Source organism: Callospermophilus lateralis, chromosome 17 (genome assembly GCF_048772815.1).
Source record: "Callospermophilus lateralis isolate mCalLat2 chromosome 17, mCalLat2.hap1, whole genome shotgun sequence".
NCBI lineage: Eukaryota > Metazoa > Chordata > Mammalia > Rodentia > Sciuridae > Callospermophilus > Callospermophilus lateralis.
Genome location: NC_135321.1, coordinates 39,667,749 through 39,739,837, shown reverse-complemented (window position 1 = coordinate 39,739,837; position 72,089 = coordinate 39,667,749).

Here is a 72,089-nt window from a genome sequence, read left to right as displayed (position 1 = left end):
CTTTCCAAAGAACCAAATGGAAACATAATTATGATTTGTTTTATGGTTACTCTCTTAAAATAAATCTTTTGTGCATTTTAAAAGAAAAATCTTTCGTTTCTTTTAAGATGGGGAACACTGAGGTTCTCTCCCCATATGACATGAGTACTCAGAAGTCCATATCTCCCAAATCGCTTTTAGTGTTTCTAAATAAAAAATTTCTCCCTCCTACATGATTGGTTGGGTATCTCCAGTTTGGAAGGTTACTTTAGTTCTGGAAATTCTAACAGGTCAGAAATGTTTGCCAATCTATAATTTACTATGCATTATGTGTTTTTATAGTTTGCTTTTTTGGTGTGAATACTACAGTCTGATCTTGTCTTCTGGTTCAAGTCTATTGAACCTGCTTCTGTATAAGCCAGTGCCCCTGTGATTTGAGGTGTCTAGAAGATTGATACGAAAGAGGCTGTTCATGAGAACTTCTTTTGGGCCATGTGGTTCTGTGGTAACGAGTCTCCTCTGTGTATTTTACCTGCAAAAATGTAGCACTGAACTATTCTTAGTCAAGAAGTACATTAAATAGACATATATATATATATATATTGGGAATGTTTCTTTCCATGGTCATCTCTGTCAGGTGGAATTAGAACACAGTGAATATATATATATATATATAGCTAATGTAAATAAATTAATAAATAGATCATTTTTGAAATCCAGGAGAGTTCTTCATTTTCTCTTAGCTATTCTTTCTCCATTAAACAAAGCCTTTCCAAGGATCTAATATGGAAAGCCATCCAACTAAAGACTTCATCATCAACACCTTAAGGTGATTTCCTGCAACTTACCTTTAGTTTGTACACCACTGGGTCAGAGATTTTTATGAAGAGGATATTAAATTCACATAGAACTTTCATATGTACCATTAAAAATCAAACACTTTCGAAGCTGGAAGAACAAAGCTGATTAAAGGATTAAGATTAAGTTGCTCTCTTAATATGTGCAAATCATCAGTAGAGAGCTGTTGGTGTGCTTAGGAGGTCATAACCAGGGTTGAAAAGCAGGAAGAGAGTCATGTAATAAGACTACAGATGAAAGATGGCCACCATTAGGAAGAAAAACACTGAGCCACAACATTAAAAAGGACTGTGTTGCAAATAAGCTGTGGCAAACTGATTCTCCATAATACAGCACAAGAGGAAATTTACTTAAATGGAAGAACAACAACAACTTGCCATGTGGGTATGTGGCATGGGACTTTCAAAACCTGGAGTCTGAGTATGTTTTATAGATTGCCTGGTGCATCTGTTCAACATTCTAATGAGTAAGCAGAAACTACCCTTGCATTACAGATGGGGAAACCAAAGCACACGGAATTGTTTTGACTTCCCAGGTATCATAAAGGCTTTTACAGAATCACAGAACTAGAACCCAAGTATCTAGGATTTTAGTTTAACAATCTCAGGCATAAGATAACAATGTTTCCTGACCTCAGGCCTTATGTAATATCTGCATAAATTATTAAAGTGTTCTGTAAAATCTTCTCTGAGGATTCTCAAGAACAACCCACACTGTTGTTTTGCTTTTGATACAATCCTACTTAGAAGGTGGAAAAGCAGTCTTTTTTTGTTAAAAGCTGAATTTTGCTATCTCAAAGTAGGTCAAAAAGGAGTATGGAAAGCATTTCAAATCACCCACAATGGACTTGAACTTTGAATTCTGGAATAACAATTTTATATTGGCCTAGTTCAATTTTATTTTCTCAAATGGCTACAAGACCCATTGTGTAAAATTGAATTTATATGTTGCCTGGATAAAAGGTTCTGTAGCAAACAATGCAAATTCTTTTAATCCAATTGTTCAGGCACCATATAAATCTTAGAGCTGTGGTTATTTTGTGTGTATTGCATCTTATAGGGAATGAAACACAGGCAGGTCGTATTAATTAAAATAAGAAATTCACTGAGTCTCAGGAGTGAAAAAGAAGTTAAAGGTCAACTGTATCAATGTTATCCCCAATTCTGGCCCTGTAATATAAGAACCCAGGGAGTTTTTAAAAACTATAAATTCAAGGTTTCATTCATTGTATGCAAACTGAATTTGGTTTAAGTTAGAAGTGTCACATAGGTACCTTTTTATTTAAGCCCCCCAGTTGATTTAATATGCAGACATATTTGAAAGCCACACATCTAGAAGGACTCTGCAGAGATAAGAGGAAAAAAAAGCACAATTTAATATCTAAAAATATCACTACTGTATGGGCTGAAAAAAATATAAACTGACTTTTCAATAACCTGCCACTCCTAGAGGGAGAGACTAGAGAGATCTCAGATGATCAGAGTTTGGAGATTATTTTCTCAATTCCTGATCCTAGAGTATGAAAATAGAACAGTTTGATTAAAATTAAAGTATCTCCTGTTCCAGTAGAAAAAAAAATGTTGTTTTTAACCATTTATGAACCAATGAGACATTATTTAAAATAGTTTTATCAAAGTGTCAAAATGGGCCTCTAGAATACACAATTTTGGACATAATTATACTGACCTAGAATTTGAAAAAGAAGTTCTTACATAAGTGAAAACTGATGTTTAACTTAGAACAATACATGTAGAAATATTTATAGGCAAGCACATGTGTGTATGCACACACACACACACACACACACACACACACCCCTTCCTCTTTGTCAGCTGAAGACTTGGAAGCAATGACACCCCAGCTGGGGTAAGCATAACTACCACCAAATTCTTGGTTTATAATACCATTCTCCAATAAAAGAAACCATCATTCCTTAAAGAAATAGCTAATTCTAAGACTAAAGTTGTAGATATACAACATGACCTTGGGTTATCTTGCAGCGCCAGAAAGTAAGTGTTAAAAACAAAGATCAAAATAATATAATGATGGAGCATGTCAAAGGCAACAGATAATGCTATCCATGATCAAATTATGACAATAAAGTAAGTAAAAGAGTGTTAAATTCTAACCCCAAATACAAAGCATATCCATGAACGCATCCATTATAAAGAAGTGATTGAATGAATGGATGAATGAATAAACAAACAAACAAACAAACAAACAAACAAATAAATAAATAATAAATGAAGGAAAAGAGGCAAATCACCAGTGCAGAATTTCAAATTAATTGGTGTGGATGCATCCCCTAAGGAGGCAAATCATAAACCCACTCTGTATGGGTAGGCTACACATAGTGACACTGTGTCAAAGAGTATAGTATAGAAAAAGAGAGGGAAACAGTAACTTAATAATGAAGAAAATGGACAAACACTACCTCAATTCAGGTGACAAAGGCTAATATCAGCAATGAAAGTTATATTGACAAGGTGCCCCTTAGTATAATGTGAGGACAATGACATTTTATCTTTTTGGTCTTCCCCCTCAAAATGTATCACCTTGGTCTACTGAATGGATTGCATCATCTAAATCTCAACTGAAGGGGATTCAACACAACACCTGACCAGTATTCAGAAACTGTTATAATCAAGAAAAGACTGAGGGATGTGATAAATAAGCAAACTGTATCCTGGATGAGATCTGGGGACAGAAAAAAGGACATCAGGTAGTAAATAAACAAAAATGAAGAAAGTACAAATATTATCCCAAATAAATATCAACTAGCTGCTCATAAATGGTGAAAACCATACCATACTAAGTAAGATCTTCATAGTAATAAACACTGAGTGTGGGGTAAATGTGAACCCTCTCTACTGTTTTCATAATAATCCTGTAGATCTAAAACTGTCCTAAATTGTTACATTTATTGAAAAAAAACAGTTCTTCCCCTCTTAGGAAAAGACAGAATAATAGTCAACCCGACCTTTGTACTCACACACAGTCATATCTGATCCTGATCAAATAGAAAAACCAAAGGTCATCATGGTCTCTATCCTGAATTGCCTAGGTATTTTCAGTAATTTCAAAACCCAATCAGGGAGAGATTTTTCTATAATCAGCCATTACAAATAGTGTCCATTCCATAATAGGAACTAGTTCCATATTCTACAAAGAATAATTTAGGTTTTCGAGATAGAAGCTTCCATGTGTAAATTTCCTAGCGTTTTTCTCCCACTAGTAATGAAGCCTATATTTTGTCACGGTCACTAGCCCTGCCAAGCTCTCTTTCTCTTGGATATTCTCATACGATTTTTTCCCCTAGCAGTGGCTGCTGTTCAAACTTACATAATAGAATTGTCACACTTTATAAACTGTGTTGAATATTCTGATCCCTTTCATTTGAAGAGGTCCTCTATTTCATGCCCAACTAGCTTTGAGGTCCTTCCGAGATAATCAAGTAGTCATTGGCACCTTGCATGTAATAGCCACTGCCGCGTGAAGAGTCCATAAATTCAATTCTCTGTGCAAAAGCCATGGAAAACAGAACCTTCCAGCTTAAATCACTGGCAAGCTACTCCATTAGATTTCTGAGGCTGACCCTGATAAACAAAACTTTTGGAGGAAATTTTCTATTATGGATTGCACAATATCAGGTGGTTTAGATGTAAATTTCAGCAACTCCTTTCTCCACAGAGTAATATTATACTCGGGCTTCTGAGGCTACTTTGTATTGTATTAATGCTATTTTAGTGGCTCTGTCCCTTAGTGATTTGTGATCCCAATTCCTGCAGCCTCAGATAGACCATTGTCCTGATTCAGTGTGATAATATGATCTATCCTGAGAATTCTGTCCACACTATTATTCTTGCTACACATCAGATGGTGAGTTGCTGTTGCACATCCTAAACTAGTTACAAATTAGAACTCCATCTAACTAGTATGGATTGCCATTTATTTATGGCTGACCTGATGCTGTTTCAGACACAGGTGACTGTCTTTAACTTGATCTAATTGAACTCTTTCCATGTTCTTTTGAAGAGCACTATTGCAGACTCTAGTTCTCCATTACCATGACCATTAGCTATAAATCTCACCCTAAAGCCTGTGGTGTTCCTCCAAAATGCTTCAGTTAGGTATATCTTTTAAATATATATTTCTACTTTATCAGAGCCATATATCTTCCCTTATCAGTACTGAAACATAGCAAGAGAAAAAAAGATGTCCTCAGTCTCATGTTTTTGTTTCAACAAGAAAGATATCACTTCATAACAATAGCCTAAGTAAATAATAAACAGAAAAAACATAAACCTCAAAATGTCCAAGGAGTAATGAAAACAAATATAGATAATGCACATACATGTACATTCATAGCAAATACGGACACAAATATATGTAAAAATGAAGCATCAAAAAACTCACATAAAATAAACATTTAATTTTCACTTTTTATTTTCAACAAATCCAATCATAAAAAATTTACATTCTAGCTCAAGGGTGGAGTGGAAATTCTAAATTGAAAAATAAAGGATATATATATAATATATATATTATTATTCTCCTTTTTAAAACAATTATTGATTTTACTCTGATTGCAGCAGAATTTCTAACCAACATTTTTCAATAATGTTATATTACTATGCCATCCTCAGAATCAGTTCTATTCCTTGCCACTGGCAAAAAAAGGAATAGAGTAAATAAAAAGCTACTCTCCTTTATACTTGAGACTCCATTTTTATGGGTCATAACTATTTGCTTAAATAAATAACAGTAAATGTATTTTTATAAACCTCAACAACTCATCTCAAGTCTCTAAATTTTCAATAAATTCCAATGATGTTTTTCTAACTGTGAATAACCTAACACCCATAATAGCCATACCACCCAGATTTGTCAATGACCTAATTCAAAATTCACCTAAATAAATACCAAATATCTTTGTATCTTTTAACATCTATCTGGAATTAAGTAAAAATGCCCAATTATTACTTGGAAATATTCCCCAAGCACATTTAGTATCTGTTTTATATATTATATATATATTATATAAAACTGACACTATAGATAGAAAACATATATATGCTTATAGACATGTAACATAGATACTATAGATATAAAAATATATACATATATATTATGATAGAGTAAACAGTTGTACAGGTTTTAATAGAAGAAAGCATAGTGTAAATATCAGGCCTTGCCCATACTGGATGTGGAGCAAAATAATTTATTAATCTTGCTTAACTCAATTTTTAATTTGCAATACAAAAGAACAATAGTATTCCTTTAAGGAAAAAGTTTACTTAAAAGGATCAAATCAAAAAATAGATACAAAACACAAGCAGGGTGCCTTAACTCAAGGAAAAATAAGTATACTATGCATTAAATTTTCCTTTTCTCATCAGTTTGTAAACTTCTATCCCTTCCTTGCTACAGATGGATCACCTCACCCATGCCAGGTACTACAATAGTGGTAGACAAGAGGAGACACAATTGTATTTCACTCAAACTTGCATTGGAATGAAGAACTTTCTTTTATCTGTGAGATTTTAAGCAAGTGTTTCCTTCCCTGATGCTCTTTTATTTCTATTTCTTCATCTGCTAAATAAGAATAATGACTTAAATATCACAAGGTTAAAATTAGATGAGATACCAAATGTACAAGTAATTTGTAAACTGCTAAATGCTTCTATTTACTATGTATAATTAATATCATATATATTATGCATTTTAAAAGAATAATATTTATAGGCACTATGATATTGAAGTGATAGGAAGAGAAGAAACTTGATTTTGTTTTACAAAATCACTAAGGCGGATAATAAATAATTAATGAAAAGTATAAAATAAAAATACTTTTCATCTACTTAGATTTATGTGATAGAATATTCTTTCAAGACAGAACACACAGAGCTATAAACATCATAAATATTGGAATTGGGTCTGTTCTGCCCTCCTTGAAAGCCTTAGCTTCTCCATGCTGGGCATAAGGTAATCACTCTGGAAATCTTTCCTGAGTGCAGGAAAATTCATTTATTTAAGGTCAACATACACACACACACACACACACACACACACACACACAATCATTTTTTAAGAAAAAGTTAAAAACTCATAAATGACAAATTTTACAAAACATTTCATGCCCTCTCTTTAAAGTTTAATAAGTGAGGAATAGAGATGTCCAGCTGTTTTGCTTTGATTTACCACTACCAAGTTGCCTTGGTTCTTTATCTACGCAGCATAAATCCCAGAAATGATTCCTTAGCACGAGAACCCTCAGACTGATCTAAGATTGTGAAAAGGTAATATACTTCTCAAGAGCATTTTCATCTCTCATAGGCTCATAAACATAGAGCAGTATGGGTTTAGGAAATGGTCATTACTGTAATCCAATACAAAAAGGTACAAAGATATCATAGAGAAAATGTAGAATTAGGGAGAACATAAATATGCACTCATTTTAATACAATTAAGTTAACATTTGAAAAAGTACTATTCAAAAGCAATTCTGTAACTGTGTCAGGATGAAATGTATTTGCTATATTCTCTACAGCATTTTTGTTAGTTTCTTGTATTAATTCTTTACAATGCATTATTTTTGATCTTTTTAAGTAGGACACAAAATGAAAGAATATTTTCTCTGTTAGTGAGTAGCAGAGATATTTATCATGTTCCATGAAGCCCATGTAATTTACATTTTACAAGTTGAACATTTTTAATATTTTGTAACCTAAATGAACACAACTATTTTCCAGAACTGATATAAATTACAGTATTTTCTCTTTAATCATAATTACTAGAAATAAATAACTATGGAAACAATTGCATCTCCATGAATATTTATAAAATAAATTATTTTTTCATATCCAAAATTATCCTATGCAGTTGAAGAACTTTTGCTTTCCAAATTAAAACTGTTGAACTAATGTGTTCTCTTTTATCATTATTTTAAATATTACTATTGATTTTTAAAGAGAACACCAGTCAGTTGATAGCCTCTCTGTAATCTCTTCTTACTGAAATATAAATATTTCAACCTGATTAAATGTCTTTAACACTGATAAAAATAATAATATTAGTAGTGGTATGAGCAAATAACATATATATATGTATATATGTATATATATACATATATAGATTTTATTATATATCAGTCAAGTTCAAATTTTGAATAATTTATTCTATTCTATTTTATTTATTTATGTATTTTTTATGCTGGGAATTGAACCCTGGGGTACTTTACCACTGTGCTCCACTCCCAGCCATTTTTATTTTTATTTTGAGACAGGGCCTCCTGTTGCTTAGGGCCTCATTAAATTTCTGAGCCTGGCCTGGAACTTGTAAACTTCCCACCTCAGAAGCTCCAGTCTGTGGGATTACAGAAATGTGCCACCATGACCAGCCTTCCTAATAGTTCTTTAAATAGGTATTCTGATCTTGATTTCACAGACAAAACTGTTGAACTAAGAACATACTCACAATAAAAGAGTTAGCAATGGATGAATCAGCATTCAGATAGAATGACAACAGATTGAGGATTTTGTTTGCTTCTCTATTTCTATATTGAGGAGTGAACCCTGGGCCTTATGCATGCCAAGAAAATGCCAAGTATTTGCAGTAAGGAGCAGGAGAGGATCTGTCCACAATGTGAAGAACCAGTTGACTGACCCTGATTTCATTGATACTGCCGAGAGTGCTTAGTGTGTACCTTCAGTTGGAAAAAATAATGCTATCATTGGCCACTCTATTGCAATAATATTAGTTAGATCTGTTGGTTTTTCATAGTATTCTATTAGATAGGTTTTAAATAAAAATCATTAGACATTATGATCCTTTTGCACGGGGTCAAAAACATCAACTATCCTATGCAGTTGAAGGACTTTTGTTTTCCAAATTAAAGCCAATACAACTTTTTATCAAGGACATACTTCCTCAATTAAGCTATTACTATACTTTTAAAATAAGTTACATTTATCTTCACTCATTTACTAGTAAGATAAGAGGATGAGAGTATTCCTTCTTAATACAATTTGCACCTTAATGAGTGTTGTCCACCCAAGTAATATATCTTAAGTCAAGAACTTGAGAGACTTCTACAATGTTTGGAATTAATTTAGGAATTAGTAAACCATAGGAACACTAGGTTTACATGATATCTAATATTCTGTTAATGGAAAATTTTATGCTTTTTCCATGTTTCTAGAAAACTCTTGACATCATCAAGACAGTTTTAAAAAATAGAAACAATTTAAACAGACACAGATTAATTGACAAGAAAGATGAAGAGTCAATTCAACTATATAAAATAATTTTGGTCAATACTCAACTGCTTGTGTGAAGACCTGAGGCTTTTTTTTTTTTTTTTTTGATTACAATGGACCACATCAGGGTATAATAAAAACCTTTGCCACAGTAACAATGAATGACTTATTTAAATTGAAATTCTTGGGCTAAAGATAGGCATGCACTTTAAATTTTGGCATATTTTCTGAAACTTCTCTACAGAAGTGTTATGGCAACTTTGCATTTCAGTTCTCAGAAATTGACAATCCATTTTCCAACACTGTTGAGATTCGATTTTCTCCCTCTTTATTCTTTGCATTTGACAGGCAAAAACACACATGTACTTTGTGTTTCCATTGGATTACTAAATTGTGACGTGGAAAGACCTCTGGATCTTTGGTATGTTATCTTAAAAATAGTCAATATTGGGTTTTTCCATTTTTCTCAGTTATTTGTTTCTCCTCATTGACTTGTATGAGGTAGGTATGTGATGAAGCTCTGGTGAGCTGTGCAGACACCCAAAGGAACATCACCAAAATACTGTTTTCTAGCAACTGACAACAGTTTTGCCACTTGCATGGAGCCCTTTGGCAGAGTGAGAATTCTGGTTCTTCTTATCCATTTGCAATGGAAGCCACGAGTTTTCCAAGGCTCCAGCGGGTGTCTGCCTGTGGGCAGAAGTGGTCCTGGGTAGAGCATGGACTCAGTGAAGTTGAGGTTTAGTTGACAGAAAAAGAAGATACAGATTGTTACCAAATTTGTATGGTTTATTCCTACTCAGTGCCATTCACATATAGTCAAATAGTTCAGGTGATAGGCAAGAAATTTTATTCAAAATAATGAATGGAGAAGGGGAGTTCATACTCTAAGGATACCTTCTTTCTGAGTAGATTTTTACTGGGGCTGGATGATGATGCAGTGTGGTATGCATGCTGCCATCAGAGATATTCATGGAGAGGGTCAGAGATTTTCAGGGATTAGTGTACCCCAATTCATTTCATCCCTAATTTGGGCAAGATCAGATCTGTCTTCATCCTGAAGGTTGTATTTTTATCATTAAAACAATTTTATAATGAGCTCAAATTCTCTGTAATATTAACATGTTTTCCAGACCAGATTGGGGTAATCTATATCCTTCCTCTACCCTCCTTCCCCACACATACACACTTGGCATTTGGGAACATGTGATAACTTGTCTGTCTGCAACTGGGAGAACGTGGTTATCAGCATCATGGCTTTTAACTTTTACAAGCAAGTAGCATAGCTGGCAGGGGAAGGAAGTATCTGTAATTTGGGGGTTCAGATAAATGACAAAATCACCTACCAAGAGACTATAATCATATTAACATCAGAATTCTCAACCACAATACTGGCTTTACGGATACAGTAGAGTAATAATATGTTCAAAACAATAAAAAGAACCATTATACTAAAAGTTTACATTTGTGTAAAATAGTATTTAAATTTGAAGGAGAATTAAAGAATTCTCAGGCCATGCCAAATCTCCTTAAATAACTATTAGAAAATGTAGCCATGGAAGAAGGAAAGGAAATACAGAAGGAAACAATGAGCTATGGCCAATAATTGTTTAATGAGAAAATAAAATTATATTATGAGCCTAGTATAATAGCGCACACCTATAATCCCATTGGCATGGGAGGCTGAGACAGGAGGATCACGAGTTCAAAGCCAGCCTCAGCAAAAGCAAGGTGTTAAGCAACTCAGTGAGACCCTGTCTCTAAATAAATTACCGAACAGGGCTGGGGATGTGGCTCAGTGGTCAAGTGCCCCTGAGTTCAATCAGCAGTACCCTTCCTCCCAAAAGAAGTATATTATGAGAAGCAGTAATTAGTAGTCCATAATATACCAACATGGCAGTAGAGTCGGGAACAATAAGATATTGATGTTTCTTGTGTTTGAGGAATAAGAGGCAATAACGTGGAAAAGCTATATGTTTCACTTATGCTTAGTGTGGAATAGGTTGTATTAAATTTTTTTTCCTGCTTATTATAAATACTAACTATAACTGACTATAAAAAGCAACGTTCTGAAGGCACTAGAGAATGACCCAAGCAGTCAGAAACGGAGAGGATATGACTTTTGAGAAAAGTGAAGGCCATTTGGTAAGACAAGTTCTTCACCTGAGAGACCTTTCAAGGTGCTTATGCCTTGAAAGCAGATCTCAAGCAGAAAGCAACAGTTTCACGGGGTTGAAGAGGCTGAGATTGAGTGAAGGGATGCAAGACTTCGTGGAAAATAACAAGGACAATCCTGAAAAGAACGGAGACCAACAGCCTGCACCAAATCACCCAGTACTTGATTGACTCCTAAATTACACAGGCCAGGGAGAGTCTCCAAATTCTAAATGGAAAGTAAAAGCCAAAAGGCTGAAAGAGTTGCTCAACTGGATCTGGGAAATAAAGATTGTAATTTAAGACTTGAGAAGTTAGAGAAGTCCCAAAAGCATCATACCTTATCAGAAAGACAATACCCCAGGAAAAGCAGTCATGCCCCAACATAAAGGGCAGAACTAAAATAAATCTGCCGTGAAAAGCCTTAAACAAGTTTCTAAGGGGACAAGCAAGTCTGAAGAAATTTAATACCTGAGCCTCAGAGGAAGAAAACAGAATTTAGAGTATCTAATACATCTTCTGCAAGAGCTAGTGTATAAGGTTTTTTTTTTTTTTGAGTTGTTGGTCTGAACTTTATTTATTCATGATTATTATTATTAATGATCATGTGTGTTTTTTATGTCCAGTATATTTGATTTTCACATCAGAAAAACTACAGCTTATTTACTTGAAATAATCACGCTACCATAAAATCAAGTGTTCCCATGTGTTTATTTCTTTTAATGTAAATTCTAAAACATTTATTCTAATTTAGTTAGCTGATTATCTGCATGGAAGTCTTTCTATCTGGTTCTTGAAGTGTAAGTGAATAGATATACCTCTAACAATACAACAGTACACACACACACACACACACACACACACATATACACACACATTGTTCACTGTTGTGCTATTTGTAATTGCAGTATGCTGGAGTTGATGATTTAGCTATAACAAGATAGTCATTACTATTTTACTCCTCATTCTTTATTTTGGCTTATATTTTTCAAAATCTCTTTAGCAATGAATATAATTCATTTATTTTGGTTATTTTACTTTTACTGCTAGGTGTTGGAGGTTATGAAGTTTTTCCTTATTATACTTTAAATGTATTCCATGGTTTCTTTTTTCCACATATTTTTTTCTTGGTCCATTATACTCGTACCTATTGATAAGATCTGCTGTTAAATATTTGCACATGTACACAATGTAATAATATTATTGGGGTCAATATCATACCCCAGAACTTCCTCCCTCCCTCCCTGTCTCCCACCCTTTGGTCCCTTTCCTCTACTGATTTCCCTTTAATTTTTTAGAAAATCCACATCCACCTTTGTTTTCCTTTTTCCTCTCTAGCTTCTGCCTGACGGTACAATCGTTAGCTTTCTGAGTTTGACTAATTTTGCTTAAAGTGATGGTCTCTAGATCCATTCATTTTCCTGCAAATACCATAATTTCATTTTTCTTTGGGGCTAAATAAAACTTCACTGTGTATATACACCACATTTTCTTTATGCATTAATTCTTTGAAGGATACCTAGACTGATTCCACAGTGTGGCTCCTGTCAATTGTACTGAGACAAACAGGGGTATGCATGTATTACTGAGTAAGATGACTTTTGTTTTTCAGGATAAATACCTACAAATGGTAAAGCCAGGTCATATGGTGGCTCCATGCCAAGTATTTTAAGGAGCCTCTATACTGATTTACATAATGGTTGTACTAATTTACAGTCCCAAAATTGTTTCTTTTTCTCTACATCCTCTTCAGAATATATTATTATTTGAATTTTTGATGACTACCATTCTGACTGTGTGGCATGAAATTTTAGTGAAGCTTTGATTTGCATTTCCCTAATTGCTAATGATGTATTTGTTGGCCATTTGTATTTCTTCTTTTGAGAAGCGTCTGTTTAATTTATTTTCCCATTTATTGATTGGGTTATTTGATTTTGTGATATAAAGTGTTTGAGCTCTTTATATATTCTAGATATTAATATTTTTGCAAATAGCAAAGATTTTCACCCATTCTGTGGATTCTCTCTTCATATTCATAATTGTTTGCTTTGCTGTGCAGAATCTTTTTAATTTGATGCTGTCCCATTTATTAACCCTTGGCATGATTTCCTGAGCTTTATGGGTTTTATTAAGAAAATCTTTGCCTATGCTTAAAAGCTGGAGTGTTGACCCTACATTTTCTTCTCACAGTGGCATATTTTCTGGTCTTATCCATTTTGAATTGACTGTTGTACAGGATGAAAGAATAGCATTCAATTTTTTTCTTCTACATATGAATAACCAGTTTTTCCACCATCTTTTGTTAAAAAGGCTATCTTTTCTCCAAAATAAGTTTTTGACACCTTTTTCAAGTATCAAATGACTGTATCTGTGTGGGTTTTTCTCTGTGTCTTCTATTCTGTAACATTGGCCTAGGGGTCTATTTTTATGCCAGTATTATGCAGTCTTTGTACAGCTCTGTAATATAATTTTAAGTCAAGGATTGTGATCCTTCTGGCATTACCCTTTTGGCTTAAAATTGTTTTGGCTATTCTTGGTCTTTAATTCTCCCAAGTGAATTTTAAGGATGTTTGTGTTCTAGTTTTATAAAGAATGTCATTGGTATTTTGATGGGGATTGTATTGAATCAGTATATTGCTTTTGGTAGTATGCCATTTTACTGTATATCTATAGAAGGTTTTTCCATTATCTAAAGTCTTCTTCAATTTCCTTTTTCAATGTTCTCCAGTTTTCAATGTAGAGGTCTTTCTCCTCTTTGGTTAGATTTTATTCCTCTGTGTGGTTTTGATTTTTGTTTGTTTGTTTTTTGTTTTTGTTGTTTTTTTTTTTTTTGAGTGTGAATGGAATTGGTTTTCTGATTTCTTTCTCAGCAGATTCATTATTGCATTATTGGTATATACAAAAACTATAGATTTTTGTATGTTGATTTTCCAACCTTCTACTTTGCCAAATTTGTTTATTAGCTCTAGTAGTCATTTGGTGGAGTTCTTAGGGTCTTCTAGGTACAGGTTCATATCATCTGCAAACAGTGATAATTTGACTTCTGCCTTTCCTATTTTTATCCCTTTTATTTTCTTCTCTTGCCTAATTGCTCTAGCTAGAATTTCTAGCACTATGTTAAATAAGAGTGGTGAGAATGGACATCCTTGTCTTAACCCAGTTTTTAAAGGAAATTCTCTTAGTTTTTCCCTTACTATAAGGTTGACTTTGGGTTTTTCATTTGTAGCCCTTATGATATTGAGATAGGTTCCTTCTGTACTTAGCTTCTTCAGTATTTTAATCATGATGGACACTGAATTTTGGTGAAGGTCTTCTCTGCATCTATTGAGATTACTAAGAGATTTTTGTCATTAATTATGTTAACATGATAAATTATATATATATTGATTTGGGTATATTAAACCAAATTGCATCTCTAGAATGAAACCAACTTGGTTGTGATGTACGATCTTCTTAATACATTGTTGAATGGAATTTGCTAATATTTTATTTAGTATTTTTGCATCTAAGTTCATTGGGGATATTTATCTGTAGTTTTCTTTTCTTGATATTGATATTTTCTTATCTGGTTTTAGTACAAGAGTGATACTGTTTTCAGAGTATGAATTCAGAAGTGTTCCATCCCTTTCAATTTCATGGAATAATTGGGGGAATATTGCCATTAGTTCATCTTTAAAGGTTTAGTAGGATTCAGCTGAGAATCCATCTGGTCCTGGGCTTTTCTGTATTGGAAGGCTTTTTATTACTGCTTGTATCTCATTACAAGTTTTTTGTCTGTTTAGGTTTTCTATGTCCTCTTGATTCAGTTGTGAAAGATTGTATTTGTCTAAAAATTTATCCTTTTCTTCCAAAACCTCTAGGTTTGCCAATTTATTGGAGTATAAATTTCAAAATAGTCCCTAATGATCTCTTGGATTTCTGAGATGTCTGTGGTGATTTCTCAGTTTTTCTCCTTTTTCCTTTCTGTTAATTTGGCTTAGGGCTTATTGATCTTATTTATCTTTTCAAAGAAACAACTCTTTGTTTCATTGATTCTTTGCATTCTTTTTTATTATTATTATTATTCTAAAGTTCATTGATTTGGGCTCTAATCTTAAATATTTCCTCCCTTCTACTGATTTTGGAATTGTTTTTTCTCTTTTTCAAGGGCCTTAAAATGCATCATTAGGTTATTTATTTGGGATCTTTCTGATTTTCTTATGCAAGCACTCATAGCTATAAACTTTCTTCAAGAACTGCCTTCATAGTGTTCCAGAGGTTCATTCAACTTATTATTAACTTATTATTAACTTCTGTAAGGTATGGTCATGTTGATTTCTAATTTCATTCCATTATGATCTGATAAGATGCAAGGAATTCTATCACTTTTTTTTTTTTGGTATTTGTTAAGTGTTGCTTTTCGACCTAAAATGTAGTCTATTTTGAAGAAGTTTCCATGATTCACTGAGAAAAAAGTGTATTCAGCTCTTATTGGATGAAATATTTGAAGGATGTCTGTTTGGACCTTTGAATTTATAATATTTTTCAGGTCTAATGATTCTCTACTGAGTTTATGTCTGGATGACCTGTTTAATGGTGAAAGAAGTGTGTTGAAATCACCTAATATCATTGTACTTGGGTCTATCTGAGAGTTCAATTAGAGTAGTGTCTCTTTTATGTAATTTGTTACACCCATATTTGGGACATAAATATTTATTAGACCACATCTTAGAGCTCTCATCAGTTCCAAGAATTCTTTAATTAATCTCATATCCCAGAGCTCACAATTTAAAAAAGTAAATAGAATGCAGAAGAGATGTAGCATGTGATGGTTATAATGAAGGAGGAGAAAACAAATGAAGTAACAAAGTAGATGCAGAGTGAAATAGAGAGCAATAGAATTTGGATTTATTAGAAGAAAAGAGAGAAAGAGATAATATAAAACTAAGCCAAAATATATTAATCAAAATTCCCAACCTCAACAGGTTACAAAGAAATACATTTAAAAATTCCAAAAATGAGAAAAAAGAAACAAATGATGTGTGTGTGTGTGTGTGTGTGTGTGTGTGTTTCCTTTACCAATATGAAGTGACCTTCCTTGACTTCTGATTAATTTGGGGGTAAAATCTGCTTTGTCATCTATGAGAGTAACTGCTCCTGCTTATTTTCAGGATTCATTCACATGGTATATTAATTTTCATCATTTCACTTTCAGTCTGTGGCTATCTTTACCTATAAGGTGAATCACTTGAAAACAACATATAGTCAGGTCTTGTTTTTTTAAACTATTCTGCCAGCCTATGTCAAAGTCCACTCTCTTTGGAAAAGTCTGTCTCTATCACTTTCTTAAATAAAACTTGATCTCTGCACTTGCCTGGGCATCCCTTGGGTCTTTAATCTTCAAGATGGGGGAACAAGAACCTGTTCCTGATCTCCAAGGGACCAGTATCATTATTCTGAAACTATAAAGTTAATATCTGAAAATTTTTACTTCTCAGCATTAAGAGTAATTGGTATCAGGTTATATTTCTGCCAATACACAGGTACAAAATGAACTTTCTTCAGGTTTTACAGAAATGTGCACCAGAAAACAAACAATGGAAAGAAATGTGAGCACTAAATCTTTCCATTTTTCTATCTAGAGATCATTTCTAGATCACGTGGCGTGCCTAGTATTCTAACAGCACAGGAGTCCCTCTCTGAGTTGAGGAAAAAAAGAACTGACTTCAAAGAGACTAAGTGAACATTATCAATAATATAAAATAAAAAAATAAGATTTTATTGTTGTTTCAAGGCAGATTTTTTTAATTTAAATATTCATTTTATTGGCCAATGGTAACAACAAAAAATAAATAAATAAATGAAAGATACAGTACTGACAGTTCATTAATGGAGGTAAAGGGAACATTAATAAATACACAATTTAATCAAGTTATATCAATAATTATTTTAATCATTGGTGGCTTAAACATGTCCACTAAAAGACAAAGATGAAGTAGATCATTAAAGAAGTAGATCACTAAATTAGAGTTGTCTGTAAGAAACTCACTTTAAAGATAAAGACATATAAATACAAAATAAGCAAATGAAAAAAGATATACTGTGCTAATACTAATGAAATTAAAGCAGGAAAGCTATATGCATTTCAGACAGAGATTTCAGACCCAGGAAAGTTATCCAGAGTAAAGTAGTGCATTGCATAATCATAAAGGGATAATAATCCCAGAAGGCAGAAAAATTCCTTGGTATGTATATACATAATAAGAAATTATCAGAAAAAGTAATAGAATAATATGGAAAATGCATGAATCCATTATTATAATTGAAGAATTTAGCACTCTATCAAACTTGGAAAGATCCAGCAGGCAAAAATTAGTATAAAAATAATTTAATTCAACAACACCATCAATCAAATGAATATAATGAATATATATATAGACTACTTTATTCAACAGCAACAGAAAACATTGTTCTCAAGCTTACATGGAACATTCACCAAGATAGATAATGTTCTGGACCATATAGACACATTCACAAGTTTGAAAGATGAGAAATTATATAATGACCCTGCTCACTTTGCAATGGATTAAACTAGAAATGAATAGCAGATGTCTAGAAAAACCCCAGATACTTAGAGTTTAAGCATTTGAGTTCTAAATAGCACATGAGTCAAAGATAAAATCTAAGAGAAGTTTATAAATATTTTAACTAAATAAAAGTGGAACAACAATTTATCAAAATTTGTGGAATGCAATAAAAGCAATGCTTTTCAGAAAAATTATTATAGTCAATGTATATATTAAAGATGAAGTACCACTGGGCACAGTGGCTCATACCTGTAATCGCAGCAACTAGGGAGGATGAAGGAGGAGTATCACAAATTTGAGGTCAACTTTGGCAATTTAATGAGGTTCTGTCTCAAAAATAAAAATAAAAATATCTGAGTGTATAACTCAGTGATGGAGTATCCCTGGGTACAGTCCCAATTACAACCAAAAAAAAAAAAAAAAACAGAGATGAAGTAGTACCTAAAATCAAGAATGTAAGATTCCATCTTAACAGAGTAGCAAAAGAAAAGCAAATTAAATCTAAAGAATGTAGAAGAAAATTTTTTAAATAAAATAAAAATTAGAGCAGAATTTCCTGAAAACAGGAAATCTATCAAACCGAAACCAAAAGATATGTCTTTGAAAAGGTCAATAGAATCCATAAACCTATAGCCAGGATACTTGAGAAACTACAGCAAAGACACAGCTTATTAATATCAGAAATGAGAGAGAAGACATCAATACAGATCTCACGGAAATTAAAAGGGTAATAAAGAAACATTGTGAACAACTCTTTGCCTACAAATCTGAAAACTATTATGGTTTGTATCTGGAATCTCCCCCAAAGGTTCATGTGCTTAACATTTGGTCCCCATCTTGTAGAATTATTGGGAGGTGGTAGGACCTAGCTGGTTAAATTAGGTCACTGGGGGTGTGCCTTTGGAGGATATATTAGAACCCTGGCCCCTTCCTCCTTCTTTAACTCTGCTTCTCTGCTACAACAAAGTGAGCATTTCTGCTCCACCACATGCTACCAGTCATGATGTTCTGCTTCACCAGAGGCTGAAAGTGAGAAGGCCAAGAGACCATGAACTCAAACCTTTAAAACTATGAGCCACAGTAAATCTTTCTTCATTTACATTGACTTTCTCAGCAGCAAAAAGCTACTAATACAATAACTTAGAAACTATGGACAAATTTCTTGAAAAACATGATTTGTCAAATCTTACCTAAGAAAAAATAGATGATCTGAACAGACATATCTATCAAATTAAAATGGGATCAGTAATTACTAAAATTCTAAAGCAGAAAGCAACAGGTCTAGACAACTTTCTTGGTAAATTTTACCAAATGGTTAATGAAAAAAATATGCCAATCCTCTATAATTTCTTCCAGAAGATGGATGCTGCAACCCGTGCAACGTTTAATCAGTTTCCTGAACAGGGCACTGAGAGGATTGGAAATAAGACAAAACAAACACAAATATAGAGCAAGCGGGACTCAGTGAACCAACCAAACTCCTGGTGAGAGAGACTGGCCCATGAGCAGGCTCCGTACGTTTATTACCCAGGTTTAAACGTCAAAAGGCTTTATTGTGAGAAAGCTTCTTCAAGATAAAATTAAAGTTTGTGAATGAAACAGCCTAATTGGGGCTTATCAGCTTGTGCCTCTATCTCTTCAGGCAGCTGGTGTTGGAACTCAAGGCTTAATTATTAAACATACAATTCCATGACAGGCACAGAATTTTTCCACTTAGGACAGATGCTACCTCAAATGGGCAGTTTTCTCAGCACCTTTGTACCAGAAATTCCCAAGGTAGGTGTCACTGCTGTCCAGGACAGTTCAAAGCAATGATTCATTTACCACTTCTGATGGATAGAAGCAGGAGGAATACTTCCTAACTCATTTATAAAGCCAGCATTACCTTAATAACAAAATCAGAAAAAGATATTATAAGAAAACTCTAGATTAATATTTCTAATGAACATAGATGCAAATATTCTCCAAAAAAAAAGAAAGAAAGAAAGAAAGAAATCAAATAAATTCTGTGTAAACAGACATAACCTAATAAGATTTATTCCCAGGTATACAAAGCTAAATATTGAAAGTGAACTAATGAAATTCATTATAAAAATGACCTAAAGGATAAATGTCACATGATTGTAGAAATCGATACAAAGCACTTCACTAAATCCAACTAAATACATGAGAAAAAAATATTCTCAGAAAACTAAGAAGACAAAGAATAATAAAGACCAACTCCAAAAAAATCTACAGCCAACATTGTACTTAATGATGAGAAAATTGAAGCTTTCTGAATATGATGAAGAATAAAGCAAGAAGTCCTTTCTTACCACTTTTTTCCAACATTGTACTGAAAATCATAACCAATCAAATAAGATAATAAAAAAATAAAAGATAGGAAGATTTGGAATGAAAAAGTACAACTCTCTTTGCAGATGAAATGGTAATTTTTGTAGAAAAATCTGAAAATGTAAACAACAAAAGCAACAAAATTCCTGTAACTAATAAGTGATTATATAGCAAGGTTTCAGGAAATAAGAATAATGTGTAAAAGTTAATCAATTTCTTATACAGTGTCAATGAACAAATGGAATTTGATAGAAAATCACTTTTCATTTATATTTGCACCTCCAAAAACAAAATACTTTGGCATAAATCTAACAAATTATATGCAAGATCAATATGTAGAAAATTATAAAGCTCTAATGAAAAAAAGAAAAATAAATAAATGGAAAGACATCATATGTTCATAATTAAAAAGATAGTGTTGTTAAAATATCAGTTCTTCCCAACTTGGTTTATGAAGACAATACAAAACCAATAAAAAATACAAAGTTTATATGGAGAGGGAAAAGACCCAAAAGATTCCACTAAGTTCTAAGGATGCATTATCTGAGTTTAAGAATTACTGTAAATTTATAATAATCATAACATTGTGCTACTGGGTAAAGACGAGATGAATATATCAGTGGAATGATTTGAAGAAACCAGAAATCGACCAACATAAATATAGTTCACTGATCTTTGACAAAGGAGCAAAGGACTTACAGAGGAGCACAGACCATTTTTTCAATAAATGGTACTGAAAAAACTAGACATTCACATTAAAGAAAAACAGAAATGGACCTCATACCTTTCACAAAAATTAACCCAAAACGGATAATAGACCCAAATATAAAACGAAAAACTATAACTACAAAGTAATATAATAGATAATATAGACAACATTAAGTATGAAAATGATGTTTTAGATACAACACCAAAGACATGATCCATGAAGTAAATAAGTTCAAAGGTGGATTTCATTAAAATTAAAAACTGCTCTGTAAAAGTCAGTGTCAAGGGAATGAGCAGACAAAGTACACACTGGGAGAAAATCTTTGCAAAGATACACCTTATAAAGGTCTATATTCCAAAATATATAAATAACTTTTTAAGACTCAACAATAAGAAAACAACCTAATAATAAAATGTGAAAGAAATCTTAACAAACATCTCACCAAAAAAGATACACAGGTGGCCAATAAGCATGTGAAAATGCATCAGATGTCATTAGAAACTTGTACATTAAAACACAGGCTATGAATAAACACTGATCACAATGAAAAATTCCAATGTGTTGACCTCAAATGCTAGTGAGGATGTGCAACAGGAAGGACTCTTGTTTATTGCTTTTGGGAATGCATAATATGCAGCCACTGTGGAAGATGGTTTGTATCCCTGGTGACTAGCGTACTCATAGGGAGTACTGAGCAGAGAACTATTGATTGAATGAATGAATAAATGAATGGAATCACATGGATGGCAGATACCATTTATAAGCATACCATAACATGATTAGAAAAAATGTTATTATTTAAAGATGTCTATTAAAATGAGATTCTAACAGTCTTATGAGACGCAGTATTGTTACGTTGATGATGAATAGAGTATTATGTTTACAAGCAGTTCACAATTGTGTGCGAACAGTTTAGGGAATCAGAGTCTGATGTTTAGGTGTATTTCTCTCCCTCCCCATAGCTTGATTTTTTGTTTGTTTGTTTTGTGCTGGAGATTGAATCCAGGATTGCTTTACCATTTATATACCCAGTCATTTTTTTTTTATTTTGAGATAGTTTTTTTTTTCTTAAGTTGCTGAGAGTCTCCCTAAGTTATTGGGGCTGGCCTCAATCTTGTGATGGTTCTGAATCCGCTTCCCCAATCACTGGGATTAAAGGTGTGCACCACTGTGCCTGATTTACTCCTGGCTAATTGTCTGGCTGATAGATACTAGACTGGTTGTTAGATATTTTGGGTACTAACTTTGTAGGAACTAAATTAGTATCACCCATTTCCCTTTTCTGGATTCAAGACTGAGAGATACAGAAAGAGACAGAGGATACAAATACACAGTGAAAAGTTGAACATCATAGTATCATTTTTATTGCTATTAAATCTGATTGGAGACAGCTTTGATGCTTTGGTCAAACGACTTGCTAATATATAATAGATTTACCCAGGGATAGGCCCTGCTCTGCAAAGCCTCCCAGACAATAAGGAGCAAGCCAGAGTATGTCTTTTCTGCAGGTAATTATTCACAAAAAGAAGGAGGAGAGAGCTAAGTTCAACACATATAACTGTTTCCCCCAAATATACCACATGAGGCACGAGAAGCAAAAAATAAGTTAGGCAAGTTGCCTAATGCCTGAAGAAATCACTGTAAAGAGGAGTTAAGTCTAGAGGAAAGGAGATTCACCATACAGTATAATGATGTTCAGTGCCTATTGGTTTCTTATAATAAATAATGAATTCAAGATTATTATCTTTGCTTCATATACAACAAGGCATTAGCCTAAGTTTCCAGATCAACATCTCTTCAACAAATAGAAATAAAGGTCAGATGTAAGGTATTCCTACCTATCCAGATCCATTAAATTCCAAAACCCAATCATCTGAAACAGAACGAACGTATCTATATATGAAAGAAACTAATCAGAGAAGTTTTGGATGGCTGAGAGCAGAAGTATACTGCATGGATTCAGTAGTTCAATTAATTGAGTTCTGAGTATGTCCTGCTGTTTGCTTTGCCAAAAGTAAGCCTCTGTCTTAATCAGAAATATTATTTGGTCAGGTGGGTGAGTGAGCATGGTTAGCCTTTTTATGTGAAGTAAATGAAATGTAGCAAAAGTCGTTCAAGTTCAGATAGATGTTTTCTTACATCTATGGTTCAGTCTCTTAAAAGATATAAAGTAAAATATCATGAAGTGATGTCCATCTTTGGAAGCAGTTTTATCACCTTCTATCCTCATTTTACATAATAGAAATAGGGTATTGGTATTTTCAGAATTGTACAAAGTTTTCAAAATAATAAAGATTGAGATATAGCCTTTGGTGAAACTCACTTCAGTTTCCTAAACCCTTTAACTGGGTTAAACATAGCTACAATTATAATTTTGATATGAGGATTCAAAGAAACTTGAAAACATTACAGCTGTTAACTCCATGAACATAATGTGTACAATCACAGAATGCATGGTTATGGCATTCAATCATTGTAAGTTAAAACCATGTTCACTAAGTCCAAGACACCTTGGTCTCATTTTCTTTAAAATTTTACTGCTTTATTTATGATTATATTTTGGTCATAATCTATTTTTTCCATTGTTCACTCTATTTTTTCCAGAATAGGATTTCTAGAATTTTATGAAGGTTTTAACTTTGAAGAAATATATTATTTTGGAGACCTTGAAATTCAGAAAAGAGCAAAAGCAAAAATTAGATAATGTTGACTGCCTGGGAAGCTTATAAACGTGTGTTTGAAGAAAAGGAAGTTCATTTAGTCATAGAGCATAGAGCAGATTTTGACCTGAGAACTCTTCACTGACAAAAATCCAGGAGAGAGAATGTGGTAGTTCAGGAAACTGAGCTAAGGAGTTTCTATAACAGGATGGTGTTTTAGATTTTGAGTCTAGAGGTATAGGATTCACAATCTGCAGTATATCTGGTTAAAAGCAATAAAATTCAGGCAGGGTTTCTGGCTTCTGTAAGCTATATTTAAGTAGAGTTCTTTAAGTGGAGAAGAGTCAATCAGAATTTATCCATGCTTGGCTACCGGAAATCTCAGCAATAGTAAATAAAACCAGGTTCTTAGAAGTTTGCCGCAAAATTTTCTAATAACACCAACATCTGTGAACCAAAGTGCATGGGCTAGTGCCTTTATTTATAGGGAACACTTTCTAGAAAGTTTTTAGTCACGTCCTATGCTCTTTACTTTAAATGAAAAAGAAAATTGCGACCTGTGGTTATCTTAAATCCAATAATGTAAAAGCAGCAAAAGAACTGTAAAATCGAGTACACAACTTAGGTTTCATAAAATCACTAACAGATAAATACACTTTTTTTTTTTTTTTTTTTTTTTTTTTTTACCGATATCTAAGTATACAAACTTAATAGTGTGGGTCCACTCAGTGTAAGGTTAATCAGACTCAGTCTTAGCTAAACTGTCTTGTCTAGAAGTTCATCTTTATAGTAAAAATGGACCCAAAAAATCATCAAATGTTAGATCATGCTGATTATACTCCATTCCAAAGTCCATAAAAAATCAATGTTAATATTTTAAGAAATTTGTATAGTTTTCAATTGCTACATAATAACTTCACATAGGTATTGGGTGAAGTGTAGTGTTTCATTACATGTATACCCTGTGTACTAATCATGCATTTTACATCAGGCTTTATCTCTTCAACAAATGGTACGGGAAAAACTGGATATCAATGCGTAGAAGACTGAAATTAGGCTCTCTCACCCTTTATACAAATCAACTCAATGGATCAAAGAACTTAGGTAAGACTTGAAACTTTGAAACTGATGGAAGAAAACACAGGGGAACTCCTTAAAGCTTCAGGCACAGGCACTAATTTCCTGGAGAGGACCCCCATAGTCCAGGAAACAGAAACATGAATTGACAAATGGGGTGGCAACAAATTAAAAAGGAAACAATGAACAGAGTGAAGAAACACCTACAGAACAAGAGAATTTGTTTTTTTTTTTTGCCACCTATTGACCTGAGGATTAGCACACAGAATATAAACTCAAAAAAAAAAAAAAAAAAAACTTAACATCAACAACAACAAAAAATTCCAGTCAAAAACATAGGCCAACAATCTGAATAGAAACTTCTAAACCAAAGTACAAAGGACCAATAAATATATGAAAAAATACTCAGTATCGTTAGGCATCAGTGAAAAGCAAATCAAAACTACATTGGGATTCTACCTCCACCACCTCAGTCACAAAAGCTATTGTCAAATAAAAAATAACAAATTCTGGCAAGGATGTGGAAAAGAAGGCACTTATATTCATATTGGGAATGGAAATTCATACATCCAGTGTAGAAAACTGTCTGGAGATTCCCTCCAGATCACATGGTAACATGGTCCAGTTGTATCACTCCTGGATATATATGCAAAGAAAATAAACTCAGCCTACAAAAAAAAAAAAAATGAAACTTGCATTACCATGATGCTTGTGGCATTATTTAAAAATACCCAAGTTATGGAATCAGCCTAGGTACCCAGAAAGAGAAGAGGGCACACAGAAAATATGGTACATATACACAAAGGGGCATTATTCATCTATGAAGACTAAATTCCTCTTATTTTCAAGAAAATGGATGAGACTGGATTGGACTTTGTGCTGGGGGAAATAAGTCATGCACAGAAAGACAAGTATCAAATGCCTTCTTTCATGTACAAATTCCAAATAAATAAATAAACAAAAAGATAACTTAAAAGTAGAAGAGAGTCTAGTTAGGAACTGGGAAGTGGTCTGGGGGAGGGAGGGAAAGAAGAGGGGGTCAAAGAGCATAGAAGGAGGATGGACATGATTCATTCATAATACACACATGCGTGGAAATGTCACAGTGAAACCCATGTGCTAGAACAATCAATACATCTTAATAAAAAATCAGGTTTTTATCATATCTATCACCTCAAATTTTTATCATTATTTTTATGCTGAGAACATTCAAAATCACTTATCCCACCTATTCGAAATACTCATTACAATATTGTTAACCACAGACATCCCAACCTGCAAACAAACACCATAACCTATTCCTCATTTCTAACTATAACTTCGTACCTATTAAACCAACTCTCCTCATTTTTTTCTCTCCTACCCTCCTCAGTCTCTGGTCACCACTATTATTCTCTCCATGATGATGAGGTCAGCTTCTTTAATTTCTGAATATGATGAGATCATGCATTTTACATCCAGCTTCTTTAATATAATCTACTATTCTCCAGGTTCATCTATTGCTGCAAATTATAGGAATTCATTTTCTATGACTGAGTAATATTCCAGTGCATCTATATGCTGTGTTTTTTTTTATCTACTTACCCATTGATTGACCCAGCTTTATTCTATATATTGGCTATTGTGAATGGATCCTGTAAATATGGGAAGGTAGATGAAAACTGATTCAACATATAATTAGGGAAATGGAAATCAAAACTATAATGAAATATAACTTTAACACAATTAGAATGGCTAAAATAAAAAGGACATTTAAAAAATGACAACTCTTACACACTTTGGTGGGAATGTAAGTAGTACAGCCATTATGGAAAAAATATTATGGTGGTTCTTCAATAAACAAGAAAGAACTACCATGTGATTGAACAATCCTAATTCTGGGTATATATCAAAGGAAATTAAGTTAATATGTAAGCATTATATTTTTAAACTTTACTATAAAACTTTTGAAATGTAGAATGTAAAAAGAAATAAGGATTGTCAGTTAATATGAAAAAGTTTATTTCTACATAAATTCAGAGAAGAAACTATTATCTCACTTCATAGCAAACTAAATTGGTTAAAAATACTTTAGTAGACAAAAAATATAAAACTTGATTTAAAATACTAATTATTACTTATTGAATTTCTACAGTATGCTAGATAATCTATCCATCTATTTATCCATCTAGCCAATCTAATTTCCTCAACATTTCCCTATTAGTTCAATGATGCAGAAAAATCATAAAATTGATGAGTTAAGCAATATAAGTATATAGTTCTGTAAGAAGAAGTTAGACATAAATCACCAGATTAAAATCAACATTTTGTCAGGACTATAGTCTTTTTGGAAATTTTAAGGTAAAATTTGTTTCCTAGGTCCTGCCTCAGTCCTTGAATTGATGCAATTCCTTCCTTGCAATAATTTTATAACAAATAAGACATTATGAACCACCTCGCTGGGTGGTTCATGGATGTGAAGCTATCTACCACAACAATTCACACAGTCATTATGTACTCACATCTTGAACTTCAGCATTTTGGTACATCTCGACCAGTACTTCTAATTTTTGGATTTGCTATTTGTCAGCTATAGGTCCTAGAATAAGCCACTTTACTTCTTTGATTCTGCTTATGTGTTAAAAAAAAAAAAAGACTTTAAAAGGAATGTTTTGTCCTGAGAATTAAATGGGATTCCAAATACTACGAAAGTACTCATAAACTGTTTAAAGCCTGCTTTAATAAATTACTCCAGGGCCACAGATTGGTGCCAAGTTCAGCAATTCTTAAATCTAAAATGGTTATCAGTGTTCCACATATCAGATTACCAAGGGCCAATAAGCTGTCTCATTTTCAATCCCAACATTGCAGAACTGTTGAAGCAAAGCCCCAGAAGCATTTCTGAGCCAAAAATTCAGAAGTTTTTTTTTTTTTTTTTTTTTTTCCCCTAGGCTTCTCACACCAATTGTCCTTCTATGTAATACACTCTAACAAAAAAAATTCTAGGAACTGTTCTCCAAGTGCATGTCTGCAATTTCAAACAGACTCACGCTGCCATCTGTTCCTTCTGATAAGAGGCTCATCTGTCTGCTAAGGAGGTAGGGAAAGGCTTGCTAAGAAAGAATAATGCCTCTCTGTGAGCCCTAAGGCCTCACTGGGTGGTTCATGGACATGCACCAACTAATTAGGGGTCAAACCAACATTTTTAGGATGTATTTGGATGAGATTTGATTTCATTGTGACTGCCTCCACACAGCACTACATATAGCTACTGGTGTAATTTGGACAATGAGCCCAGCATCTGCTACCTTTCAGCAACAAAGCATACCAGAAAAGAAGTGTGATTAGGGAATTCAAATACTTCAGTGGTTTTTATGACTTTGAAAATCTGAAATGAGAGTTGTTCCTGCACAGACAAGGGAATATGTGTATGTGATTTTATGTATATGATGCAAGAATACCTATAGCAATGCAGCTTTCTTATATTAATAATAACCTTAAAATTAAACTTATGTGAAACAAATCAAAACCAAAAGTCTTCTTCACAACAATGTTCTCTTAAATTTAAAAGAATTAGCTGGAGTTTAGTCATGAACATGACCATTAAACCATATAACTTACACAATTTGTACTGTCAAACACTGGATTTGTTATTAGAAATTGTTCATGTAGATATCCACAGAAAATTCCTAAAGGTATACATGCAAAAAATGTTAATAACAAATAACTCTAGGGAATAGAATAAAATTTTGGCTGATAGTTGAGGTAGCACAGAAGAAATTTTAACTATCACTGTTTTACTAATTACTTTCCTGTACTCTGTTTTAGAATCCTAAAAATATATTACTTCATATAATTAAAGAACATACACCTAATTAACAAAAGAGAATCAAAGATTAAATTTCATTTTGATCTAATCAACTTAATTTTAATGTGATTTGAGCTCAGAATCAGTAAACAAATCAGTACTCTCTTCTACTGACAGTATTCCATAGTATTGCGTTAGTTCATCCACATGATCTTCCTTTCTCATCAATTAAATTGGAATAATATAATCAAGTCTAGTTCACCTTTATCAGTTGCCTATGGACAAAATTAGATTAACTATTATACTGTATTATTAGTGTCAGGATGCTACTACACTATAATTAGTTGACAAATGATAGAGACAATTTTGTATATATTTAAATAAAATTTTCCATTGGCTTGAATAATTCTGATACTGCTACCAACAAAAACCAACTGTTTGTTCAAAATTTTAAATGAATTCTGTGTGCTGATAACATTGCATAATGCTATTACATAATTCATAAAGGCTATTTCATAAGTTTTTTTGAACAATAGTGGGACCAGAAAGTACTGGGTTTTTGATATAATCATTCAAGATCCCCTATTTAGCACTTCTTTCACGTAGCACTCATTTTAACTAATTGGAAAAGTCTAACAAAGATTAAAAATAAGAATAGACATCAGTTCTCTTTGACTTTTGTCTATTGTTTTGCTCTTTTTTTTTTCCCCGTGGAGAAAATACTCAATTCTAGATTTGCATTGTTGCAAAGCTAGGAAATGGCTTCTTAAGTTAAATGGGAAAGTCATCTATAGAAGGCTACAGTTCCTCATTTTGTCCTTTACTTCCTCCTCAATTCTTTTCTTTAACTAATTTTAAGTCTTTCTAGAGTGAAAATCAACAAGAGTAAATAAATGAAGAAATCAGAATCAACAAATACTGTGACAATCTGGGCTTCATGGCTTCAGCTAAACACATAAAGCGGGTATTTATTTATTCCAAAATAGAGAAAGACACAGGCCAGATGTGACTAATAAAGGAAATCCTTACAAAGTTTTCAGGACCTGGGCTCATCTGAGCATAAATCTTATATATATCATAATACCTTCTATTGCAGCAGTGGGTAAATATAGGGGAGTGTGAATATATATAAATATATACATATAAAAACATATATATACAAACATATATATAAAATTTCTTTAGTTCTCTGTCACAGTAAGTATTTTACAAAGCTAAAGCTGATTCTGTGTATCTTATAGTTGGAATGTTCTTAGCCTCAATAGAAAATGTCAAAATGGAATAATGAAAACAATGACAAAAAATAATTCTACATAACAGAAAGACTTCCTCTTCTTTGCACAGGTTTTTAGAATCTTAAAGGAACACTCTATACTTCCTTTCCAATTGAACATGCTTAACTTCCAACCAATGACAATCTAATAGCAACATAATAACTAATATATTTCTAATACTTCTCTCCAAATGAGACCACAGCATTTTCTAGATATTATCTCATAAATCTGCAGATTTCTGTGAGCTTTGGTACAACTATGTATTAGTGCATTCAATTTCCTTAGCAAAATCAAGACACAAAGAGAGAATTTTGAATCCTAAGGAAAAGACTGAGATGACTAAAGGGATTCCATTTCATCTCAAGAAGTCCAATTTCTCTTGGCTAGAATTTGTTTTCACACAATGACCAAATAGACTACTTTTATTGTCCTGAGCTCTTTGGACCAACAACATCAGCATTACCTGGGAATCTGTTAGACCTCAGACTCTGAATCAAATATGAGTCGCAATCTGCATTTTCTCCAAATGTCCAAATGCTTACTGAAGTAAGAAACTCTTTTATTTAAAAAAGCCTAATGAGTAATACAAACAAACAAACAAACTTCCTTTTTACCCACATGTGTGGAATATATAGGATCAGTCTTTTCCTAACTCATTTCTCTTTCTTTCTGAGCACACCTAGAGGTTACATTTCTCCTGTGCAACCCTCCCATAGGGGTTGGACCAATTATAACGGTGGAGTTGATAAATGCTCCTTTCTGTCCCGGCCCAAAACTCTCAACAGTCTTCCTTCCTTTTATTTTTATCTTACTTTAAGAGTGAGTGAGGAAGTAGTGCCCTGATTTTAACAAATCCTTCAACAGATTGGATCCTTAAATGACTATGTGGTGGATAGGCCTTCCTCATGCCCACCCAGCAGCCTGAAACTATGTATGAGAAAAGAATACTAAATAAATACTATTGAGCTAGCTTTGATCTTTTTAGCTGAATGAAGTCCTCTTAAATTTCTTTGGTCTCATTTCAGGTTAAGTTTCTCTTCATAACTTCCTTACTCATCTCTTCATAAAATCTATTATTCATACCCTCACAGATTCTAGAATTCTTTACACTATTTAATTATTCTCATTTTGAAAATCAGAAAAAAAATTAGAGAAAAATCACTAATTATGGTTCCATATTTAGAGATCCTCAGGGACCCCTGATCTATGTTATGACTTATGAATGACACCAGGAGACCACAGCAATTGATAAGCATATTAACATCCTTTACTCATTTTTTTTTCTTTTTCAAAATATATTTAATAATTCATGTATCTATTTATAATGTTTGTTTATTTGGTCTTTGTTATCAGGAAGCCTCTTCCACTTGAGGAAAACATAGGAATTCCCACTGGTAAAACAAAAAAAAATTACCTCTTCTGATTGACAGAGCTTTAATAAATGATTTATAATTAGCTCTCTGATTTCTTGCTATGACTGCTCTCCTCAAACACACCACACTTGCAGACAAAGATACAAACACAGTTTCTATTTCTAATAGAACTCTCCAATCACATGGAGAAAATGATAAAAAATGAAGGATCATTACCCATCCTTTTACAAATATGTCCCTGTAGAATGAAACTATCAAATGGGCATCTGATTATACACTAGACAATTCAAAACATTTGAAAAACATTCTCTAGTAGTGACATTTTATTTGCACATTTAAGGGCTTAGTACAAAGTAGAGAAATGAGATCTTAGTAGGAAAAGATGTCAGGGTTTCCAGAGAAAAATCAGGGGTAATTTTTTTTTCTAGGAAAATAGTAAAATTGAAAGCTAAATTCTATCTTTTGTCAATTTTACTGAATAGAATTCACAAATTAAAACATATAAAACAACTATCATATTATGAACAGCCATAATTAGCATAAATTGATTTGCTTATGCTACTTAAGCTAAATTAATTTGATACTAATAAGTGAAGAGTATTTTGAAGATTTTCAGGTGAGTTTTTTTCATGCTGCATGGTTTGCTTCATGTTTTTTTCCTTGAACTTTTTAACATAATTTTCATTCCTATTTCAAGCTTTTAATTCCATGTTTCTATTAATTTTCTACATCACAGGAAAACAAACATGCAATGTTACAAGGATAAACAAGGTCTTTCATTTCACATGGAGTTTACAGGAAATAATGAGTATATTGTTGGTCAGGCATTATGAAACATTTCTCAAAAAGCTTTACCCTGGTACAATTATTTTTAGCAAAGGGCTAGTTAATCCACAACTAAAGTCTGTCCTGTGAAAAGTAAAATTTTAATCGTGATCACCCATTTTAGAGATTTGTTGTAAAATTTAACTTACTAAATGTATTCCACTTTGGGACTTCAGGATCAGATTATTGGTGATTATATTAAAAAAACTGGGGACTAAAAATTTGTATATTTCTATAATTTAGAGAATTAAGTCTCCCTGAAAATGTGGCATAAAATTTACTAGAATTTACTTTTGAACCAAATTGCCAAAAACTATCCAATGTTACTGTTTGTCATAGTATCACCTTCTTCATTTGCATATTTTCATTTATCCTGTTTCCTCATATCTTCAAATACGTAAACACATTAAAACATCTAGCTTCTCTCTCTTCCTTTCTTCAGTCCTTTCAAAGTTTTGAAAAAGGTCAGACACAAATTAAACCATTATTTTCAGATTCTGGACTAGGAGTCTATTTCTTCTCTGTTGCTAGCACTTCCTGGTGATCCACTGTTATTGGTCAGCTCTCCATAACTGAAGAATGGCTCCTGCTCAGGATGATCTGCCCTGTGCAAAAGTTTTTCACTACCCTTTATTCCATCCTAACAAAGCTTATTAATCCTATCCCATTCAACAATCATTTTTGAAATTTGATTGGGAGAACTTTCACTAGGGAAAGTTTATACTTATAAAAATATAAAATGTTCTGTATAATTTTAACTGGCCTACAAACTACTTAAAATATTTTTATTGACCTCTGGTTAAAAACCTCTGTTTTCAGTCATTTGACATGATTAAGTCCTGTTTTTAGCTTTCTTCTTGGATTGCAATGAACATTCATCATATTGTCTACCTTTCTCCAACATTCACACTCAAATGTTTGGATAGGACTTGCACGGAGCATTACCACCCAAAAGTGCAGGAGACTTAAAAATCATCTCCGACTCCAAATTACAATAGAAAGAATTACACTGTGTATTTAAAGCATGCCACCCCAAAAAGCTGATCAGATATATTCACTTGTATTGGAACTTTACTTCTTCCTAAGATTGAGCTAACCAAATCTCTAGAAAGCTTTCGTAGGTGCTTTTTTTCCTTTCTATGTATTCTTTTTCGTTGATAAGTTTAAGGTAGAAGGAAGCAGGAGAAAAAATAAACACTTTTAAAAGACCAATACAGTTCTGCTGTGTTTATCTTTCAATATTCTTAGAACAAAATAGCCTGCTTGGGAGAAAATGTGAGAAACCTTAATCAGGGTTTTGGACTTAAAACCAATGCCACATAGTTATTGATAACATTCCACTGAAGGCTTGATTTTGTTGTTGTTGTTGCCCTTAAGCAAACTTTACAAGTAAATCCTTCCATTTATTTTTAAACTGTGAAGACATAACAGGAAAAAATTAAAGAAGAAAGTACCCTTTCTTTCTCGGATAACCTGAATAGGTATTTGTGTTTGTAATGCCTGAAATTTGGCAGAACTATACTCAAGTAAGAAAAATAAATACGTATGAGTCTCTGAAGGAGAACTCTTTGTAGTAACTATCCAAACTCATTTGTCTGAGATGAAACTATTAAAAAATGGAAGACATCCATTCATGATGGAGAGTCAAAAAACAAAGCAAAACAAAATAAGAAGAAAAAATGCTGGATCCTAAAAAGGAAATTTTGGAAGAAAGGTGGAATGAAACTAAGCATAGATGTAGTCTGATTTCTAAGCACTATTCAAATCTAGCTTACAGGCTTGGTTTGTGACCAGAAGGAGCCAACAGATGGAGAAAACTGTTTTTAGGAGGAGCACCATTGGTTTGTCCACATTTGAGGACACCCCCAGTTTGCCTCATTATGTAAGGAGGGTTGTCAATATCTCTTCATTGTGTTGTCACCTCTCAAACATTTTATCACCATATTAGAATAATTTCTGAAAATTATTCCATTATGTTTTAAAGCCTAGAGGACTCCTAGGAAGTACTGCACTGACTTTGTCTATAAAATCTAGACACATAGTTATGTCTAGAGGTTAGGGGAATACCTATGTGTCTAGATTTTATAGACAAAGTTGATAAATTAATACACCATAGTCTGGCAATAAAGAGGACAAGATATATTTGGACAAGATATATTTATTGTATGTACTTTTTTAAGTGATAGTCCTAGTGTAAGTTCCACTATTTTTCCAATTCAAATAAATGTTTTGAATAAACATGTGTATTTCATAAGTACAGTTGTATGTGATAGATATGTCCTATTTCTCATTCTAACAGCAATTCTTAGATAGGTATTATTGAGGAACTTGGGATTGTAAGGTTAATTAATATGCCCAAGGTCAAATAGCTATTAAATTGAGTAACTATTATTTAACTCAATGTACATAAAAAATGCATATTTTTATAGAATTATATGTTTATATGCCATTGTAATTTTTCATCTTTAGGTGACATATTTACTCAAGTTGTCTAAGATGAGATGATCATTTTTGATGGCTTCCCAACATTAAATTTTATCAGATATTATTAACACTGACCAGTTTGCATAACCTGTTAGAATACCCTTCCTTCCTTCAGCAGATTGATTACAAAAATATAGTCCTGATTTATTTCTTTCTCTGATTGTAATAAGGACTCTCAAAAATAGTAAGGTGTTGTCATAAAGCTACCATCATATGAATGAAGGAATGGCAATAGGCAATCTCTTCCAGCAGAATTACAGAAAATGGCTGATGGTGATCTCCTGTGAAACAGAAGCTTCTAAATAACATCATGAGCCCAAATACCAAAATTCAGACACTTTTAACTGAGTGTTTAACTTCCAGTATTTACTCACCCACAACTGATACCCACCCATGCCTGTGCTTTTCATGTCTTCAATGCCAGAATTAATGCACTGCAGAAATCTGACTACAGATATCCCTTTGCCTCATTTCAACTCCAGGTGCTTAACTACATCATTCTCCGTAGATTTGCTCATCAAACAGAAATTTTCAGTTTCAGGGTTGTCAGGATTTTATCCAAGTCTAATATACTCACGTGCCTCCTCTTTCTCTTTTCTATGTATTGAAAACTATGATTGAGCATTTGAACTAACCTGTCAACAATATCTTGCATTCTCTTCAAGCTTTATTATTTATCTGCAGCTTTTCTACAGAATTGCACACATGGGTATTTTGAATCAACAATTTCCTTTTTTTTCACCGAAATCCCCCAAGTTACTGAATGCTACCCTGCAGATATATTAGAACTAAACCAACATATAGATCAGCACCAATAAAATTGCCAAGTACTATAATTACAATCTTAACTGACCCCAGTAGTTATTTTACTTATTTTTATTTTTCTCCCTCTTTCATTCCTTTCAACTATGCCAGAAATATACCTCACCTCTCAAGCCATTTCAATCTCCATTAATTTTACTTTTAATAAACAACCTCAAAATCATAGTCTCTTTGATGTTCCTTACATTTTAACTTAATTAATCTGTATTGTTTCCACCCTTACTCCATTACTCATTTGAAAAGAAAATAGAAAAATGTGATCTGTCTCATACATGATTCATTTACCAGAGCCTTTTATATCAAAATCTTCCACCACCCCACATAGCTTTGTTCTATCAGTCTGGTTCCCTAGCTAGTTGTTTCTTTTGCAACCTATAAGCACATGTAATTATCTATTTCATTGTCAAAAATGTCTCTCCTAACCATGTATCCTGAACAAGCTTTTTGCCTCCTCAGACAAATACCTAAGAAAAAATCAAGCATGTTTGTTAATGCTACTGTTTCTCCTTATTTTCATTCATTTAACTCTGGTCATTCTGCTTCTATCGCTAGTACCTTCCCAAAACAGCATTTTTAAATTTGATATGTTATAATTATATAAAATAGTGGGATTCATCATGACATAGCAGTATATGCTCATACCATAATTTGGTAATTTTATTGTCCATTCCTTCCCCTTATCTTCATATCCCGCCCCCAAAGGCCTCCCTTCTGTTTCCAAGCAACACTTTCAAAGGATACTAGAGATGTCCTGATTTCCATAGCCTATGAACATTTTCATCCTAATGCTACTGGCCATTGCTAACTGCATTGGCTATCTATTCACAAGCTTCTGCATGTTCCTTATAGTTTTCACTTTTGTCATTCTTTTCTAGTCTTCCTGGTACTCCTCCAATAAATTGTATTCTGTCACTTAAAAAAAATACACTGTGCCATCTGCATGAATGCCCTTTTCTCCCATGATCCAGTTATCACCTGCTCTGCTTCCTCTTCCTTCTCTTCTCTCATGATTTTAACAATCTATATTGGCTGCTGTTGAATTTATATTCCACAGCCTGTCTTACCCTATTTTTGGATGTATAGGATTAAAAGAATTTAACACAGTAGTTAAAAGAGAACATTGTTCAGTCAGATTGCCCAGGCCTACGTACCAACTCTACTACTTAGTAGCTGTGCAATTTGCAGCAAGTTACTCAACATTCATGAGGCTCTATTTCCTCGTATTTAAAATGGAGGCAACAGTAGTATCTATTCTGATATTTAATATAAATCCAATGCTTAGAGTAGTAACCAATGAAGGACATTTGAGTGTGACTTTAAGTGGAACCAGTTCTCCCCCTTTTCATTCTTGCAGTTTTCAAGAATAAACTATAAAATGTGCTGAGAATGCAGCATCCTGAGATAGGAAGGGACTGGCTAGAGAAGCCCAGGCTTTGCTTCTGTCTCCTTCTCAGAAGCACAGTGCCTTTCAGTGCATTAGCCTAGCATGTTGCTTTCCCCTGAGGGATGTAACAGGAAGCCTGCTGCCTGTTAGGGTCTCTGGGCTGTGATGAAAGTAGGCCATGTGCAGTGAAGGCTCCATTCCTGTTGGGCAGCTTTCCTGAGACTTGCAGGACCATTCTGGATTTTCATTATGCCTTACCTGTGAGCAATAAACCTCTTCCATGTAACTTTCAACATGTATCAGCGTTCTTGCTCTGCCTCAGTAGATTTTAAAAGTTGATAACTAGTTCACAACCTGCCTTAGAATGTGCTGGGAATGCAGCACATTGAAAGGGTCATAAACAAAAGCTGACCCTAGTAAAATCATTTCCAGACATATATGCCTAAATGTGTCACAGTTGCCTCAAATCCCAAATGTTCAAATCTCAATCTCTTTCCTTCTTAACCATCATTTACACATTCATAGTCTTGATCTCTAGTTCATTCCACTTTTATTCAATTTCTTTATTCACTGCTCTTATGTCATAAATACTTCTTGGATCTGTGTTCATTACCCATGCCTTTTCTAACATGTCCTTCCCTGTCTGGTCAGCAATATCAGCATTTCTCAAGAATTGTTTGTTTTTGTTTTACTCAGCTTTTTCACTGCTGTGGCTAAGACCCGACCAGAGCAATGTACAGGAGGAAGATTTATTTGGAGGCTTAAGGTTTCAGAGGTTTCAATCCACAGATAGCTGGTTCTATTCCTGGAGGCTTAAGATGAGGCAGAACATCATGGAGGAAGACTATTGTGGAGGAAAGTGTCTCATATGATGATCAAGAAGGAGAGAGAGAGAGAGAGAGAGAGAGAGAGAGAGAGATACCTCACTTGCCAGATACAAAATATGAAACACCAAATGCCCACTTCCTCCACCAAACCCTACCTGCTAGCAGGTACCACTCAGTTAATCCCTTTCAGGGATTAATGCACCAATTGAGATAAGGCTTTCATAACCCAATCATTTCTCCTCTGAATCTTCTCACATTGCCTTACACATGAGGCTTTGGAGGACACCTCACATCTAAACCTTAAGATTGTCCTAGGCCGCCTTTTGTCCTCATTCTGAACTCCAGTAAATTTCAACTTCATATACAGCTTGAAACATTTTATTTATACTGAAATTTTCCAAATTTCTCTTTTAAGCCCATTCTGTTCTTCTGAGCACCAGAATTTATATGTCCACCTACCTACTTGACATCATGATTTAGATATCTTCAAGGCATCTCAAGTTTCTATATTAAATCTGGTTCTTCCTACAGTCTCCTTGTCAATGACTGGCACCAACATTTATCTATTTCCACAAGATGAATGCTTGTGCATCGTTCTTGACACATTCTTTTTAAACTACTACAACTTCCCCAAAATCAAATTCATGACCAAAGCACCATCATTTTTCCTGCTACATACTAAGTATCTCTTGAATCTATGTCTGTCCATCTCCATTCCTGTAACTAGACCAAGCTACCATCCTCCTTCAGCCAGACCACTTGGATAACTTTGTAAACTTTTTCTTCTGTTCACACTTTCCTTTTTCCAAGCCATTTGTCTTAAGTGGGCTGCCAGGGTTAGCTGAAGTCCAAGGTATTTGAAACAAATGGTAACTCTCCAAAATACAACTTATTTCAGATTTTTACTCTTAGTTATAACCCTCTGATGGTTTGATATTGGTTAGGTCTTAAGAACAAAGTTCTAGGGGCTGGGTTGTGGCTCAGCGGTAGAGCGCTTGCTTAGCACATGCGAGACCCTGGGTTCGATCCTTAGCACTGAATAAAAATAAATAAATAAAACAAAGGTATTGGGTTCAACTACAACTAAAAAAAAATATTTAAAAAAAGAACAAAGTTCTAGATATGATGCCCAAAAGATGATGTTCTTTGGCCTATACGTTACTCTTCAGGCTCAGTTTGCCTCTAGCTACTTTTGTTTCTTCCATTCACGTTACCTTCTCTATTATATCCTTACAAACCCTTCTCACAACACATCATTTGTATCATGTCTATTCCAACTGCAATGCAAATACTTCTCATTCAATACATTGTGTCAGGCATCTCTTATGCATCACTTCATTTCTTATGGTCCACTGCAGTGGCCACATCAACAAGTCTTGATCAGTTTGCCATAGGTGTGTCTGATAGAACTTAGCCTTATCCTGGTATCTCTTAATTTCTGTTTAGGATTTTCTCTGATGCCAGTCCAGTATTTGAAGACTTGGGGAAATTTTTGAGATGTATTTTGGAATGTTATGGGAGTATTACATACTAGTTGCCTCTGTTAAGTCTTCTCTCTGAAAGGCCTGGTGGAGAATCATTCCTTAGTTCTTCTAGTTTTTGGTGTTTGCCAGCAGTCATCTACATTCTTTGCAGTATAGAACCATCTTTCCTATCATGCTCCATGTTTTACTTGCCCATGTTTTTCCCTCTGTGCTTGTCTGTTTTTCTGTTTAAATTTCCCATTTTTATAAGGCCACCAGTTATGTTGGGTTAGGGTATACTCAATTGACTCTTTTTAATTTGATTACCTTTATAAAGGCCCTAGGTCCAAATGAGGTCACATTCTGAGGTACTAGGAATGGGGACTTCAACACCTCTTTTTTGAAGGACACAATTCAAACATAGCAAAGTCACAGGACTAACTTGGCCGAAGAACCCTAGTTTGCCACTTCTTGATTTGTGTGATTACTCTGTTAAAAATCTTCCCTCACTATTCTGTATGAATCATGAGAGCAGAGAATATGTTTGAGTTTCTTAACTCTGTAATTTTAGGAGGTAGGCTATTGCTTGATGTGAAGGAAGTGCTCAAAAATTAACATGACACACCATTCAGTCCCCCCAAACTCAAAATAGATGATTGCTGAAGGACCCTCGGTGTTCTCCTTAAATTCCAGTTTCTCTAAAACTCCTCCTCCATATAAAAGATAAAGTTATCTTTCTTTAGTGGCAAATTAACAAATTTCAATTATTCTTTTTATCTGTAAAGGTTAATTCTAAAATTCTTAAAGTCACATATGAAGTTTTTCATTTTTTTGAATATTTGGCCACCAATTTAGCTTCTTCTTCCCTCATTATCTGACATCTTTAATGTGACAATATTATGATACTTGAAGTTGATGAAATATCCCAATCTGTTTTATATTTTTAAGCTTTTGGATTAGATTGCTGTCCTGGTCTAGAATTCCTGACTTAATCCCCTTATCCAATCACCAATAACAATGGAGAGTCAACAACTATGATACTTTATATCCCAAGATTTTCTCCAGTTTTCTAAACATGGTTTAGGTTAACTTTAGTGTTCTCATAAATACTTAATAAATATTTATCACCATACATACCACAAAGTTTTAAAAATCATTTCTTTTTATTTGTATATTCACAAATTCCTTAGGATATTCTTTTTAGAATACAGGTGTCATTTATCTGTTTTCCCTGGTTATAATTCTTGACACATGGTGAGCATGTTTAGTAAGCGTTTACTGAGTAAATAAATAAGTTAATGAATGAGGAAAAAGTATTTTAAGTCTATAAACACTTTCAGAACCTCCCATGATGTTCACATGACTACCTGAAGGGAGGACAGAGCATTAAAATAAAAATATATTTTCTGACTTTTTTCAATGTGATATTCAAAATTACTTCGGTTAAACTAGAGTACTTGGGTAAAGACCTCAGATGCAGAGATCCCAATGGACTGGCTTGGCCATCTGTCCCAATGTAGTAATCAAAGAGATGAGCAGTGGTAAGGGGCAGGAAAGGAACTTTAATCTGAGTGGCCATGCCAGGAAGGAACAGTGACCAAAGATCTGTCTTCAAAGGACTGAGAGAAACTTTGAGGTTCTATAGAAAAGGTAAACAAAGGCGGGGAAACAAAATGTTGGGGGATTGCACAGTTGGCAGAGTAGGTCATCTTGGGTCAGGCTTTGGCAGGGTTGAATTTTATCTCAGACCAAGTCTGAAAAGCTCTGTGAAGGTCATCATTGCCTGAGGGGGAAATTCAATTCCCATCCTGAGATGCTTGCTCCTATTCAGAGGGGAAGCCTCAGTTCTCCTATGGGCAATTGCTCCTGCTCAAGGAACAGTTCTATTCTGGGGCAGTCTGCTCTGTGTAGCCCTTCATCACCTGGCAGTAGTTTTGTTCCCTTGTCATAATAAATATGCTTATCAACCAAGCCTCTTATTCCGGGAATCTGAGGTAATGACCAAAGGAAAGGGTTCAGAAAGAAAAAAAGTTAAAAGAGGCAAATGGATTTGAAGGGGGACAAAACAGGTTGGTTGGGTCAGTGACTGGGCTGGTCTTCACTTTTTCCTACAAACCCCTTCTTACATGGCTGGTCAATAGCAATAAAATAAAAGAAGCAACTTACCCAAAATAGAAAGACCAGGGTAAAGAGAATACATGGAGACCAGGGTAAAGAGAATACATGGATAAGTAAACTAAGGTATGCTAATGACACACCTTCAAAATTCTTAAATGGACACCATTTCTCAACTCTTTCTCATGCTTGTTAACTTCTGAGATAATGCCCTTGGTCTCTGATCTACAGTAATAGAAATAAACAACATCGAGACAACTAACAAAAAGACATTTAAGCGTTCCTAATTTCCAAAGAATTGATTCTCATACTCCCTAGAGAATATAAAGGAGTATTCTTAGGGATAAATACAAAATGACAAGGTTGGAAACTTAAGTAAAAAGAAAAGCAATGGGATTTGGACAACTCAGGCATGTTCCCCCCATCAGTTTGCATTTTGTTTTACATATAGTGATATTTTTAACAATTTAAACATTATAATAGAAAAACCACTGACCAATATGTCAAGATGTAATCATGAAACAGAGAGGAAATTCAGTGTTATACAAAGCAGAAAGAAATATGCTGAAAGGACCTCATTTTGAAGTTAGTATGCAGTCTTGAAAGGAAGAATATAAAAGCAGGTCTTTTGCAAAGGAAATACATTTATTAGGGAAGAAAATACTTCACTTACAATATAAATACATTTTCATCCAGCCAATAAAGATACTTTGGATAAACGGAAGAAAAACAAATGCCAGGGTCACATTTTCTTTTTAGGAAATTCACTTTTTTCAACAATGGGAGTGGGGGTGGGGTTAAAGATCAAGTTTAAACGTCTAACTCTGTCCAAAGTATACAATTTTATATGCCAAAAATAAAGCCTTTATAGAACATTTTCTTTGTAGTTATTTGACTGTTCTACAGAAGAAACAAGTATTTGGTTGGCTCTTTATCTTCTTTTATAATAACCTGGGAAATTGTTCAGAGATAAAAATGATGAAAGCATCTAAAGCCCAGAAAACATTATTTTTAAATAGTTTATGCATCAGTTTCTACATAGCCATGCAAATGTTCCTTTGCCAACATAATCTGTTACCCACATGCAGAGACTTGCAATAAGAATCCTCATGACCATTCTTCAAAATTAAAAATTAATTTATGTGTTGCATACATTAGAAACATTGTATTAATATATATTTTACAAAATTGGATTAGAATATCATTTAACTTTACTCATGTAAGTAAAATTAAACAGAATCTTGACTTTCAATTTCCCATGGCTATGTTTACCATTTGTTTTGGCATATTTTTAGTTATGCTACAACTAGTTGCTAAATTGCTAGATGTTGAAGTCACATGACATCAGTGATGGCATTACTGTCTGATCTGCTTCATCTGCCTACATTACCAAAGCAAATATTAATAAAGCTTAAAGTGACCGAGTGCTTGCCTAATATGTGTGAGTTCATGAGTTCAAACCTCAGTCCCACAAAAAGCAAATATATAAAAATTTAGATTGTATGTAGCTTTCATCAGTTCTATAAATTTGTTGTTTGGGATATGTTTTATTTGTCAAAAGCTCATGTGTAAGACAATGCAAGAATTTTCAGAGGTGAAATTAATAGATTATGAGAGGTACAACCTAATCAATGGATTAATCCACTAATATGGATTAACTTGAAATAACTCTGGGCAGGTAGGATGTGGCTGGGAAAGTAGGTCACTAGAGGTGTTTTTTTGGAGTTCATATTTTGTCTCTCTCCCTCTCTCCCTTTCCTCTTCCTGGTTGCCATGTTCTGAAATGCTTTCCTCTCCCATGCCATATGCCATAATATTTTGCCTTACCGTGAGTCTAAAGCTATGGAGTAGGCTAATCATGAAATGAAATTCTGAAATTATGACCCAAAATAAACTTTTTTTTTCTCTGTGTTGCTTTTGTCAGGTATTTTAGTCACAGCAATGATAAAGCTGACTAAAAGTTCATATAAATGGTAATTGGTTATATATATGTTGGAAATGCTAATGTTATAAATGTATACCCATACACATTTTCACTTGAAATTTTTAGCAAAACATGAGATGATGAAGGGTGATATAGATAACACAACTTGTAATAGTGTGTAGTTCAGAAACTTAAAAAGCTAACATGGCATTAGATTGGAAAGTTGAGCTAACTTCTACATAAGGGAGGTGAAAATACTTGGCTTCTGAGTAGAAAGTGTTGAGTCCAATTCCAAGAAACATCTATAAGAAGAAAACAAAGAAAATTTAGAACACCAAGAAGAGAAATACCAAAGTGTAAAAAGAAGTCACAATCTTGTTTCTTCAGAAGAAATAAAAATATTAATCTGGCTGGGTTTGGTGGCACATGCATGTAATTCCAGTGGCTCAGAGGCTGAGGTAGGAGGATCAAGAGTTTAAAGCTAGACTCAGCAAAAGCGAGGCACTAAGTAACTCAGTGAGACCCTGTCTCTAAATAAAATACAAAAGAGGGCTGGGGATGTGGCTCAGTGGCCCAGTGAGTGAATGCCCCTGAGTTCATTCCCCAGTACCAAAAAAAAAAAAATTGATCTGGATAATGAGACATAAAATTATTCTCAAATATTGAAAATACATTAATGGACTTCAGATTAAATATATTCTTTATAGTTGGAGGTGGTGGAACCAGGACCAATAGAAAAAAAAATTTAGGATAACATAGCTTCAGTCATTCATTTTTGAATATTTATATTCTAAATAAATTAGAGGATAGCTGTGGGGTTAATGGGATAATTTATGGATAAAATGAATTGCAGTACTGGATCATTCCAAAGAATTATTCCCAAATGTTTAGGAGGATTAGAGTAAATTATACAAGTAAAGTTGTTTAACAACATAGTACTGTATGGTTTAAATGCATAGTAATGATTCAATAAATGTTTTTCATTATTACTACTACTAGTATTAGTAGCAGCAGTTGGAAAAATAAAATACTCCAATTCAGAAATTTTATGATTTACACATTGACAAAAGGGAGTGAATTTAACACTGTGACACAATCTAAACATCATGAACAGACATGATTTTTCTCATTTATTATAACATTAAGTTTGAAAAAAGCTTAATTTTTTATGTAGTATATTTGCTTAAAATTTGCAGACTTTAGGGCACTGGAATACATAAAATAAATACATGAGGACTTATTTCTGACAGTATATAATGTCACAAATCATAAAATTAGTGGAAAAGGCTGTCATTATCCAAATATAATTGAAAGCAAATATGGTTCTAAAGTGCTTCCATTCTTGACATGCGTTTTCAAAATGTCTTAAAAGATCGGGCTTCAGAACTTTCCTTCATAGATCGGAAGCAGTAAAATTTTGACTGGAGGTATTGATACTTCAGAATCTTTTGTGTTTAGAATGTCAAGGATAAAGTTGAAAATGCTCGTCTGTGGATTCTGACACATATCCATTCCCCCTACTAACTGGTGAGAATAATTTATCTAAATACTAATAAAATCAGAAAAAATATCTTTCCAGTCTCCAGAAGAAAAGTAGAATCAAGAACTGAATTCATTACAAATTGTTTTATATGAATTTCTGACTTAGAACAATTAAAACTTCTGCTTTTACAATTCATATTGTTAGAACATTTTCTTTTTTCCTTTTTTTTTTTTTTTCCGTGTGGTGCTAGGGATTGAACCCAGGACCTTGTGCACGTGAGGTGAGCACTCTACCAAGTAAGCAATCTCCCCAGTCCCAGGAACATTGTTTTTTTATGTTTCTTTGACAGGGAAAGGAAAACCAACAGTGATTATTCGCATCATGCTCAGCACTGTGCTTTGTGTGTCCAACTGTCCCAATATTACATGCAGATTCTGTTCTTTAGGAGGTAGATAGCACTGTCCCCATTCTACAGATGAATATACAGATTCTCAGTGATTGATTCTCCTAAGATCTTACACTTAACATATAGCAGATTGGTATCCAAGCCTGGGTCAGCCTGGCTATACAGCTAATTTCACAACACCTGCCTGCTCAGCATATATGGAATTCAAAAGAAACAGAATTCAAAAGAAACAGATTTCAAGTGTGTTTTTAAAATAACTTCATAGAACTTATAAAAGTCTGAATTGCAGAACAAAATTCATTAGCACTAGTGTTATTTCACGGAATCTTCCGAAAGAATTGATGTGTCTTTTAAGATAATCATTCACAGTGAATTTTTATGGAGAAGATAGTTCCCATTGTTTTTGAATTTATAACAGAAGCTCTTTATGGTTTCGTAAGTTGGAGTCCCTGTCAGGTTACTCAAGAAATTAAGCAAATGACAAATAATTATAAACAAAGGTCAATATTGTCCTAGAATTTTCACTGAATGTAAAATAATCTTAATCCAAGGAACGGTACTAATTAGCAGATAAGAGTTTCATTAAATGAATATGTCGTGTCATGATGCTGCAATTGGGCATTGATCACTGTTAGCTTTACAGGTTCTCCTCTCACCTAGAAATTCTGACACCACATTTATCACTTGCTCTATTTTTAGAATTTCAATGAGCATATCACCAAGACTTACCTCATTAACTTAGGTTCTGAGAAAACATTATTTACAGAGATAATAGTAGGCTAAAATAGTCACTACTTCCAAATTTGTTAGGAAATAATACCTGCAGATCAAGCTAACATGTTGTCTTTATAGAGGGCAAGTTTGACTTTAACAGGTAAGAACTTTCTACATTTGTTTTTCTAGAATTAATCCATCTTAATTCATTTTATACACACAGACACACACACACACACACACACACACACACACATATGTTTATTCAAGGACCAATGAAATATTTATCTAATTTTATTCTCCTATGAATCAAAATCATTTAAAGTAATATATATTTTCTGTACTTTTAGATAAATAGTTATTACTATTCCTAAGGTCTGTGCTATTTTAAGAAATATTTAAAATATTTTTGTCTGACTTTATTTAGCTACAATAATATGGATTATAACATAACTGCATTATATTTTTTAGACTTTCAGGTATAAAAATCATTGACTTGATGCACACCTTCCACAAATGCTACAAAAATAGTAGAAAATTAAAAATAATAGTACAGACTCATAGGGACAATGAAAGAGAAAAGGGTAATAGAAAGTATAGAATATTGTCAGTGTTTTTGTTGAAAAGCAGGTTAATTGCAATGATGACTGATAGGGCAGGTCAGAGGATACTGCAGAAGCAAGAGGACCAATGAAAATCAGTTTGATCATCCGCAGGAGTAAGACCAAAGCTGATACCCTCAAGACAGTGGTATGATGGCACATAATTATAAGTAGCAGTTATTATACTCAAGATTCTTTTCTTGAGACAGACTCAAAGATACACACCTTCCATCTGAGCTACTTAGGAAGCTGAGGCAAGAAGACCACAAGTTCAAAGCCAACCTGGGAACTTAGCAAGACCTGGTTTCAAAAGAAAATAAAAAGGGCTGGGATATAGCTCAGAGTCAGAAGCCTCCTGGGTTTAATCTCTAGTAAAAAAAGAAAACAAACAAATAAACAAGCAAACATAACTTTTCTTGTGACCCTTCAGCCACAGAATTATCTCTTTTTCCCAGATGGCTAAATTTTTCACTATAAAGATAGATTCACAAGAGAAAACATGAAGTCTATGACATAATCCAGAGCTAGGAGTGGTGTTGAGGGGGCCAGAGGATGGTGGGAATCTACCAAACACAAAGGGAAATTTGTGAAAGTATGGAAATTAAGTCCTGAGATTCTCAAGTCTACTCTTCTGGATTGCCACAAAGTACTACCTTCCCAATTCATAATTTCCCATCACAAAATTAAAGGACTTTTCTCTGGGAAAAATAACTAACTAGAGAAAAACAGTAATTAGGTATAAAGAACTGTTAAGACCCGCAGGGAGTCAGTCTGGTCCTGAACCTGACACTTTTTAGGAAAGAGGTACATAAGCAAGATCTACTTGTATTTTCAGTGATCCGTTGCTTCCTAATATGTGAGTCTAAATATGAATGAACGCTTAACGATCATCAAAGTGGAGGAATGCCTCCACCAGGAAAGGCAGAGGATGCAGAAAATACAAAGTAATGAAGGAAACAGTGAGAAAGAAATCAGTGGAAGGAGAAAAACATTTTAAAGACTTATCAGTATCCTCAGAGAACTAGAAGGAGTGAAGTATCTATTAAGAGCAGAGTGTTTTAAAAAGAAATATTGAGAAAATAAGAAAAAGCCTATAGATATGAAATATAACATGGCAGAAATAACTCTAGATCCAGTGGAGAAAGTGAAATATAAAGTTGAAAATTCTCCCAGAAAATGAAATTTAAAAAAAAGAAAACTGAAAGGAAAATAAAGAATAAATCCAGAAGGTCTAATGTTAAAACTCAGGCTTCTAGAGGGAGAAAACCGAGGAAGAAAAATTATTAAAGGAGTAATGTAAAAAAAATGGTTTTGAAAATCATCATCTTTCAAATAGTAGCAATCAATGTATTTTAGTCAGTTTCTCATTGCTGTGACCAAAAGACATAACAAGAACAATTTTAGAAGAGGAACAAAGGGAATTTTCAAAATGGTAAAAGGGCATCTCAGAGCAATAGGGATAACATCTCTGCAGCGGGTTAAGAGTCATTAATCAAGACTGGAATAAAACTGAATGCAGCAGAAGGAATATCACTACACCTGATTAAATATTGTTGAGTAAAGACCACTTCTCACCTTAATTACTTTAAAAAATACATATATTTCTTCTTACATGGTTATGTACCAGTTGAGCAGTTCTGCATATCTGATAAATTTGGTTAGACTTGCTCATGCATGCAGTCACCCAGTAGTAGACTGGGATCTGACAGCTATTATGATCTTGTACAGCCCTACAAAGCTCTCCCAATGAATGGAAGAAAAAATACACAAGTATTCATTCAAGCTATTTCTGGTATCAAGTTTGCTCTCCTCCTCCTGGCTAGTGCAAAATCATATGGCCAAGCTCAGAGTAAGTGTGAGAGAGTTCAATCAAAGGGGAAAGATGTGGAAACATGAGCCAATTCATGCAAAATTGCTGAGAAAACTATGGGAGGGAATGATAGCTTTTTTAATTGACAGGTCAAGAGGAGTTTTGCAGTTCTGTGTGAAAGCAGAGGTATAAATTCCTAATTAACACAGAATATCAAGCACAAAAAGACATTTAACAAAAATTAAAGACAGAAAAAATAAAGCATGGTAAGATAAAAAAAATCATTGTATTTTATGTGGCTTGCTTGTGAACAATATTTACAAAATCAAAATAATGTAGTAACCCTATATTGATCTAAACTAATCTATATAAGGGTATTGGAAGGATACAGGAAATGAAGCATGTGTGGGGAGGAAGTGGCAGTTGGGGGGGATCATCAGTTCTAATAATAGCAAATCCATAATAATGTCAAGACGTGAAAATAATCAAGAACCAATATAAGCATGTGATTAAAAATCCCAAAAATCCTCTGGAGAATTAAGAGATGTGAAGAGCAGATGCTGAGTCTTTTATAAGCCTTACAATGTCATTTTAGTTGAAAATAAAATTTACAAATAAGACAAAAAGAAACCAAAGAAATAATAATGTGTTTGTTCATAAAGAACAATCTGCAAAGGTTCATGCAGATAATGACCTTGAGTTTCCTTATCTTCATTGTTTTTCTAAGGAAAAAATGGAGTGGGAGAAGAAGTAATGAATCTCTATTATTTTTTTTAATTTTAAAATCCCCAGATGCATGACTCTAATCAATTTCATTACTCCTTCTCACCATCACCATCACTGTCTCAAGAGACACATTAATGTGTCTTTAATTTTATTTTTTAAATAGTAACTTAATCTCTCTTCATCTAATGTCTTTTTTCTTTTATTCCCATGTTCTGTGTGTTTGACTTCTATCAATTAAACCTCAAATTCTTCTGGTGAAATAGTTACTACTTGTATCAGAGGACCTCTGTCCTTGTGCCCTGGGTGTCTAAACCAAAATTGCTCTATTTATTTCTGGAACTAAAATAGTTTCCAGAAGGACTAAAGAGTGATCTAAGCACCTCAGGCTGGAAGGTAATTTAGAGTTCCTTCAAACTGATGTTCTTTTAAGTATCGGTTCAACAACTATATAGTAAAGTATAGCCAGCCAGAAACATTTTATTTGTTTTTTAAAATTCTACTGAAGGGCATTATCTACTACAGGAAGAAAAGGTCCATTCCACATTTCAAGTGTGATATGAGAAGTCGCATGTGGTTATGCAAACTGGCACCATTTCTAATCCATTTCACTGATATTTCATGCTTCTATAAATTGATGCTTCAAGCAATACTCCCTGAGTGGCCCACCTAACACAGAGCTCTGGTCTCAATTATCCTACACACGAGCCTATCTACAGTGAGCAGCAAACATCAATATGATTCTTCATCCTAGCCTTCGCCTCATTTTTCCATATATACAGTTTACAAGTCTTTGGGGATGTTTCATCACTATTCTTGCTTTTTCTAGACTGATGATATAGAATACAAACCATTTCTTCTGGCTAAAGAGACAGCAGGCATTTCCGGTTTAATCAGCTACCTCTTCTCCCCCATCACCATCACCGTCTCAGGAGACACATTGGTCTATGTCTCAATGCCAAGAAAGATTTTAACCAGGCAGAATCAGTGAGTAGAGGAAACCCATGATAAGGGCTGAAGGTGGGGGAGGAAAGTCTCAGCCAAGGGTAAATTAAATCAATCTGCACGAAAAGAGCAGGATTTAGATGTCTAGAGATGGGCAGAGTTGAAGCATAGGAGAAAAATACTAGAGAGGGTGGTTTTGTTTTTGTGGTTGCTTCAGTTTACAGTGTTGGCAAACCCATGGCCAAGTGCATGCTAGGTGAGAGTTCTACCACTAATCTAACCACACCCCCCGTCCGTCGCTGGTGGGAGAATTTTGAGAGGCTCTTTGATGCACTGTCCGAATTGTGTGGGTATGTTAGAAAATGGGGAAGGGGAAAAAAATGGGAGAATGTGGGGCTTGGACCTGGGGCTGGCTCAGTAGCAGAATCCATGCCTAGTATGGGTGAGGCACTGGGTTCCATCCTTAGTACCACATACAAAAATAGGCAAATAAAGGTATGCTGTCCATCTACATCCACAAAGATTTTTTTTTTTTAAAGAAGAATGCATGAATTTCACTTTCTTTCATTAAACTAATCCAGGAGGGGACAAAATATTCCTGTTTAATTATTTTTAGCCTCTCTGAACTGTGCTTCTCTAAATTCTGTTCTGTTCCAGAATTGAGCTTCAAGATCACAATCAAGTCACAATAGGAACAGACCTGCATCACAAGCTATTCCATGACATAGAAGAAACACAGTTATGTCTTTCCACAAAGTCAGAATTGACTGAATAACAATAAATTCACAGACTGCACCACTTCCACTGGTGGAAGTTCATGGGTCACCTGATAGCCATAGGCCTGATCACAGGTTATTATAATCCAGTCTTAACTACTAATATCTGTAACACTTAAGTCAACTTCACACAAATATATATACACATATATATTATATATAAATATATAATATATAATCTGTATATATGTACATATTATGATTACATTGGATTACATATAATATTATAATTATTTCATTATATTATTAAATCATTGTATTATAATTTATGCATATTTATACATACACATATATATACATGTATATACTATGTATATATATATATATATATATATATGCACTTATTCACATACTTCAAACAAATACATACACACATTTACAGAAAGGCTAAGAAAGCTAAAGTAGTCACAGAGCTGTAGGAGACTGAATTGAGAGCAGACAGAGAAAGCAAATACAAATGCAAAGAGTACTTGTAGATGATGAGGTGAAATCATGGATTAGGAACCAGCCTAAGAACTTGTTCAGTGCACAGAACTTTCAAAGTACAGGAATTTATTCTAGGCCAGAGTCCAGATGGATGGCAATTTCAGAGTGTCAGCTTTCAGTGGGTCCCAGTAGTCTGTGGAAGCCTGAGGAGAATGATTCAAAAGTTTGTCTATGTTTCTTGGGCAAGGCTCCTGTAGAGCTATCAGATGATAGAATCAAGGTGCCACCATGTCCAGTCTCAAGGTTTTCTTCCTTTTATGGGCCTTGGGTAAGGGGCTTGATTGATTTACTGATCTGGTGTGTCCAGCCAGCTAATGGACTTGCTTTTTCCAATATAAGTTCGATACACTCATGCATCTACATGCTTCTGATTAATTCACAGATGGTCATTTTTATTAGCACAATTGATTTATCAGTTTGTGCTTCATGGCTGTGCTAGACATATGGTGGTTGTTTACTTGTACAAATAAGGTGTAGAGTCATTCTACCTCAGCATTGAAAATCAAAATGGAGTACTTCATGGCCAACTACTGTTCCATACCTCAGCAGGGCACAGCCTGCTCTTCACAACCTGTTCTTCCCAGGCTCTGCTTTCTGAAACCCCCAAAGAAATTACCCTTACATGGAGTGGATAGGAAAAGTGGCTGACTTTTCAGATCTTGCCACACTTTGTCAATAGGACCCTTAGCTTCTTTGTCTATATCCAATGTCTTGTGAGTTCTCTCCTAGATTATTTTATTTTTCACTCATATCCCATGATAAGTGACATAAAGTTCACCAAGCCCAACCAGAAACTGAATACCTTCCTTAACTATTCTCCAAAATTTGTCCAACTCCTTCCCAGTTACAAAAAATAAATAATAAAATCTCACACAAGGAGGGGGGAATATGTATAATTGGTTTGAGTGTTATCACTCTTAAGAGTAGTTAGAAAATGACTCCATAAGTATTAACAAATTCTATATATCTATCTTGAGAACTATGATTAAATAAGGTTGAGATAGTCAAATAAGCAATTTGTTGCTCAACAAATATGAGGTCTGAGAGTAAATATCAAAGAGATATGAAGAAATCCATATAAAGATATAAAATAGGCTACAGATTTAGGTTAAAGCATGAATTTAAGTTCTTTTATGCTCACCCCTTTTCAATCCTGAGCAAATTATATAACTATTCTGAGTTTCAGTTTCCCAGTTTGTAATAAAAATAGTTACATATGCAGAATTATGCAAATTGCAATTAACAGAAAAAGACCCAAAAAATTAAATACACATATATTCATGCAATTAAATATTTAAGGAGAAGATATCACATACAGTCTATTGATATTAAATAGATAAGTTAAATATAACTCTGATCCTAAAGGAATCAACAGTCTAGCAGAGGAGATGAAATAGAAGAATAAAATCAGCAATTAAGAACAAAGAAAATTACATTTATTTAGGATTAATTAAGATTGGAATCAGGAAAAAACAGATTCAAAGAAGTCTTGAAAATGTGCCATAAGGTTTTACAAAACAGCAGCTGTATTTATAACTTTAAATCTGAAAGGAGCTGGACACTACCTACTTGTTACCCTGGAATTAGGAGTGGTGCTAGTTCAAGATATCTTGCAAGAAAATGCAGTCTCATTGCTTGGATAGTTTTGATGAAGATGTTCAGCAGAGGTTCAGGAAATTATGTTTCCAGAAAAGATTATTTGGCCCAGTCCAAAGATCAGCTCATATCTTGTGTGGGCATCTTTGCAGCCCAGTTCAGCTCAGTTCAAATCCTAGCTGAGGTCACATCTGAAATCTGAATAACAATGGCCTCTCCATTCCTTTCAAGTGCCCTGATCTAGTGTTACTCCATTTTGATCTTATCTCTCTTGACCAATACTTATTTCTCCATACATGGAAAAATGTCATTAGTGTCATCATAGCATTATAGAAAAGAACAAAGTTACTAGAGAGAAGCTCAGTGAAGGACAGATAACACTTAGACAGATGGAGAGAAGGTTCAAGACCAGGCAATAGGATTTAAAACTCCTACTAGATGTAAACATTGCAAAAGGCAAACATCTCTTCCTTTGAAACTAATAAGATTAGAGAAAGAGTAAATTAAAAATTAAAACAATATGTTGAGGTGAAGAGAAAAACATTTGTAGATATTTGTCAATTGCTAGAAAAAAAAATAATCTTTTTAAATAAAGTCAGAAGTAAATCATCACTCAAGTAGGAGAACAGAAAGGAAAGTACTATAAAAGAATCAATAGAATTTTGTGAAACAGTGAATGTATTAACTGTCCTGGATTGCTGTCTAGCCTGCCTACTCTCTAACCAATAAATGTTTAAGTAACCTTCAGCAATAAATCTGTCTTGACTCCTTGAAGAACTCTCTGTACCTGTCTTTTGCCTCTTTTCTGTGATTTTTTTCCTTATATGTTACCTTGTATAATCCTCTCTGATAATACCAAATATTATTATATACATATCTGACTCTTTTATCTAAATATTTCATAAATAAGACTAGAAACTCCTCAAGGCAAGAGATGAATGTTATGTACATCTTTCACTATTTTGAGTTCTGGGAACACTCAGAATCACCTCCTTATTTAACATATGCAAAGACTTAAGGAAGAAATGTTGTGAAAAGGTAAAGAACAAATATTGTGTTTTCCAAGCTGGCGGTGTAGCTCAGTGGTGCAGAGGTTGCATGGTGTGAGGAAGGCACTGAGTAAGATCCTCAGCACCACATAAAAAAATAAATAAATAAATAAAGGTATTGTTTCCGTCTACATCTAAAACAATTTTTAATGTGTTTTCTTACTATTCCAGAAGCTATTCAATTTTTGCAAGACAAGAATAAATAAACATCATTAAATCAGCGGGTTATACTGTGGGTATGTGTTTGTGTGTATGTGTGTGTGTGAGAGAGAGAGTGTGTATAAAGATTATACCAGAATTAATAATGGGATTTTATACAATGACTTTGCATTTAAATAAAATTCTTACCTAAATAGTGAACAGGATTTTATGAATGTTCTCAGTAAGGTAGAAAATGATCTGATCTAATTAGATTGTTAATGTCAAAAAAAGGCCAAGTGGTCTATTGCACAACAATGTCAAATTCTGTATCTACCTTTAAGGAAGCATAATCACTGTGCCTACATAAAAGACAAGTACAAATTATATGAAACTAATATCCATGAAGGACAGAGACTAAGTTGATAAAGTTGTCTTCGTAAAACAACTGGCACTGTTAGGAAGATCATTTATTATTTTGAAAAAATAATATAAGATACTTTTTATAATTTTAAAATTAATGCATAATAATCATGGAGACTTGGAAAATGCAGAAAAGTATAAAATAATTTAAAGTATCAAATAATTAAAACAATTCATAAATGTTTCATGCAGAAATAGTGTTAAAAATTTGGTATTTTTAACTATTTCTGCATGGGACATTTATGGATATAATATAATATATTTTAGTGTTTCAGTGCACATAAAAAGAAAAACTCAAGGCCACAGTTATCTTGCAGGAAAATTGAAGAAGCAGAAGAAAACAGGACAAGATTTTCACAGGCAACTCGGAAGATAAAACATTTTCTGCTCTTCCACAATTCAGTCTAAGAGCATTGAAGAAATGAAAGCTGTAAAAAAAAAAAAAAATAGACCCATTAGTAAATATTTATTGAGTTCTCACCCAAATTCCAAATAATTGGGTCAGGCAGTATGGGGATATGTTGAGGGCCACAGCCGAGTCGGGATGACGCATGGCATTTTTGCCAGAAGTAGTGGTTGAGAGGTGACGCAGCGAGGTCTCACAGAGTTCCCGTTGAGTTCCAGTTGAGCTCTCACAGGGATTTCTGAAGAGTTCGCATTGGTTGGGGAAGTGCCAGAGAAGGGATATTTCCGGTTGCTGGTTCCTGGAGGAGCCCTGTGGCGTTTGGGGGGAGTTCCCGGGAGTGTGTGTGGAGTGTGCTGGTGGAATTCAGAAATAAAGTTTGTTCCTGCTTCAGTTGCTCATGATTTGTGCTCAGCCAGACTGCAGCAGGAACAAACAAACAAAAATTCTGCCCCTGTATTTAAAGATCATAATCTGTTTGCAAAAATAAGATAAATAGAAATAAACAGGTGAAAAATTAAACATCAATAAGTTATTTAAATAATAATTCAAAACCACCACCAATGGGAGTGATGTAAGATTACATGTAATTAATTACCAAATGAAGTCCACAGATGATAATTTTCATTTGAACTCACAGGCACTTGAATAGGATTTATAGTAAGGCACATTTATACACCAACTCTACTATAGTCCTTAAACTTCCTAAAAGAATTCTGTGTTTAAAAGACATGTGTGGATATACTTGCAAATGTGCACTAACAAATTAACACTATTCTTTCCTGGCTGGTTTATCATATTTTTCCCCATCTTAATGCCTCTTCAGAGGTAGCTTCAATACATGTGCCCACACGTGTGTGCGTGCACACAGGTATAATATTGTATATAGTGATTTTAACCATCTTCTATAAGAAAGATCTATGAGCAGAGACACAGGACAATTCAAGCAGTAGCAGTCTTTGTTATTGGGTCATCTCTCTCATACACCTACCTCAGACTAAGTGGAAATCTCTTCTAAATTAGCAGAAAGACTAAATGACCTTCTTCTCTTTAGGAAAGGCCACTGTTTCTTAGAGATATCATTAATACCCAGAAGAAAATGAATTATGGGAAACATTCTAAAGAATCAGAAATGAGTCAGTATCTCTTTCTAACTGCTCCCGTGATGTTCACTTCATGCAACTCAGCAAGCTCACATGAGCATAAGCAGTCTCAGTGACATCTTACCACAAGGTTTTGGAAGGAAATGAATGTTTATCTTAAATGCCTGAGTCTCAAGAGACAGTGTCTCTTTGGATTTCTCAGAAGACCTGAAATTAACTTCATAGGCTTGAGAAGATGCTGAAGGTGATTCATACTCATTCAGCCAAGATTTTCAGAAGCTTTGGAAATTTAGGGATACAATGCCCTTTTGAAGCCCAGTTGCATTCTTGAAGTCAACCAAACTACACAAACTAATCTTGTGCATTGCCGCAGTCTGGATGGGCACAAAATAACCGGGAGATCAGGAGCCACTTGTAGGTTCAAACAGGAACTACTTTATTGCCCGAACCCAACAGGAACTCTCTAGAACTCCACGGAAACTCCGCGAGAACTCAAAAGTAGCAGGCACCCGAGGCAGCAGGAGCCGCCCCATTGCTGGACAGCAGAGGTCCACATACACACCTGAATACACAGCTTGCCCCAATCCAGCATCATCCAGTTACAGCAATCAGTCACCATCCCAATAATTATACACAGCTTAACTTAATCACCATCATCCCAATGGCTCGCTGCCGTTACCTCCCACCCACTTCTTCTGGCAAAATGCCAGGTGCCATTCCAACTTGGCTGTGGCTCTCAACAGTGCATAGATGAATAGTAGGTAAAGGTTTGAGAAATAGCTGAAGATGAAGGTTTTTAGTTACCCATAATCAACAACATGGGGTAGTAGAAAACATTATAAAGAACATTACTTAATCATTTTGGAATTCTGTCATTGTTTCTTTTAGTATGTGAGATCCCAGAGGAAACAATTGAACATAGTTAAATTGATTTCTATAGGATCAGAAAAAAAAAAAAATAAGAGTGAACAGATATTGTAAGTTGTCTCACTCAACACTCTTTGTCTTCCATCTTGCATGCCCACACTATGGAGGCTATTGATGGAAATGACATTTCCCAGTCTCCCCTCAGCCCACATTAATTCACATGATCTCATGTTTCATCAGTCAGGTAATGCCATGATCAGACTGAGATAGGGAGTCAGAGTTAAAAATTTGGGGAGACTAAACTTTTTAAGAACCACAGTAGCAGAGGCCCCTGGTTCCTCTATGGTGGACATCAGGCCTCTGGGCAACAGGAGGACTGATACTTCAATTAGGCTGAACTGACATGTGTTTGGGCTTTTTCATTTCATTAGTTTTACATAGGTAACAGAGAAAATGGACTGTTATGATCCCTATTAAGAATCATGACCCATTTGTAAAATGTTTATGATTAATTATGAGATGTTTATGCTGTCATTCTGAAATGATATTTTAACTAAAGAGTATAGATCAAAATGAATTATTCTCCAATTGAAATGACATATACTAGGTAATCATTAAATGCATGAGCATTTAATGTGTCCCTAGTATATGTCAGGTTACAGGCTAAGTAGAAAGGAATGTAAAGATGAATGAGATATAGCCCTCATTTTAAGAAAACTACTATTGAGGGAAACAAACAGTTCTCTGTAATAAGGGCCATGATAGAGGGAAACACCAGATGCCTTATAACACAGGGAAAATATCCAATTCAGTAAAGGGCAAGGGCTCAAAGCAGATTGCCTTGAAAGAAGGAGGCACATTGAAACTTACAGCAGGTTGTTTGGGCAATTTCATCAGACCAGAGGATATGGAGGAAGCATGAAGTCAAGCAATAGAAAACTACATGTCCAATTTCTAAATGATATATTTGATAGGGAAGACTATAGAATGAAAGTACACTGTGGAGGCCCAGGGAGTCAGATGTCTGAGGTTACTGGAGGACATGACATAGAGTTTAATTATACCTATTGGCACTATATGAGAAACAATTATGAATTTTCAAAATATTGCTACACTATCGGTATAAATTTCAGGCAGGTCATTTAATGGCAGTGTGAAGAAGATGGAATTGCAATGTGAAGGTTATCTATGAAAAAAACATGTAAAATAGAATATGCCATGAATGCTTGAAAAAATATTTTAGAGGTAAATGATACAGGACTTATTAATAAAAGCACAAATGGACTCTCCCAAGACTCCCAAGTTTTTCTCTTGAGTGTATGGGTAGAAGGTAAGCAACAAAACATATCATACCGACATGCTAGACCCTCAAACTGAGAAACTTTATCCCATTTTCTTTCCAACGAGTTTAAGCATTAGGCAACAGCACTTGGAGAAGATTCCATGAGAAAGCTTACATTTTCAGAAAGTGACCCAGTGTATTAAAGGAATGGTGATAAGGTAGAGGGTATAGAAGCTATTTTTTTTCTAAATATTGCTTTTATTTTTTAACATTCTTGAAACTCCATTCATTGATAATCTTTTGACTGAAGGATGCTGTTAATTATACAAGTGAGCCTGCATTAAAGAAGCTGAAATACCATACTCCTTCTCATGGGCAACAAGAAAACATAGTGGAAAATGAATAACAAATATTCTATAGCATCTTCAGAGTAAATATTTGCTTCAAAACAAATTATCCATATTAGTGATATGAGTATGAGGTAAATTTCACACCTCATTGGTAGATGGAAATAGATATTATATTGCATTGTTAAAGAATTGTGAAATCATCCTTCTAATATATCAGTTTCATGCTTGCTACATACTGCTTAAATTTAAAAAGATTGCCTCTCACAAAATTCATGCTTAAGCAACTTTAATGTAATTTAGTGATTCTGTCAAGTGAATTCAACAATGAAAATATTAGGACAATCCCAATTAATATGACAGAATGGCAAGAGAAGCAGTTAGTTGAACAATATTTTCACCTTTAGATGTTGTCTTCAATTAAAATTTCTATCAAATGAGAAAATTGATTAGTCTCGTCAAGCAAGTCTTGCTTCCTACAAGTAAACAGAATTGTTTTCATTATAGCTTTCAATGCTTTTAAGAGGTTGTCATCCCTGGCTGGGAAAACAGTTTATGGCGTCCCAGTAGCTGCTCTCATTACATACACTTATTTGGCAATCAGTGGCATGCTGCAAGTTCAGCAGTGCAATCTGGAAAGGTCATAGTTGGACTGCTGAAAAACAGACTGAAAGGTCAGCTAGTTACTGCTGAGTTTTATGATGTGAATTCTATGCTTTGATATGAGTTGTATATACACAATCTAATTAGTGTTGATGCTAGCTTTATAATGAAAAACAATCCATTTTCTTACTTGATATCTAATTTTCTCATTTGCAACATCTTTGATTAAAAAGAGCACACCACACCGTCTTGTTGATTGCAGCAAGGATGATGCTCATTATTACATTATTAAGGCAATACACTGGGTGATAAAATGAATTTGTCCAGGAAAAAAAAATCACATTTAAAATAATTATGTTGAAATGGTTTTAATGGAGATAATCACACATTGATTTAAAAACATGCATGAGCTTCTAAAGCTTGGGGGGTAAACTTGAGCTGAGAGATTTTGGATATTCACTTTGTAAAAAAGATGTAAAAAATTAATAAAGATGAATTAGATAGTTTTCACTCAACATTGTACTTAAATATGATTTCATTCATGCCTTGACCATTCATGTGTCCTAGTCATCAATCATTTTTAAGCAAATAAAAAGAATTTGTGCTCACTGGAAATCATCAAGCAGTCTATGGTTATGTACATTTACTTTCTTATATTTATTCAGGGTGCAGTATTATAGTCATGCATACTTTACATGGGGTATCTAATTAAAATGTAAAATGTTTACTTTTCTAAATTTTATGATGAGTATCTCATAGGGAATCTCTATTGTAAAAATTGCTATGCTTGCAAGATTTCTTATGCTGTTTATAATCATTTCAAAATAACACAGTTCCATAAAATCACAGATATTCAGATAATCAGAAGATTATCAGCATACTGAATTCTACTATTGAAGAAGGGTTTCAATTACAACTCCGATTCACATCTGTGCCAATGTATAAGCAATAGAAGGTAAGGAATATGAACATGCATTTTAAAGTAAATAATAATATATACATAAAATCTATACAAATATAATGTTAACATATAAAGAAAATAGTGTTCTTACTTTAGAAACTTGTAGCAGTTATCATTGAATGCAGTTCCTCAAGATGAATTTATACACACTTACCAGATACCTATAATTTATGTTATGAAGGGTAATCACAAATAGAATTCTGATGTAAGTCTGAAACTATCATAGAAACTGAAAATTGTGCTATGAGGTAACTATTAAATATAGACATTAGCTGCAAATATAACTGTCCTTTGATTTTATTCTTGCTTTGATTTTATTGTAATGACTTTTCCAGTGTTGTATATTCCTTTAAATATGCTTTATCAAAGGGACACTGTCAGGTATCTGCTCTATACTTCCTTGCATCTAGAACAAATGCACCTCTTAGTTGTTTGATCCATAAAATATCTTCTTTTTATTATAAAATCAATACACATCATTAAAAAAAATTGGGGAACACATAAATGGAGGGAGAAAATTACCATAGTTATAGTACCTAAACACATCTATTATCAAAATGTTGTTTTGTATTTTTTTCTAATATGTACTTATTTTTGTTTTTAGATGGTTAGATACTACACATATAATTGTAATATTCTGACTTTTTTCCTACAATGCCACAGACATTTTCATCAATCAATTGTTAAAGTAATACATTTTATGTTTTAAAATAGTTTTAGATTTTCGGAAATGTGAAAATAGTACAGAGATCCCATATACCCAATACACAGTCACCAACTATGAACATCTCACATTAATATGATATTTTTGTCATAATTGATACATTATTATTATATTATTTTATTATGTTCTTCTTATTATTGTTATTATTTTGGTACAAGAGATTGAACCCAGGGACACTTAATCACTGAGCCACATCCCCAACCCTATTTTATATTTTATTTAGAGACAGGGTCTCACTGAGTTGCTTAGTGCCTCCCTAAATTGATGAAGCTGCCTTTGAATTCTTCATTCTCCTGCCTTAACCTCTCAAGCTGCTACAATTACAGGCATGCACCACTACACCTGGGTGCATTATAATTCTTATAGTTTAGATATAAGGCACCCCTAAAAGCTCAAGTGTGAGATAATGCAAGAGTATTTAGGTTTATTTTTTTGAAGTGGTACTGGGGATTGAACACAGGACCTTATGCATGCAAGACAAGCACTCTACCTACCAAGCTATATCCCCAGCCCCCATAATGCAATAATATTCAGAGACGAGCCAGCTCAGTGGTGCAGGCCTATAATCCCTGCGGCTCAGCTGGGGAGGCAGGAAGATTGAATCAAGAGTTCAAAGCCAGCCTCAGCAATTTAGTGAGGCCTTAAGCAACTCAGTGAGACCCTGTCTCTAAATAAAACATAAATTAGGTCTGGGGATATAGCTTAGTGGTAGAGTGTCCCCGAGTTCAATCCCTTCTACTGCCCCCCACCCCCGCAAAAAATAAAAAAGAATATTGAGAGATGAAATTAGATTATGAGAGCCATTACCTAATCAGTGAATTAATCCGCGAATACTGATCAACTGGGTGATAACTGTTTTGCAGGTAGGGTGTGACTGGAGGAAATGCCTTTGGGGTTTGTATTTTGTCCCAAGTGAGCAGAGCCCTTTCTGCTTCCCGGTTACCATGTTCTGAGCTGCTTTCCTCCACCATGCCCCTTCTGCCATGATGTTCTGCCTTCGCTTGGGCCAAGCACTATGGCATCAGCTGTCTATGGACTGAGCTCTCTGAAACTGTGAGCCCCAAATAAACTTTATCCTCTAAGTTGTTCTTGTCAAGTATTTTGGTCACAGCAATAAAATCTGACTACAAGATTAATTATATATCATAATGGGATTCATTATACCACATCTGCACATACACGTAATTTGAGCAATCATAATCCCTAGAATCTTCCCTTTCCCTTCCCTCCTCCCTTATCAGCTTGCTGTACTCTACTGACCTCTCTTCTATCATCATCATCATCGTCGTCATCATCATAATCATCATTAGTAGTAGTATTTTAATTAGTGTATTATACTAGATTTAAGAGCAGTATTCACTGTGATATAAAAATAGACATAGCATAATTTGGTAGATTTTGTTCCCCAATATTTTCCATTCCGCCCTCTCCCCTTTAGCTCATTCTTCTCCACCATTAGTCTCACTTTTTTTTTTTTAGTCTATTTGTTTATTTTTTTGAGATCCCTTTGTTTCTTTATTCCTTTGGGTCTTTGCCCTCTGCTCCCTCTTGCTTGAAAATTCATTGTAGCATCCCTCTGCACATTTCTCATTGCTCCCTTCTTGCAAGAGGCATTGCTTAAACATCACATTCAGAGTCTAGTCAGAATCCCTATATCGCCTGATACATCACTGATCTGTGCCAGAACTGCTCTTTTCTAGTGTTTCAGGGAAGTCTAATCACCTACAACCACACCTCATTTCTGAGTGTCCATGGGGATTTCAGGTTCCTCAGCACTTCCTCCACACTTGAACTGTCCCAGGTCTCACTCACCTAGTTAACTACCAGCAAGCCTGAGTCACTTAGAACTTCTTTAGACAAGATTCAAACAAATACAAACCTAAAAGGAGCTTCCAAGATATGTCTTAACATAAAATAGTAGTTAAAAGGAACCAGGAGGCAAAAGGGACTCTTCATTGGATATATCTGTATCAGAAGCTGGTGCAACATTGTGCATCTAGGGTATGCAGCAGCCTGACAACATGGAACTAAGGATCAGGACACACAGTTAAATGACTCATGAAGCAGCATCCACTTGTCACCCTCAGTCACATTAAAACTGAAATATTTTCTCCTCTGAAGAGATTGCCTTTGACTGCACGGAGCTGCATCACATGTCTTAATAATGGCTTGTGGCCAGGTGTGGTAGTGCATACCTATAATCCCAGTGCCTTGGGAGGCTGAGGCAGGAGATATGCAATTTCAAGGCCAGCCTCAGGAACTTAGTGAAACTCTAAGAAACTTAGTGAGACCCTGTGTCAAAATTTTTAAATAATAATAATAATAATTATAATAAGATTAGCTGGAGATATGGCTCAATGGTAAAGTGCCCTGAGTTCAAGCACCCCCAAAAATGATTGGTTTATAACCAATGACTGATGGATATAGGTACAAACAGATCTCCTTACCCATCTCTACAAGGTCATCTTAGACCCAAAGTTCTGAGCCTGAGGCCTTTGTTGTGACCACATTGCAGGTCAACTTCTTTTGGGGACTAATTCTGTTTCTTTCACCCCTCCACATGTGTTGGTTAACAAGCACCTCAATCGATTTCTTTCATGTTAATAGTGTTCTTCATATTTGCTTTCCATTGTTAGTTAACACCACCTGCAGTATATATGGGACACCTAGGTTTTTGTGCCAAAGATATCACTGAATACTAGTGTCAAAGATGGCATTCCCCACCTTGTTGGGCCTCAGGTTTCTAACTGGAGAATTGATGAAGCTGGATTGGCTCTGTAAAACCTGTTTCCAGCTTTATTACTAAAACTGTAAAGGTGGAATGGAGGAGGGTTGGGAGAGACTTTGGCAGACTTAAATCCTAGCAAGCAACCTCCTTTTCCTGAATCAAAGCCTTGGTCCCACATGGGTCAGAAATTCCCTACAATAATTCTTCACTGTCATTGATCAGCACCATCTATTATATATTTCATTGTTTTCTGGGTTTTTTCTTTTGCTTTGTTTTTCAACATGTAGTTATGTATGCCATGTGTGAGATCATTTTTTTCCCTTTCAAATAAATCATGCAACTTCTGTGATTGTCAAGAAGCCCAAAGTAGAGAAATGTGAAATATGAATTGAGAAAAGTTCTGTTGACCGAGTTCCATTAATTCTCAGGAATGACGAATCAAGGTCAAGGGAAAAAGAATGAAAAATATCACAAAGTGATTTTTTTTTAAGTGGGGGAAAATAAGCCTGAGGACTGTGTTTACCTTAGTTCTTTTGAAAATATTTTATAGCCTATAAATAAGATTTAGGAGTTTATAAAACCAAGTCCACAAAATCAATACCATAGAGAAATAAAAAAATTGACAATTTGATATATTTCAACTATGTTTAACATCATTTGAAATGAAATCATTGTACTCTCACTCCAATGATACCAAAACTTCCTGAAAAAAAATTAAGTCATTTCTTTTAGGTAAAACTTCCATATTTCATTAAATATCCATATTTGACATCATTTAAGAAATCACTGAGTAGATCATATATTTTCAATCCAAATTTTTTAGCATCACATAAATAAATCAGTGCAGGAGCAAGGACACAGGCAATGAAAGCATAAAATTCACCCTGTTAAATCTTGTAAGACATTGTCACTGAACTTTTTAATCTTTTTTCTTCTTCTTTTTTTTTCAAGGTCCTAGATGTCTCAATAAATGAAGGAGAAAATTGTGCTTATTAGTCCCATATGAATAAAGTTTCTTTAGAAATTGGCATTTCTGATATACTTGAACACATTGATCCTAATGCTGAAATCAGTCAGTTACACCAATCTTTCTCCAGAGATCTATGAAAACGACACTGTATTATTCTTCTTAGATGATAGTCCATGTCTCCACACTGATTCCTCTTTTTCTTCTCCTTTCCATAATCTGTTTTCAAAAAAAGCATGCATATGATTATGCCACTCCTCTTCTTAAACTCCGCTAATCGGAATCTCATTAATTAATCTAATTAATACATAGAATTAAATATTTTTACTATAGCCTAGAAGCTCCCATATGGACAGGCTTCAGCCCCAGCGCTCGCTCGCTCTCTCTCTCTCTCTCTCCTCTCTCTCTCTCTCTCTCTCTCTAGAACCGAAAATCTTCCTCTGTTTCTTTAATACACCAAGCCACCAGGTGTTTGCCACTTAAGCACTCTTTTTATCTTCACTGAACTAGGGGAATGAATTATAAACCATTGGTCTTAACATTTTCCTTAGATTTACATGCTCCAGATTTTACATGAAGGCTCCTTTCATTATTTTAAGTTTTTATTTCAGTTTCTATTCCAGAAATTTCCTCCCCCTTTATTATTGAATCTAAGTCAACATCCTCCGTCTCCAGCATTCTTTACCACCTAGTCAGAGAACTTTTCTCTATTGTTAAAATGTAAAACAATTCCTGGAACGTAGCAGGAACAATGATCTATGTTATAGTCATGTTAAATCCAAAAGAAAAAGCTTTGCCTCACAAACTTTCAACAACTTACTGTCCATCAAGGGAGTCAAAAGAAATATATTGAATAATTACAAATTGGCTTTAATGAGTTCTCCAGTAAAGTCTAATATTCCCAACATTTATCTATGATATCTTTTCTCAAGCTCCATATAATCCCCTAAGTTTTTTTTTTACTCCATTGATGATGAAAGTACAAATAGACCTATATAAAGAACAATTAAGGAATTATGGTTGTTGACTTAATTTTATCATGCAAGCATACAAAGATAAATAAAGTGATATAAAAAGCTGATAAATATGATAAAACTGATCTGTAATTCTATCCCTAATTGTTAAAAATTTGAGTACATTTTACCAGATTTTTAGTTTATTTGTATTGAATACTAACAGGATTGGAATTTTGATCTACACTCTTGAAAAATCAATTCTGATACTTTAAGTGGAGTTTATGAGATTTTAAAAAGCAGTAAATAATAGTAGTAGGCTTTGTAATATCAAAAGAGAAATTTCAACAAGGGTATGTTATTATTTAGATATGAGGTGTTCCTCAAAAGCTCCTGGGTTAATTCAGGAATGTTTGGATGTGAAATGATTAGACTATGAAACTGTAGCTTACTCACTAGACCCTGTTTGAATAGACTGAGTGGTTACTGCAGACAGGTAGGATGTGACTAGATGAGGTAGGTCACTGGGCATGAGTCCTGAAAGGGTGCATGGATGATAATGTGCCTTGATGTGGACTTCTTTAACTTCTTTGGGTTATCTTATTTGTGTCCTTTAGACTTCCTGGACCTGGATTTCCATTTCATACCCCAGATTTGAAAAGATTTTGGCCATTATATCTATACTATGCCAGATCCCATTCACACTATCCTACAGGTTAGACAGAAAATTGATCTCTTGGGCAGACCCCCGAGCAACCAGAATATTGGACATGCATTCTGCTCTTCTCTTTTCTCCTGATGCAGGGGCTTCCAGGCTTCCTGGCCTCTGCTGTACTATAAGTGCTATGGATGAGCTACACTCCAGCCAGTTCTTTTGTCCTAATGGTCTCCAAGCACATAGAGTATGTCAGGCCTTATCAGATCTCTCTGACAGATGGCCAGTCGCTTAGGCAGCCCCTAAAAGAGTCAGAATATTGGACATACAGTCCAGCCTTCTCTTTTTTTCTTTAGGACAATCTAAGAGCTGGAAATTTCTTTCTGATAATGTGGTACTCTGCTGGTGGAGGGACTATAGTAAAAAGACATCAAAAATTTTCCTAGCAACTTTGATGAAGCTATTTTTTGGTTTGCCTGGGGTGTAGAAGATCTTCAACTGATTTCTGGATATCTTACAAAGGCAATTGGTCTGGGTATTGTTGAATTAGTTTCTCTGTGAAAGGAAGGGACTAGGGCTTCCTATTCTGACACCTTGCTAATGTCACTACCCTAAGTCACTAGTTTTTAAAGATGCTGTTCGAGATTTGTTGTAATTTCTGTTTTCTTTGAAACATCTAAATGTTCCCTTTCACTGAATCTGGTGATTATTTGGCATTCATCTTCTGTTAATCATCATCTTCTGGAAATTTTACATAAGGTAGTTAAATTTCTTTTAACCAGAGGAAGCAGGAATCTGACGGAAGTAGCATTCCAACTTCCACCTTGCATTAAAATTGTTCTAGTATGTGAGGATAATTCAATGGCTTTTTGCATATTGTTCTTCTAAACCCTGGGTCTGATTTCATTTTTGTCCCATATAATGCATGTGTTATCATCATGATATACACTAAAAATTACTCTCAGAATACGCACTAAATCTGAATAGTAAATTGATCCCAAACAAGTTTGTCTTCAACTTATGCTTTTGTGGGCTTTACTTCTGGTAGTGATTAATATCTTACCACTATGTAAAGTTAGATCATTCAGTAATGTAGACATTAGACTTCGGAAGTCAGACAGTAGAAAAATGCTTACTGTGCTGTGAAAATAGAATCTTCTGATTTTATGATTAATGAATATTTTTGTTACATAGATTAAAGATGTAGATAACAAGTATTTGAAGTTAATATTGAATACAGACACACATGTACTCTTACTAAAATAATAGGCAATTCAAAATATAGTTTTAGTAATAAAAAAGCAACAACTTATGAAAATAGACCTATTATCTTAAAGAAATTAAAAGGATGGCCTTTTCAGAGAAAAGGTCAAGAAGTAGGACTACGTAAAAGATGAGCTTGGTATTTTGAATATAGACCCATTGGGCAAAGACATTGCTAGCTTTAGATGGAGAGCCCATAGTATCTAAAAGGAACATGTTACCAAGCAAACAGCCTTAAGAGAACTTAGAAAAATTAATAGCTGTAAGCTTTACTATAAACTTCAGGGAACAGTACTTCATCTAAGTCACAAAATAAAGGAATACATTGAACAAGATTTTTGTAATTGTTTTGAATTTGCTTAAAGTTTTTATTCTTGTTTTGATTCAAAAAATTTAATTACTTTTTTCTATACATTTTAATAAATACTGTCAGAAAAAAACACCCAAGTCATCTGAAACCCTCTAAATCTTAAACTGAGTTTCTCCTCTTTTGTCATTAACACTCTGAGGCAATATTGCACCTTGTAACTAGCATTTAATACTTTTAACAAAATTGCATTGAATATTTTAGTGTAACTACATTTAATCCAATATGGAATATAGGTTAACACTTTCTCTAATGTTCTGGATACAATGCAATCAAAACTTTGTCCCTGCCCTCAACAGAGAGAGATATTAGGGGAATAAATACATTTAAAGAGGTAAGTTCATCTAAATATTGTACAACATAGAGGGGGAAAAAGTAGTGATCAATCAAATTATGGAGGAGACAAGTAAGTTAAGAAATTCTATATGCTTTGAGCTGCACCTTCAAATATTGAAATGTTTGCTTTCAAGAAAGGAGAGGTGGGGGTCAAGTGTATTTCAAGCCATGAAAGCACAGTGAATAAAGACAGAGATGACGATGCAGTCTCTGCATTAGGACCACAAAATGTTCTGCTATCATTTCACCTTATGTATTCATTTTTTTTCTTTTTTAATTGGTGCATTATAATTTTACGAAAGTGGAATTAATTATGCTATATTCATACACACACATAATTTGTTCATGCTCCTTCTCCATTATCTTCTTTTCCCACCCCTCTGCTCTCTTCCTGATCTGCTTGTTCTACTCTATTGATCTTTTATCATCATCATCATCATTCTATTTAAAATTGAGATTCATTGTAATACATCTGTACATAGACATAGCATCACTTTGTAGATTTTGTTCCCCAGGACTTCCCCATGACTTCCTCCTGCCCTCTTGATCCCCTTTCTCTACTCTCTTGGCTCCCTTCTATTTTTGTAAAATATCATTTTTAAAAAAATCATTTCCTTCTTTCTCTCCATCTCTTTCTGAACTTTTCATCTGAGAGAAAACATGGCTCTTGATTGTTTGAGTCTGGCGTAATTCACTTAGTATGATGTTCTCCAGTTCCATTCATTTACCAGCAAATAACTTAATTTCACTCTTCTTTATGGCTGAGTAATACCTTATTGTGTATATATACCACTTTTTTTACTCCTTTATTTTGATATGGGGTGTGGAGGTACAGGGAGAGAAATGAGACAGAGAGGGAGGGAGGGAGGGAAGAAGGAAGAAATGAAGGGAGGGAGGAAGGGAGGGAGAGAGGAAGGAAGGAAGGAAGGAAGGAGTTTGGACTTCATCCAATAAGCAATGGAGGATTTCTAGTGAATTTGGAATTTTCGTTTCCTCTCTACATTGAAAAACAGAATAAGAAAATGTGTACCTCACAAAAAGGATTAAGTGAGAAAAAATATATGAAAGAGTCTGTTCTTTATGACTCTGAGTTACTCACACATGCTTGCTGTGAAAGATTTATGTTAGTCATAAATATAGTATTTATAGTATTTATAATGAAGTAGAAAGCAGGTTTGCAGTAGGACAGAAGAAATTCCTTAATATGAACATATATGATTACCTTTCCTTTGAATATAAATTTTTAAACTTCAGCATTTCCTAAATACTTAAAAAGCTGAATTAGGCCAAATGACTGTTCATTCATTTTAATTTTTTTAACTTTAAAATGTGCATAATAAGTCTAAAATTGTTGAAATTAAATTTTCAATATTTTCTTGGCTCTTTGAAAATCTCCCATCAGTTTTATATATTTTTAAGTACTAATGTTTATACAAATGATAGTGATGATTGTATCTAATAAATATTTACTCAATTGAATAATATTTATTCTGATACTTTGAAAGTGGTATGAAACATGGATCTTACTTAGAACTAGAGACTTGAATCTTATAATATTAAAAAAATAATTTTTAATAAAGTTGATAACTGATGAAACTGCATAGTTATTGTTAGCCTACTACTAGCTGTAATGGGATGAGAGGCAAATAATATTAAGTAAGATCCACAGAATGAAGATTTCAGCATGTACTAGAATGGCCACTTTCTTGTCCAATTCATTCAACCCATTTGGTCTTGACAATATGAGACAATCAGTCAGTATTTGGCGACATTTTGAGCATGTTGTGAGTTTACAGCTCAATCAGCTACTATTTAGAATCCCAAAGTTCTGGATCTATGTGAGATGAGGATGTTGTAGCTTTCAGTGTTTATATAAAAAGGGGAACAATGAATTAATTTCTTGTAAAAGCTATTTTATGACTTTATCAGCAAACGTTTTCTGTAATTCATTGTCTTCTGCCACTCATTAGCAAAAGAGTTTCTTAAATCAGTGTGACATGGCTCAGTATTAGAATGTATTGTGCTGACAGCAGACATCTATAGTGCATGGAATGCTAAACAGTGAGAAATTAGTTGTTATTCAGGGATGTGTGCTTATGGTTATTTGGCAAGAGTCGAGATTAAATAAATATGATAGTTGTCATTCAAATGGATTTTTTAAAATTTTCATTTGTGGTTTTCAAGAGAAGGGGGAGAATAAACTATTATAGGATTATATTTGTGTTTTATTATAAGAGATTTCTGAATAAAATTTTTGTCCTCAGATTTGCAAAAAGAGTTGAAAGACTCCATGTATATATGAAGGTAGAAAATTTGTTTTTACTTAGTAATTCTGTTTTCCTAAAACACGTAAAATTTATGTAATTTTAATATAAAATTCATTCATCATAATTATTTAAATTCATCTGGGCTTTAGGTACTCCAAACTTATCTCCAAATGCATTTTTCATCAAATGACAAATGATATTTCTCAACATAAGGGTACTGACTCTCCCTGCTCTAATTGTCACACCACAGATATGTAATATTTTCTAGCTACCTGAATTAAGACATATTTCTTGGATTTCAGCTATGAATACTGCTACTGTCTTTTAGAAGATATTTGTACCAAACCTCATTTTTCTCATCTAAACTGAAGATAAGAATCTGCCTTACTTCATAGAGGCCTATTATACACCTCATAGCACTTATTACGTGTAACACTGAAATAGTGCCTGCTTCAATGGGCCCCCAGTTTAATGAACAGATAAGTGTGCAATATACAAGTTTTGTTATTTATAATTATTAAGAGAAAAGTTAAACATGCACCAAAAGATTACAGCTAAGAAACATTTAGCATAAGAAGTGATATATATAGTTTACCCCAAAACACTCATTTCTCTTTAACAGCAAGGTAGCTTTTTTCATTAAGATATTAATATTAGTTTCTGGGTGTGATGGGGGAACAACAGTAATTCCAGCAACTTGGGGATATGAGCTAGGAGGACTGAAAGTTTGAGGACAGCCTCAGTAAATTAGCAAGACTCTGTCTTAAAAATAAAAAGTGCTGGGGATGTGACTCAATGGTAAATCTCCCCTGGGTTCAGTCCCTAGTACCAAAGAAGAGAGAGAAAATATATATTAATATTATTAATATAATTATACTATCCTTGACTATTATTCATTGCTCTAAAATTGCAAATCAAGCTGCATCTTCAATACATTAATTCCTAAGAATGTTTTCAAGTAGGAATAGAGATCTATCAGTGATGGATGACCTAAATATACCTTTGTCTAATAAGTCCATATAATTTGTTCTGAGATTATGTTCAGCATATATTGTTTCTTTGGTTGACCTTCTCATATTATCATTTTAATAAGCCATAAATCATAATCAATTTGTGTCTTTGACCACTTCCAAGACTTCTTCCTTAGATTAGTTAGAAAGCTTTCAAGTTCTTTATAAAATGAAAGTGGATAGCTGTATTGGTCAGGCATCCCCAGAGAAACTAAACCAATAGCATCAATCAAACTATCCCTCTATCTGTAAATATAGATATATAAATTTTTATTATACATACATACACACACACACACATAGTTTATTGGCTTTTTTTCTCTAGATAATTATATGTACACATATATACAGATATATACATGTAAAAATATACTCATATAAAATATTAGTCATATACGTATTAGGAAATTTATCATAAGTCATGGGTTCAAATGATTAGGTAGTCTGAGAAGCTCCACAATCCGTTATCTGCAATTGGAAGCCCAGAAAAGTCAGTTCAGAGGCCCAACTGCTCAAAGACCAGTGATGTAATACCAGTGTGATGGGAAAAGAACCAAGAGCACATAAAACAGGAGAAGCATAATATCCTAATATCCGGGAAACAGAAGACGAATCCAATCTTTCTCTACTTTTTATTGGATTCAAGTCCTCAGGAATTGTATGATGGCCAACCACTTTGGGAGGAGCCATTTGCTTTACTTAGTTTAACAATTCAAGTGGTCTTTAGCCTTTTCATCTGGCATTCGACATGTAGGAAATGGACCAGAATATAGCAGTGGCATTAGGCAAAGGAGGTGGGGACTCTATGTCCAAACCTTAGGAGACCATAAGATAAAAGCCATGTGTGTTTAAGTTTTGGGGCTATTTTGAAATTCGCACACCTATCTTATGTCTTCTTCAGTTGGGTCATTGTTTCTTTTCATCAGAAAGAATGGTAACTCTAGAATCAGAAATAGCAATTTTATTTAATATTTGATTTTACATAAATGTTTGTGTGTGTGTGTGTGTGTGTGTATTTTAAATAAAAATAGAAATGTAAAGAAGGGACTTATAAAACATATACAGAAGTTTCTGTAATGCAGAAACTTTTGTGCTTCTTTTTTCCCTTTATCTAAAATATGTTGCACTGTTTCAGATTTGTTCATAAATTATACTTGAATGGATTAGGAACCACTCAAGCAGTAGATTACCTCTTTGTGACATAAAACAAAAAGAATAAGGTTATTTAA